This window comes from Ipomoea nil, unplaced genomic scaffold, assembly GCF_001879475.1.
Source record: "Ipomoea nil cultivar Tokyo-kokei standard unplaced genomic scaffold, Asagao_1.1 scaffold0875, whole genome shotgun sequence".
NCBI lineage: Eukaryota > Viridiplantae > Streptophyta > Magnoliopsida > Solanales > Convolvulaceae > Ipomoea > Ipomoea nil.
In genome coordinates, this window is record NW_017617303.1 from 66915 (window position 1) to 139003 (window position 72089).

The 72089-nt window shown below is 33.6% G+C and overlaps 8 protein-coding genes across 13 annotated transcripts; 4 read left to right on the forward strand and 4 right to left on the reverse strand.

Annotated features, from left to right (window-relative positions):
- Positions 1-4702: 4702 nt before the first annotated feature.
- LOC109178993 (E3 ubiquitin-protein ligase Topors-like) lies at positions 4703-7978 on the reverse strand. Of its 3 annotated transcripts, XM_019328545.1 has the most exons (7): positions 7879-7977; positions 6716-6821; positions 6177-6606; positions 5860-5997; positions 5701-5758; positions 5339-5571; positions 4703-5243 (listed from the first exon to the last, which is right to left on the reverse strand). In XM_019328545.1, exons 3-7 carry the CDS (start codon positions 6545-6547, stop codon positions 5168-5170), a joined length of 876 nt encoding a protein of 291 aa, XP_019184090.1. In that variant the 5' UTR covers positions 6548-6606; positions 6716-6821; positions 7879-7977; the 3' UTR covers positions 4703-5167. The 3 variants fall into 3 exon arrangements, with proteins under 3 accessions (XP_019184090.1, XP_019184091.1, XP_019184092.1); XM_019328546.1 differs by lacking the exon at positions 6716-6821 and having other exon boundaries at positions 7879-7978; XM_019328547.1 differs by lacking the exons at positions 6177-6606; positions 6716-6821.
- Positions 7979-9185: 1207 nt separating this feature from the next.
- On the forward strand, positions 9186-9641 carry LOC109178998 (SKP1-like protein 1A). Its single transcript, XM_019328554.1, has one exon. It carries the CDS (start codon positions 9186-9188, stop codon positions 9639-9641), a length of 456 nt encoding a protein of 151 aa, XP_019184099.1.
- Positions 9642-13552: 3911 nt separating this feature from the next.
- LOC109178997 (SKP1-like protein 1A) lies at positions 13553-14028 on the forward strand. The gene has a single exon (XM_019328553.1). The coding sequence runs from the start codon at positions 13553-13555 to the stop codon at positions 14006-14008; it is 456 nt and encodes a 151-aa protein (XP_019184098.1). The 3' UTR covers positions 14009-14028.
- A 375-nt stretch (positions 14029-14403) lies between these two features.
- LOC109178996 (vesicle-associated membrane protein 724-like) lies at positions 14404-17517 on the forward strand. The gene is made up of 5 exons (XM_019328552.1): positions 14404-14657; positions 15987-16128; positions 16248-16368; positions 16845-16907; positions 16999-17517. The coding sequence occupies exons 1-5, from the start codon at positions 14468-14470 to the stop codon at positions 17146-17148; spliced, it is 666 nt and encodes a 221-aa protein (XP_019184097.1). The 5' UTR covers positions 14404-14467; the 3' UTR covers positions 17149-17517.
- A 12745-nt stretch (positions 17518-30262) lies between these two features.
- LOC109178999 (putative lipid-transfer protein DIR1) lies at positions 30263-30809 on the reverse strand. The gene has a single exon (XM_019328555.1). The coding sequence runs from the start codon at positions 30744-30746 to the stop codon at positions 30411-30413; it is 336 nt and encodes a 111-aa protein (XP_019184100.1). The 5' UTR covers positions 30747-30809; the 3' UTR covers positions 30263-30410.
- A 927-nt stretch (positions 30810-31736) lies between these two features.
- Positions 31737-47421, reverse strand: LOC109178995 (alanine--tRNA ligase). 3 transcript variants are annotated; one of them, XM_019328549.1, is made up of 9 exons: positions 47266-47418; positions 46976-47116; positions 46689-46804; positions 45775-45867; positions 45465-45567; positions 45314-45388; positions 44975-45070; positions 44774-44847; positions 31737-31749 (listed from the first exon to the last, which is right to left on the reverse strand). In XM_019328549.1, exons 1-8 carry the CDS (start codon positions 47356-47358, stop codon positions 44788-44790), a joined length of 777 nt encoding a protein of 258 aa, XP_019184094.1. In that variant the 5' UTR covers positions 47359-47418; the 3' UTR covers positions 31737-31749; positions 44774-44787. The 3 variants fall into 3 exon arrangements, with proteins under 3 accessions (XP_019184094.1, XP_019184093.1, XP_019184096.1); XM_019328548.1 differs by lacking the exon at positions 31737-31749 and having other exon boundaries at positions 44644-44847; XM_019328551.1 differs by lacking the exons at positions 31737-31749; positions 46976-47116 and having other exon boundaries at positions 44644-44847; positions 47266-47421.
- On the reverse strand, positions 40337-43654 carry LOC109178992 (WAT1-related protein At4g01440-like). Of its 2 annotated transcripts, none has more exons than XM_019328543.1 (6): positions 43037-43654; positions 42876-42938; positions 42668-42784; positions 41510-41918; positions 41272-41423; positions 40337-40660 (listed from the first exon to the last, which is right to left on the reverse strand). In XM_019328543.1, the coding sequence occupies exons 1-6, from the start codon at positions 43216-43218 to the stop codon at positions 40495-40497; spliced, it is 1089 nt and encodes a 362-aa protein (XP_019184088.1). In that variant the 5' UTR covers positions 43219-43654; the 3' UTR covers positions 40337-40494. The 2 variants fall into 2 exon arrangements, with proteins under 2 accessions (XP_019184088.1, XP_019184089.1); XM_019328544.1 differs by lacking the exon at positions 40337-40660 and adding an exon at positions 41105-41199 and having other exon boundaries at positions 41257-41423.
- Positions 47422-51257: 3836 nt separating the features above from the next.
- On the forward strand, positions 51258-57567 carry LOC109178930 (phytosulfokine receptor 1-like). Its single transcript, XM_019328480.1, has 7 exons — positions 51258-51381; positions 53881-54021; positions 54235-54309; positions 55293-55445; positions 55551-55697; positions 56236-56475; positions 56985-57567. Exons 1-7 carry the CDS (start codon positions 51258-51260, stop codon positions 57524-57526), a joined length of 1422 nt encoding a protein of 473 aa, XP_019184025.1. The 3' UTR covers positions 57527-57567.
- Positions 57568-72089: the final 14522 nt, after the last annotated feature.

Genomic DNA, 72089 nt, shown 5'->3' on the forward strand with positions numbered 1-72089 from the left:
ATGATAGCGGAAGCATAGCCATGTCGATCTCCAGCCATAGTTGATGTTCCTGTTGTGTTGCCTCTTAACGGTAGACCGTTAGCCATGTTTTGCCTCAGACCTGACTCAGAACCCTAGATGGTGTATTGGTATCTACTGAGCAGTCTGAGTACCGTAACTGAATGTGCTAACATCAATCATCTTGTATCCCATCAATCCGGAATTATATTAGGCACATAGTTTGGTGGACTAACAACTTCTAGTTATTCAGTCCAACCAGACCACTTAACAAGCCTAGTCCACTTGCACCACTTAATTAAGGCCTTAATATATAATATATAATATTAGGGAAAATCTTACACATTGGACTCGGAATCGGAATGGGAATCAAATACTTGGTAATTGGAATGAGTTTTGGTGAAAGTATTTTGCTGGTTTGGTAGTAGGTTGGAATTGGAATGATTACATGATGTTTGGTTATGTACGACCCTATAATCGAATTAAAGGTTTTTTTTTTTAAAATAATAATCGAATTAAAGGTTTTAAAAATACAAAAATAAAGAATAAAGGTAATTGATGTTAAGAGTGATGATGAAGTGAGTAGGCAATCAATGAGGAAGTCGATGAAGTGAGGAGGCAACGAAATGAGGATGCGATGAATTGAGGAGGGATAAGACTGAATTAATGGAATGATATCTGATTTAAATTGAATAATGAGTTTTGCAATTATAGGAGTAATCAAATCCAATACCTGTGTTTTAAAAAGCCGTCAATCAAACGATATGTATGACTTTCAGTACCATTCCTTGTGTCTAACCCATGAACCAAACACACCCTAAATTAAACCTTAGTTGAGGTTGTATGGCAAATATTCATTTGTTTAACTTAAAATCTTTTATGATCTTCCTGCATTGATTTAGCATGGCCAGGGGTGGACCTACAGTGAGGGCAGTGGGGTCAGCTGCCCCCACTCACCCCACCCCCACCCCTTATATAACTCTTGTATGTATATGTGTATATATAGTACAAGTTTTAGTATAAGTATTAAAAAATAAAGAATTGTTAATAGAATGTGGCTTAGCCTAGTTGGCTGGGTGTGTGGTTGGCTTGTAGGTAGGCCAAGGTTCGATTTCATTTTATCTACTTTCAACATTTCCTTTTCTTATTATTTCACATTTTCACTATTAAGACTATCTTTTTTCATTATTTCACATTTTCACTATTATTAATAGTGCATATTGCTTCAACACAATAATATAATCTTCATTTATATTAATAATGAGATGAGATGTGTAATTTATAATGGATCTTTTATTCAAATTATTTTATCAAATTGATTATGTTCATATTTTGTTATGAATATTTTTATAATGTTTTGATGTGTTTTATAATTTTTCTATATCCAACATTATTTATGGCTATACTTTTTTAAGTGTTTCATTTTTTTTTTTTTCTAATTATCAATTTTGCTTTAACATTTTGTCCCCACTGAAAAAATTCCTGGATCCGCCACTGAACATTGGCCAATATGTTTAGTTAGTTTACAAAGAATGAGAAGTATGTTTGAGCTATTTTCTTGCTTATCAATCTGTTGTATATTCAAATATGAAATATGTGTAACTAAAGCGTGTTTTTAAGAATTTTGAATATCAATCTGGAATGTTTTTAATTCCTAACTAAAGCGTGCTAAAAGTTTTTTAGACTCATCAGTAGGGTGGTGCTTATCTGCATTTAGAGCATCCATAAACAAGAATTTTGAATAGATTGTTATATTAGCAATTAGCATTATTTTATCGTTTTAGAGGTTCACTAGATCTTCCCATATTTTATGCTTTCCTTTACCAGGACTGAGTCATTTAAGGCTCATCGCTCATGCTGTGTAAGTTTGTTGAGATTCATTTTCTTCTCTCTTTATTTTTCTTCCCTCGGCTTCATCACATTACTAAAAAACCAAAGAGAAGACTTAGGTTGTAAATGCCCTCATGGAAGTAATGGGCCAATATAATGATGAATAATGAAGAGAGTTTTAGTACATTTAATCTTAAATTCTACTCTCTTACTTTTACTTTATGATGTGATAAACAATATAGGATATTTTAAAAAATATTTTATGAACTTTCACTTTTTACTTTTTCTCACTTCTACAAATTTTTGATGTAGACATTTTTTTTGGAACTCACGTAACAAAAATGTATCTTATATACTCTTAGTTATCACATCATAGAGTATTAGTGATAGATCAATAGAATTTGGGAGTTTTCCAAAAAAAAAAAATTAATAGAATTTGAAAGTGCATGTAGTAAAACTTAAATATTTTATTATGTGAGCCTACAACAAAGGTATACAATAAAAGTTTGTGAGGAAGAATATAGAAGTTAAATGTATAAAATGAAAGTTGATACAGTATTTTTCTAATAAAAATCAATTAAATCATTTCAATTCCCTGCAGGCACCCATCAGGTCAACTTCAAGCAGTCCTAGCTCTAAACAATTAATTAAAGGAAAATAATTATCCTCCTCATTTGTTAACTCCTAACATTATTATTTGTTGAGTAACCACATAAACATTAAAAGTTCAATGATCAGAAATTGCATTTCTGCTCTGCAGGTTTAGAAGCTAATAGGATTTTAGGATCAATATCATAATAATAAATTTGTCAATAACATAATAATAAATAAATTTATTTCGTTTGATATAATTGCACTACGTTGTTGTGTTATCTTCCTATTGAATTCAATTTATTTTATACTTAATTTATTGACAACTTTTAAAAAATAAAAATAAACATTTTTAAATATTTTTGTTGAAAGAAATCCAATCAATAAACTCAAAACAAATCCGCAATACAAGGTGGTGGGATAGCCTCCCACACAGCAAGGACAGAGTTTAAACCAGTTGTTCAGACTAACGCATGAGCTACACGGTTCACTGACCTTCTGACATGGCGAACCCGCACATTCCCTATGTCACTTGCAATGTCTCTACATTGCTTAACTACCAGACCAACATAAGACAGATCCAGACAACTAGAATTAAAACTAATGTATAAATTCATACAATCTATCTCAACAAAATAAAAAAACATGGGACGATTCTTCAACCAAGAAAGAACTTCCTTAAACGCTAAGGCCTCCGCAAGATAAGCACCTGTTACACCCGGTAATCTCCCGCCATAAGCCGCAATAAATCCACCATTGTGATCCCTTAACACCATCCCGAACGACGAACATTTTTAAATATTAATTGTTAAAAAGTTACATATAAGAATGAATTGAAAATTTAAAGTTTAATCATTATTATTAATTTTTCTATCATTATAATTTGGTATCATTTTTTGTTATAAGGGTTTATTCTAATTTGAATGGATATATATATCTAATCTAAATCTAAAAACATAATAAGTATCAATCAAAGTTATATCCCTAATTTTTGTCCATGTTTTTAATGCTAACTATTTTATACATTGTGCTTTTAGAGTTGAACTATACAATTTTTTGGACAAAAATATCCTTACCGTTATAACTTCTGTTATTTTTCCATTACTTTTACAATGCACATGCATCTACCATATCTTTTCTTTTTTTTATATATATATATATATATATATATATATATATATATATATATATATATATATTGCAAAATATAATATTAACATGTTAGATATATGCAGAGTGATACACTGATAACAAATTGATTACTTTGGGGGTGTTTGATAAACGGCTGTTAGCTGATAATAGTAGTTGATTGTAGAAAAGTATTTGGTAAATTAGTTATTAACTGTTAACTGATTATATACAAAATGACTTTCTCGGAAAGCTAATCGAAAAAACTATTTTGAGTAACTTTTTGAAAGAATAAGTTGTTACAATAAGTTAATTAATCAAACACTCATATTAATTGTTTAATCAAATCAAACAACTAGTAGTAATGATCAAATAAGTCAAAATTGAATAATAAACTAATTACTTTACCAAACAGGACAATTATCTTTTATTTTGTAAAATATAATATTAATATGTTAGTGATTAGATTAATTATTAATAAATATTAATACAATAAAATTTGAGTTGGCATAACACATCTTCACAACAATGTTTTCCTTAGAAGTCTACATAACCTCTAAGATGAGTTTGATAATGTAAGTAATTGAACAAAACAAGGATTTTAATGTACAAATTCAAAAAAGCCTTTTTGGGCCAAGGATTCCAGTACTTGGTATAATTGATGTACAATTGCAAAAAAATTAAAATACACAAAAGCATATAACCTCACATGTACTTTATCCACTCAACACCCAAACAAGATTAAAATGTTTGCAAGATTAGCCCGCACAGACTTATCTCAATTGTATAGAAAGCAGATTAAAATGATAAACAAAACAAAACAAACACTACTACTACACCTCTAAAACTCTGGAGTAATATTCTTCTAAAAGGTTGAACACCAACCCTAAGGGCCCCCCACACCCCGGCCCGACAGAGCATTTGGGAGGATGTAAATCATGGTGACTCAACCGAACATGAACCACAGAGGCTAGACCGGTGCTCACTGTGCACAAGAAGCCCCCCTCACTTTGAGAGGTTGCTCCCACACTGCCGCTAGTGAGACTCGATCCCTGGTCATTCTTTCAAAATTTCACCTCTATGACCAGTTGAGCTACCCATGCGGGCAACTCTGGAGAAATATGATTCTACAAGTGAACAAAGAAAACCTGGAGTCTAAAACCAAATATGGAGTTCATGTAAGAACAAGAATGAAGTTCTTTTATGACCTCTTCACCAAGATTTGCAAAATAATCATCACAATTCACATTACTTACCCTCACTCGGGGTATCCTCGCAGTCTAGGAGGCGCGTCTTCCTTAAGTTATCACCCTCCCAACTTGTTTTGAGACACGAGAATTCATCTGTCATGATTTTACTAAAAGTAGCACTTCACATGCATGCATAGTTAATCAAAATCCGTCCAATCTTCCATATAATACTACATCATTATTTGCATTGAAGTTGGCCCACATAAAATGCTTTTCATAAACGCACTGAGCAGCAGACGAATCAGGGCAGACAGAAAAACATTTTTGTTCCAAGCTCACCCCTTGCATATTCATGTTGTGGGATCTGAGGAAAGATCAAGAAATCAGTGCATTCTTTTGGCTATTACACCATTAGACTATTATCATTCCATCTAAGTTCGGTTCAATGATCTATACTCCGCCACAGTATCATATGTCTCGAGGGCGAGAGGGCTCTCGGCAAAACATCTGCAAACACATTGAACCAACCATTCAAACATTATTGCCAGTAACAATGAAGCAAGCATGGAGTTCATTTAAATACAATGGTGTTTAGTGTTTACCTAAGCTCATGCCAAAACATTTCTGTTTTTTCATGCAAGAAAGGCCGCAGAGGAGCAAGAAAGTCAGAAGTAGCGTGGTCCCTTCTTTCATTTCCCGAGACAAAAAGTGAGGTGACAACATGGAAAATAACAGATGGATTGGGGTCATCAAGAATAGCCTCCAACTCCCTTTTTATCCAAGGTTCTATTCTTTGCATTACCATAGCTTTGGCACTATTGTTGTGTTCCATTTGCTGGAAGTTAATTATTGAAAATATTAGTCCCCAAGACTTAAAGAATGTAACGCAAAACCCCTAACTAAAACAAGACAGTAGTAGTTAATCTGATAATTGCAAGAATTTTCTGATGCATAAATGTTATACCTCTATAAGACGATTTTTGGATGAGAAAGGAACAGCCTGCAATTTCCTTTCATATATGCTGCAAGAAGCATATGAACAATGTCATATACGCGGAAAATATAATTTTAATTTTAATTAATATGATTATAATGATGCAAAAGATTAATATGAATTAGCAACCTGGCCCGCCATTGCAGTGTTCTCTCCCTAATGACACCGGGGTTTGCAGCTTCCAATTGGCCAAATGACCTCCTCCTCGGGATTACCCCCGTTCTCGAGTATTGGGTAGTTAGTTCTGCCCTTGTTCTTCTAATTAACCTGATTAACATTTTTCCCCTCCATGTTAACAATTTCATTCTCCTACTTTAAATTCATATAGACCATATATAGTAGCATAATACTAAGGGAAAAAGAAGTTCCGAAATGATTTCACAAAATAGAAAAAAAAAAAAAAAAAACAAAAACAAAAAAAAAACAAATCTAGGTCAAAACAATACCTCGGTTCTTCCAAATGGCTTCTTCGCCGCGCTGGAAAACCTACTGGGCGAGGTCTATCAACCAGTGGGCTTTTAAATTTCTCCTTCTCAAGGGTTCGAGTAGAGAGATGAATTAGGAAAAGCCAAGAGCCAAATCCCGCTTTGCAAAGTGGACAAGTACGCTTGTAATCACTCCACTTGTGGATGCAGTCAGCACAGAAGGCATGCTTGCACAATGGAAGCAATGCAGCTTGGCTTGGCTTGATTTTACAAAGACATATTGGACAAGAATTTTGGGTTACGGCATCAGTGATTTGAGCCAAATCTAAGTGTTTTATGGACTTATGCTTGTATACTTGGCAGTGAGTACTTCTTTCTCGTGAAGGAGCCATGAAGTCATGAACTGAAGCTACTACTAAAGCTGGTTACTTTGATATTGTTCTCTAATCCACTGAAAGGCAATTCGAGTTGATATTAGAATAGATCTCAAAGTGCCAAATTTGGTAACTTAGAAATTTTTACAAAAGATCATCAAAAAAATTTCAATGTATTAGCTTCACCTTTTAGTAGATTACAGCAAATGCCATTGCTTTGCATACTTCTTTACATTCATGATCAGGCATACTCAAAAAATGGATTTGGCAGTATAACTCATTGAATACCTGTCTAGATTACAGCAAAACTTGACCTTTTACTATGCTACATATGTCAACAATCAATTATCCAATTTAAAGCCACATGATTTTGATACAGAGCTCCCACTGTAACCCAACATTGTCAACTCAAATACAGCACAATCACATATGTAAAAATGCACAAAATCACAGTTATAATATATAGGATATTATATTGCTTAGGGAAAAAAATGTTTTGTGTACAGCTAACCATTGGAACGTGATCAAACATTGAGCTCCATAAACCTCAGTCAATAGTCAATACAAAATCAGTCCCTCTTGAGCGTGATCTAGTATTAACCAAGCAGACATTCTCCTATTCAGTTAGAATCATTAGATGAATGGATAGATAAATAAAACACTGTGATTTTCAGAGGTACACAGAAGCAAAGAAGACTAGAAAGAGTATCCATATACCTATATTTTTCATGCAAGAGTTGCTAAACAGAGTGGTAACCCCAGCCAATATGGCTAAGGATACAAACTTGTAACCATAAGGTCACGAGTACGAATCCTGGCCGAGCCAGTCAGCTATAGGCAACCTAGACTGGTTTACCTCCTTAAGGTGACAAGACGGGGTTTACACCTCAGATAGGAGCTGTGGGTTCTCTTAACAACCAAAAAGAGTTGCTAAGCAGAAGCAAGGACTCATATTCCACTTGAGCTTATGAAACAACCTAGAGTCACAGAAGCAGGGATTCCTCACCGCCCCCCCCCCCCCCCCCCCCCCCCTCCCTCACCCCACCCCTCCCTCCCTACACTGAAGATTCAGAGTTTGGTACCACAGTGAAATCTCGAATTCTATTTACTCATAAAGAAAACAATCAAAACTATAATTTTGGCAGCATCTTAAGGGGACAGTTTTATTATTCTAATCTGTATTATTGAGCAATGATTTCTTTCCGCCATCAACATCTTGATACAGCAAAAAAAAAAAAACCCACAATTTCAATTTCAATTGCACATGAAAAGTAAAGAAATTTATGGAAACCCAAGAAATAGCTAGGAATACTTGTTAACGAGAAAAGACAAATGGCATAATGGTGTACCTGAAGCTAGGGCAGCGGCAATGGACAGTGGACAAAGAACAACAGGGGCTCATAATACAGTACCAAAATTCAGATTTAATATAGATACAGCACATATCTATTTTGATTCGCTCACAAAATTCATACGAGTATGAGAAAATAAGATTAGAAAAAATTGTAATTTTATCCATCCAATAATATATAAATTATTAATGTTACTTCTAAATCATTACGGTACGTTTGGTTGGAGGAAAGAAATTACGTGGGAAAAAATTGTAATTTAATGTGGGATAAATTACTGAGAATAAAGTGAGAATTTAAATTTTAGTGTTTGGTTTATTTGAATAAAATTACAGGAATTTCAATTCCAATATTTGGTATATATGGTAATTGAAAGTGAATATAATTAGAATAAAGTCCAAAATGTCCATTATATTGTTGTTGTCAGGCACCAATTTTAGGTTTATAAAAAAAAGAGAGAGGATAATTTTGTCTCATCATTATCTTTTTTCTTCCTAAAATTCATGGAATTTAAAACCCAAGGGGTGCATGAGATTTTAATTCCATGAAAATAAGAGAATTGCAATTCCGTGGAATTTTAATTCCTTCCAACCAAACTAAGAAATTTAGTGGCCTTTGGAATTAGGTGGGAATTAAGAGGGAATGAAATTTAAATTCTCTTCAACCAAACGCTCTGTTAGTGGTAGAAATGATTAAATGTTGTCTTTCAATTTTTAAAATGGTATATATATTGTATATTATTGTATGGGAGGAAAATTGAGGCGCAACATTTACCCAACTCATAATTCAAAAGTGACATTAATATTTGAAATATTATAGAGGAACCTAAATTACAATTTTTTTCAATTTTATATTTGAAAAATATACTTACGAAAGTTGGAAGTTGTCGGTCGATGGTCCAAATAATTTTCAAATTGACCTTTAATATTCCATACAAGTCTCATATGTATAAAAGGATTTTAGGCTCCTTTAAGAACCAAAATTGGAAAAATAGTCTTAATTAAAAGTTGTCCAATTCTAGATGAGTTCATATTATTATTTAGAATCAAAATAGGAAAAAAATCAACCATAATTAGAAGTTGTCCAATTCTAGATGAGTTCATATTATTATTTAGAATCAAAATAGGAAACAAATCAACCATAATTAGAAGTTGTCAAATTCTATATGAATTAAGATTCTTATTTCTAAACAAAAAGGTTGAATGATGGTACTTATAAAAGGATTTCTCATACGTTTGAAGAGCACCAATCCTCTATTGTTTTAATTTACAATTCCTCACGATTTAGCAAAGTAAACGAAATTGATCATGTCTTCCATCAAGATGATAACATTGAAGAGTTCCGACGGAGAAATATTCGAGGTAGAAGAGGCGGTGGCTCTTGAGATGCAGACGATCAAGTACATGATTGACGATGGCTGTGTGGACAATGCAATTCCCATCGCCAACGTGACAGGCAAGATCTTGGCTAAGGTTATAGAGTATTGCAAATCGCATGCCGAAGCTGCAAAGACTAGCCAGGATGATCTTAAGGACTTTGATGCTAATTTCGTCAAAGTTGACCATACAACTCTATTAGATCTCATCTTGGCCGCTAATTTCCTTAACGTTAAGAGCTTGCTTGATCTTACCACCAAAGCTGTTGCAAATTTGATCGAGAAAAAGACAGTGGAGGAGGTTCGCAAATTTTTTAACATTCAAAATGACTACACACCTGAGGAAGAAGAAGAGATCCGTAAAGAGAGTCCTTGGGCATTTGAGTAAAATACATATATAAATTTAAATACTAGCAGAACTTTAGGATATATATCGTTTTAGTTTATTACTACTTTATTTGATATAATTGTATTGCAGAACATTTATTCATGAAATATTGAAATTATTATTATTTTTACTACCGTCCCAATAGGGTATAAAGTCTATTCTTTTCTTTACGTTGTCAAAGAAGTCCAGGGCCGCTTTACTAAGAAAAGGTGCTTTTCTTATGAAAGAAAAAGAACTCCTCTTTCTGGAGAACTTCTATCACGGGACTGCTGTCAAACTAAATCTATAATATTCTTCCAAAAAATATTATTAATTTTTAATTATAAATTACAAAATGTCAAGTTGGCTCCATTTTTCTAAAATTAAACCAAAGAGAACGGCGCCGTTTGTGGGCCTTCTGTTGCATTTAATATTTTATAATTTCTAGAACGTTGTAATAATAACTTCCCAACAAAGTTAAACATCTTTTTGATTGCATAATTTTAAGATCATTTTCTGATTTTCCATTTCTGCTTGGGTGGTGGGTGTGTGAGAGATGGGCCAAGAATCGTTTTGATCTTTATGATGGAAAATAGTTACTAAACTTGATATAGGCACCAATAGGTACAAGTGTAGAACAGCTTAATTTTTAACTTTTGTTGCTGTTTCTGATGTTGTTGGGGAGTGGTGGTGGACATTAAGGGGGCGTTTGGTTCAGGTTATATTATATAACCAAAAAAATGTGACATTCCCGAGCTTACATTCCTATGTTTGGTTCATTTTCTCTGAGGGAATATAACATTCCCAGGGAATGCAACATTCCCTCCACATAGGATTTTGAAGGGAATGTGATTCTCTTCATTTTGTTAGGTAATGTAAGATAACCTTGCATATTTATGAATTTTGTCACTTTAATTCTAATTGTAAGATAACCTTGCATAACCAAACATACCTCAATTTTAACCAAACACAGTAATCTAACATTCCCAGCAATCTAACATTCCCTAAGGTAATCTAATATTCCGTGAACCAAACGGCCCCTAAAGGTGTGTTTGGTTGGAACATGGGACTCCGAATCGGAATGTGAATCAAATACTTTGTAATTGGAATGAGTTTTGGTGAAAGTATTTTGTACGTTTGGTAGTAGGTTGGAATTGGAATTTGAATGATTACCTCATGATGGAGAGAAGGTTATTTTATTCATTTCAGCTTTCTTTTACCTTTGTGAATTTTTCTATGTTCTTTTATGCTTTGAAATAAATCTTGAATGCCTGAATGGCTGTATATATAGGATTTTACAATTGTCTGCTTATGAATTCTGCAATATGGGCACCATAGAATTTTGATAATAAGCCTTGGCCTTGTGAGCCATGTATAAGGATTGTGGATAGGATTACTAACAATAGCTATATATTTGATTTCTGCATATATCTAATGGCTAATCTTTTCATTATTAAAGACCAAAAAAAAAAAAAAAAAGGTCTCAATTTTTGTTCTCATTTTGACCGATTTTTAGTATTAAGCTTATTGTTTTCTTTGTACTTACTCTTTTTGAACATACAGGTGATTTTGGTAGGGCATGATTTTGGTGGTGCTTGTATATCATATGCTATGGAGCTTTTCCCTGCTAAAATCTCAAAAGCTGTTTTCATTGCAGCGGCTATGTTGACCAGTGGGCAGAGTACCCTGGATATGTTCTCTCAAAAGGTATGCGTTATCACTTCTATTGAATAATTTGTGGGCAATAGATTGTTTTTACACTCAGTTTGTTTTCTACAACTTGATTTCTCTCCATTTCTTTGTCCTTTGCTAAGTTGAACGTGTATATAAGCCTGGTATGCTTCACTCACTGTTATGCGGTATTGCAGACAGATTCGAATGATCTGATGCAACAAGCTCAACTATTTATTTATGCCAATGGGAACAACAATCCCCCAACTGCCATTGACCTGGACAAATCACTCTTGAGGGACTTACTATTTAACCAGAGTCCCGCTAAGGTAATTTATCTGTCTTTTTTTACACCAAATACAACAGGTCAAATGTTAATACCTTTTTCAACATTGCAATACTTGCTTTTTATGAGTTTAATACATATGCTATTCATCACACTTTGTCTTAAATACTTGCTTTTTATGAGTTGAATACATATGCTTTTCATCCCATTTTGTTTTAAATACTTGCCTCCATTGTTGATGATGCAGCCAGTGACAACATAGAAGAATTGCCAATTCGTCTTCATTACATTTATTGAAGTCGTGCCTGTATAAAGCTTTCATTTTTTCTAACTTTTTAATTTCTTCATGGCCCATACTGAATGTGCATTACCCAGAAACTCTCTGTTTGAAAAAGAGAGAAGAGATCCTTTATCATCAAATTGAATTATATGTTTTGGCTGAGTAGTATATTATGTAGTGAATGTGTAGCATCGTGGATTATCATGGTTTAACATATCCTATTTGTTATGCCTTGTGGTCATATAATTGATGCTGAGCCAACTATGGAGGAATCTTATTAAGATTTTTTCCCCATCTCAATCCTACACACAACAAGGCAAAACATGGTATCATATACCATAACATCATTGCATGATTCATTCTCATTCATTACCACAAGTAAACAACATGCAATAAACACACAATCAGCAGAAAGGAAACTCAACTTCACTAAAGATGGAGAAGATGAAGACAATTTCGAGCCTCAACAAACACGCACTAAGAAAGTTTAATTTACTCTGCTCAAATTACTACTCTTTTCATTATACATAGTCAGCTTTAGTTAGTGGTTTATTTGTTTTTACTTACTTTAATTCTAATTTAGCTATTTCAAATTTCTTTATCTTTTAATAAAATATATAAGCACCAAGACTATTTCTTTATCTTTTATTAATTTCGCATTTTTCTCTCTCTCTCTCATTATTATATGAATACTTCGACCAATTAAGGAACACTAATTTATAAATACACATTGGGCATGAGTCTAATCGCGCAAAGCGCGTGTCATAACTAGTAAGTAGAATAAAGTCCAAAATGTCCATTATATTGTTGTTGTCAGACATCAATTTTAGGTTTAAAAAAAAAAAAAGAGGATAATTTTGTCTCATCATTATCTTTTTTTTTTCCTAAAATTCATGGAATTAAAAACCCAAGGGGTGCATGAGATTTAATTCCATGAAAATAAGAGACTTGCAATTCCGTGGAATTGTAATTCCTTCCAACCAAACTAAGAAATTTAGTGGCCTTTGGAATTAGGTGGGAATTAAGAGGGAATGGAATTTAAATTCTCTTCAACCAAACGCTCTGTTAGTGGTAGAAATGATTAAATGTTGTCTTTCAATTTTTAAAATGGTATATATATTGTATATTATTGTATCGAAGGAAAATTGAGGCTCAACATTTACCTAACTCATAATTCAAAAGTGACATTAATATTTGACATATTATAGAGGAACCTAAATTACAATTTTTTTAAATTTTATATTTGAAAAATATACTTACGAAAGTTGGAAGTTGCCGATCGATGGTCCAAATAATTTTCAAATTGACCTTTAATATTCCATACAAGTCTCATATGTATAAAAGGATTTTAGGCTCCTTTAAGAACCAAAATTGGAAAAATAGTCTTAATTAAAAGTTGTCCAATTCTAGATGAGTTCATATTATTATTTAGAATCAAAATAGGAAAAAAATCAACCATAATTAGAAGTTGTCCAATTCTAGATGAATTCATATTATTATTTAGAATCAAAATAGGAAACAAATCAACCATAATTAGAAGTTGTCAAATTCTATATGAATTAAGATTCCTATTTCTAAACAAAGAGGTTGAATGATGGTACTTATAAAAGGATTCTCATATGTTTGAAGAGCACCAATCCTCTATTGTTTTAATTTACAATTCCTCACGATTTAGCAAAGTAAACGAAATTGATCATGTCTTCCATCAAGATGATAACATTGAAGAGTTCCGACGGAGAGATATTCGAGGTAGAAGAGGCGGTGGCTCTTGAGATGCAGACGATCAAGTACATGATTGACGATGGCTGTGTGGACACTGCCATTCCCATCGCCAACGTGACAAGCAAGATCTTGGCTAAGGTTATAGAGTATTGCAAATCGCATGCCGAAGCTGCAAAGACTAGCCAGGATGATCTTAAGGACTTTGATGCTAATTTCATCAAAGTTGACCATACAACTCTATTAGATCTCATCTTGGCCGCTAATTTCCTTGACGTTAAGAGCTTGCTTGATCTTACCGCCCAAGCTGTTGCAAATCTGATCGAGAAGAAGACAGTGGAGGAGGTTCGCAAAATTTTTAACATTCAAAATGACTTCACACCTGAGGAAGAAGAAGAGATCCGTAAAGAGAGTCCTTGGGCATTTGAGTAAAATACATATATAAATTTAGATACTAGCAGAACTTTAGAGTTTAGAATATATATCGTTTTAGTTTATTACTTTATTTGATATAATTGTATGAAGAACCTTTATTCATGAAATATTGAAATTATTATTATTTTTACTACCGCCCCAATAGGGTATAAAGTCATATAAAGTCTATTCTTTTCTTTACGTCGTCAAAGTGTCAAACTAAATCTATAATATTCTTCCAAAAAATATTATTAATTTTTAATTATAAATTACAAAATGTCAAGTTGGCTCCATTTTTCTAAAATTAAACCAAAGAGAATGGCGCCGTTTGTGGGCCTTCTGTTGCATTTAATATTTTATAATTTCTAGAACGTTGTAATAATAACTTCCCAACAAAGTAAAACATCTTTTTGATTGCATAATTTTAAGACAATTTTCTGATTTTCAATTTTTGCTTCGGTGGTGGGTGAGTGAGAGATGGGCCAAGAATCGTTCATATACAGCTTTGTGGCTCGGGGAACTATGGTACTGTCGGAGTACACGGAGTTCACCGGAAACTTCCCGGCGATTGCGGTTCAGTGTCTGCAAAAGCTGCCATCTTCGAACAACAAGTTCACTTACAACTGTGATCACCACACTTTTAACTTCCTTCTCGAGGATGGTTATGGTAATCCTTCTTGTTTGTCTGGTTTTTTATTGTTCTTTTAATTTTGAGCGGTTGATCTCTTTCGTTTTGCTGTGATTTCTGGGGAGGTGGGGGAATTCTGGTTGAACTTCAAGTGGGGATTGTTGGATCTAACATCTTTTAGCTAAAGATTGAATCTTTATCCTATGTGGATTTTAGGGTCTGCTTTTGAGGTTTTGATCTTTATGATGGAAAATAGTTACTAAACTTGATACAGCTTAATTTTTAATTTCTGTTGCTGCTGTTTCTGGTGTTGTTGGGAAGTGGTGGTGGACATTAAAGGTGTGTTTGGTTGGAACATGGGACTCTGGAATCAGAATGGGAATCAAATACTTTGTAATTGGAATGAGTTTTGGTGAAAGTGTTTTGATGGTTTGGTAGTAGGTTGGAATTGGAATGAGATGTTTGGTTATGTATGACATTATAATCGGATTAAAGGTTTTAAAAATACAAAAATAAAAAATAGAGGCAATTGATGTTAAGAGTGATGATAAAGTGAGTAGGCAATGCAGTGAGGAAGTCAATGAAGTGAGGAGGGATAAGACTGAATTAATGGAATGATATCTGATTTAAATTAGGTAATGAGTTTTGTAATTATAGGGGTAATCAAATACAATACCTGTGTTTTAAAAAGTTGTCAATCAAACAATAGGTATGACTTTCATTACCATTCCTTGTGTCTAACCCATGAACCAAACACACCCTAAATTAAACCTTAGTTGAGGTTGCATGGCAAAGATTCATTTGTATAACTTAAAATCTTTATGATCTTCCTGCATTGATTTAGCATGGCCAATATGTTTAGTTAGTTTACTGAGAAGTGAGATGTATGTATGGGCTATTTTCTTGCTTATCAATCTGTTGTATATTCAGATATGAATTACGTGTAGCATGCAGTTGTTGTAGCAAAAACTTGCAAGATATCCAAATGCTGCTGGGAAGGTTTTGAGCATTTGGCTTTGGTTATAAACTAGGGTAATTGGAAATGGCTTGTGAATGTAGTTCTTGATTAGGGATTGAGAAATTTATTATACTAACTTCTTCAAGAAAAGAATTGGTGAAAATTGTTGGGAAATCAATTTAGAAGGTTCAGGGCAAGTATTTCTGGGATATTCTTTATCTGCTCTCCCAAAGGGAGCCTTAGTTAAGGGCTTGTAGCCTAGGTATGAGACTCTACACATGAGGTCTTAGGTTCGAGACCCTTTTTATTGGCTGTCGTATTGGTATGTAAATTTCCGCCAATTGAGAATTATTTGAATGAGATTCCAAAGATCGTTGCAAGTTTGTTGAGATGATGTTTTTACGTGTCAGCTTATTGTGTTGTTGCCAAAGACTCGGTTGGCAAGCAAATTTCCATTGCATTTTTGGAACGTGTAAAAGCAGATTTTAAGAAAAGATATGGCGGTGGTAAAGCAGATACAGCTGTTGCAAAGAGTCTGAATAAAGAATTCGGGTATGTTCTTTTGATACTAGGAGCCATTCTTATCTACGACTCTTTATATTTCTTTTCATTTAGTTTAAATTTTTATTTCTGAGTAGCAACAATAACAATAAATATCCCGAAATTTACAGACCTGTTATGAAGGAGCACATGAAGTATATAATCGAGCATGCAGATGAAATCGAGAAACTACTAAAAGTCAAGGCTCAGGTCTCAGAAGTCAAAAGCATTATGCTCGAGAATATAGACAAGGTATGGCAAATAAACTTAGGCTTTGTTTGGTACTAAGAATTAGGTCGGAATGGAATCATGATTATGACCTCAAATTTCATTCCCGTGTTTGGTTGATCTAGCATACCAAGCTGAGCCAACCATAATTCAACTTGGAATTGTTAATTTTGGTAATCATAGAGTTCTTTGGTTATCTGGTTGCCATATCCTTCTTAAAACCAATTGGTGATAAGTAGGTGGACATTAACCAGTTCGGCTGATGCCCAACATGATCTCCACTTCAACACTGTCATAAATCAACTTTGTTAAAGAAGTCCCCATTGTGCATTGGATGTGACGTTTAGTCGATCTCCATTATCATCTGGCAATATTATATTGTTCTAATGATACGCTTGCACTTCTATAGCCTTTCGTAAACGTGGACAGTGCCTTTTCGTTTACAATACGTAGAGCAATGCAAATGTTTCTTGTCCACTTGACGTCTTTATATGTTCCAGACTATTGAACGAGGGGAGAACTTGACTATACTTACCAACAAGGCAGAAGATCTACATAATTCGGTAGGGTTACCTGTATTTTGTGACAAAATATCCTCCAAAAACATGTAATGAGTTCAGTAAACATCTCCTTTGCATTATATCTTATTTCCAGGCCAAACAATTCAAGAAACAGGGGACAGAAATCCGTCGCAAGATGTGGTATCAGAACATGAAAATAAAGTTGGTCGTACTAGGAATCATCGTCTTTTTGGTACTCATAATCTGGCTTTCTGTTTGCCACGGCTTCGACTGCACCAACTAGCATATCTTTCGCTCAGAACTGGACCGACTCGATTCACTTCCAGACAGGACACTAAAAACACTTCATGCTACACGGCAACAGAATTTCCGTGCTTTTGTTCTTGATTTTTTCTTTGGAAAGAAGGAATAGGGGAGATTGAGGTTTGTTGTGGTGTTGGAATATAGTGTATTGTTTAGGCTATGAGATTAAGATAAGATGTAAACATGGTTTAGATTTGAAGAGTACAAGGATGTTTGATGAAATAGAATGAGATACAATTCAATTGTATATTATATGTATGATCAACAGAGTACTATAATAGAATATATACACTACAACAAGAATAGAGAAAAGGTGCAATCTAGTTTAGCTGTTTTGTTTCTTGATTTAGTTAAAGAGTGGTGAATTTCATTGCTTTGGTCTACATTATTTTCCATTACTTTTATTGGGCGTTTGGTAGGGTGAAATTGCAATTTCATTCTCACCAAATTTCATGGAATTTACAATTTCATTGTTTGGTTAGAGAAAAATTTCACGGAATTGCAATTCTTTCGAATCATGGAATTGGAATTCCTAGGTCCCTTCAAAATTGTGATTTCACAGTTTACAAAATTGAAATTTCACTGTAAATGACAACTTTGCTCTTCTTCCTCTTTTTTTTTTTTTTTTTTTTTTTTTTTTTTTTTTTTTTTTTTTTAATTTATTATTATTATTATTATTATTATTATTATTATTATTATTATTATTATTATTATTATTATTATTATTATTATTATTATTATTATTATTATTATTATTATTATTATTATTATTATTATTATTATTATGAACATTTTAGTCTTTATTCACTCTTTTCTTTTAATTTTATGTAATTTTATTTATGCCTATCAAACAATGGTACAATATTTGAATTTCTACTTTATTTTTATTTTATTTTATTTATGAAATTACATTTCTTTTCCCTCTTAAGGTACGGTGAGTACTTTGCTATCTTGAGGCTAATTCTCATCATTAATTACATATGCTTTTAATTCTCATCTTATATTAAACATAACCAAAATAAATAAAGGGTTTCAATTTATATATTCAACCATTGTGAGACAAAACTAAGCAAAACAAATGGGTATATGAGGCGCACTTTGTTTTAACTTATATACTTAGTGTTCTAATTCACATAATTGAACAGCACCTCTGTGGCTCCTCCTGAGAGAAGGTCACAAGATTAAACTCCGATGGTGGAGTATTGACTCTTTGGGTTGCAATAGTTAGAGAAAGTATAAAATAAATATTACCTTATAATAGTATAGAATAAATATTACCCTATAATAGAGTCAATAGTATTAAAAATAAAAATAAAAAAAATCACATAATTGAACAATGTGAAAAAGGTTACACAAATTATATATGAAACTCTAAAGTGAACTAGACATTACAAATTTCAAGTTATTTACACTTTTTTGAATATTTTTGTCAATCTTGAAACTTTAACAATCTCTTTAGTTGTAAGGAGGGGATTATGTGGGAAAAATAATTGTAATTTTATGGAAAATGAATAAGGTGGGAATAAATACGGAATTGAAAGGAAAAAATAATAAATAGTAAAAAGACAAAATGTCCTTGTAATTGCAATTCATAGAGGGATGTGAGATTTGCACTTTCTTAAATTTGTTTGAGGCATTGTAATTTTATAGAATTCAATTCTTCGATCAAACTCTAGATTTTTTTTTTTTTTTTTCACTTTTTGAAATTAAGAATTTGTTTGGAAACTATCTTTTTCTATTTGACCGAAAGTTAAGAATTTATATTTTTTATATTTGGTTCATTTTCCTGAAAATGAACATATTATTTGTTTAATAATAATAATAATAATAATAATAATAATAATAATAATAATAATAATAATAATAATAATAATAATAATAATAATAATAAGTGGTATGGTGATGGTGATATAATGGGACTTATACAACAATAATTAAACGTACAATAATAGGATTTCCAAGTATTGGTCTATGAATATTATAGCCTTAGCAATGAGTTCTAAATTGTGGACGAATCTGATTAGTTTTTTATTTTGATATTTTAAATTAGGGTATATTTGAATGTAAACTTGATTCGGATATCATGTGATAAAATTTATCTAAATCCTAATCAAATTCTATATCTTATTTAAAATGGCAAAATCTGAACTACACTTTATCTTTTGAGATTGACTCTAATTCAAAATCAAAACCGAATCGATAACTACATCGGGGTAAGGTTAAGGGCCAAGCTATTATATAAAATAAAAGTAGACTTTATTTATTTTTAAATAATAGTTGTCGATTTTTCTTGTCACACACAAATAGGAGAAAACAAAAATTGGGGGCAGGGTTTGGGCGGAGACAAAATTTGGAACAATAATGTATTTTTGAAGTATGGCGGATTAGAAGTTGTTGTAAAAAACAATATTATATCACCCCATGTGTTTAGAATTTGTTGGCATTGTTTGGTTGTGTAACAGTTGGTCCACCGGGCGGTAAAATCGTAAAATGGCACGGTAAATCGGTAATAAATATGAGTATTTTCCATAACTATATACCACAATTTGAGAAAATAAGATTTTATATTTTGAAAGTGTGCTTATGGAGGTAGGAGGCTGTCGGTCCGCAGTCCAAATAATTTTTCAATATTCCATAATCCATAATCTATAGAGTATTGCAAATCGCATGCAGAAGCCGCAAAGACTAGCAAGGATGATCTTAAGGATTTCGATGCTAATTCATCAACGTTGACCATAAAACAGTATTGGATTTCATAATGGCCGCTAATATTCTTAACGTTAATATCTTGCTTGATCTTACTTGCAAAGCTACTGCAAATCTAATAAAAAAAGATGACACTAACAATTGAGTACCATAACTATTTAATTTTTATTAATTTTGGTCCATCCGGTCAAATTGCTGGTCAAAAGTGGCTGAAAAATTTTAAATGATAAAATCTTGTGGGCAATTTATCCTCCAGAAGAATAGAAGTAAAATGACAAAATTTCCCTCAAGATTTTATCTTTTAAAATTTTACGGCCACTTTTCACTCGCAATTTGACTGGATGGACCAAAATTCAATAGTTAGAGTACTCAATTGTTAGTTTTGAAAATTGTGGATTAAAATTAACAAGATCCCAATAATTATATGACCAAAAGTGTAATTAACTCTTAATAAATGTTAATTACACTTTGAGTAGTAACACCATCAATGAGATAATTTATGTAGACCTGGTGCTATGGATTTGCCTTAGTGGTGGTAAGCTTTTTTTTTTTTTTTTTTGGCTTGGAGCAATGAATTTCAGTCGTTATATCATAGACCGCGGTGAAACGGCACCGTATCTTTAAGTAAAGAAACGGCCCGTCATTATAGTTAACGGAGTCCGCTTGTTTGGTGTATTAAACACCAACTGGCACTACAGTATATCTAAACCGACACTGCAGTTATATCAAAATGATACTGTAGTTATAGCGAAATGAAACTGTAGTGTATATAAAATGAAACAAAATAACATTTCACATATTTGAGTGTATATTGTATAATGAAGTTGTAATTATATCAAAATGATCATTTACACCAAAAAAAAAAAAATATCAAAATGATCATGTAGTTGTGTTTTAATGAAACTATAGTGTATATAAAATAAAATTAAATAACATTTTCACATATTTGAGTCTATAAATATCGAATGAAACTATAGTTATATCGAAATGAAACTGTAATTGTGTTGAACTGAAACTGCAGTGTATACAAAATGACACTGAATAACAGGGTTACGTTTTGCAAAAGAGTGCGACGGCGAAAAACAAACACCGTTTCTTTTCATTTAAAAAAAAAAAAAGACGTGTGGTGCATAATTGATCATGCACCGCGGTGCATGATATAATTTGCCAATGAATTTGGGATTCAACATTATTGCATTTCATGGTTAACCAGAATGCATATACAATACAATCTTATGGGCTTTGAGCACATTTAAAAGTCCAATTGGCCTGCTGTCGTACAAATCAATCGTTATGCTGTGAGCACGTGCTCACCTTGCATGGTGTGCACAAAATTATATCCATAATTTTTATATTGTAGATCCATAATTTCTATACTGTATATCTATAATTTTGAGACTCTCGCTGAACTAAAATTTATACTTTAGATTCATAATTTTAGCTTACCGAGATTCTAGAAATTTATGGATCTACACTATAGAAATTATGGATATACAGTATAAAAATTATGGATATAAATTCGTGTGCACCATGTGCATGGTGAGCTCGTGCTCACAACATAATTTGCCCTTACAAATAGTTTAAAAAAAAAAAAAATATTTTGTAAACATCTTACCTTATATTTTATGTGTCGATGGAAACAGGGTGGGACGCGGGCGGGGAGTATACTCCCCGTCCCCAAAACCCCAACTTCGTCCATGTCCCCGCGAGGAATTAGACGGAGACGGAAATTTTCCGTCCCCAGTTAACTTTTAGTCAAAATTTTAAATTAGTTTAATTTTTAAAAATTAAAAACCTAACTTCTAATTTAAAAAATTAATATATATATATATATATATATATATATATATATATATATATATATATATATATATATATATATATATATATAATTTTTTTTAATTTTAATAATTATCAGGGACGGGACGAGGCGGGGAGTGGTATCCCCGTTTCCCAAAAATTTTCCACATCTCCGTCGGGGACGGGGCAAATTGCCATTCCTAAACTGCTTAAATATTTATTTATTTATTTTTCCTATAACAGTTTCGGGACATTTGGTTGGAGAGAGAGAATTGATTGGGAAAGGAATTGCAATTCCTTCGGAGATGAATTAGTGGAATAAAGTGGAAATGCACGTCTCCCAGGCCACCATTCCAAAACCCACAGTCACAACCAATGCATGTTGCAAACTCTGGCTTCCCAGTGCCTTTGGGCTCAACTGCTGTACCGCCTGTCGCAAATTATGCTGTGCAATCGAATGCACCATGCGCATGGTGCATTCGATGCAAAACGACGTTGTTTTGGTTAAAAAACGCGAGTCCCACTTAAAGAAGAAATCATGTTCGATTCCCGGCAATAGCATTTTTATATATCCATAAATTCATAACTATATATCCACAGTGACTGAATGAAGTAAAAATCCACAATGAATGAACCAAATATCCACAATGAATGAACTAAATATCCTCAATGATTGAACTAAAAATCCACAATGAATGAACTAAATATCCATAAATTCATAACTATATATCCAGAAATTCATAACTATATATCCATAAATTCATAACTATATATCCACAGTGAATGAATGAAGTAAATATCTACAATGAATGAACTAAATATCCACAATGAATGAACTAAATATCTATAAATTCATAACTATATATCCAGAAATTCATAACTATATATCCACAATAATGCTATTGCCGAGAATCGAACTTGATTTTTTTTTAAGTGGGACGCGCGTTTTTAGTCAAAACGACGTCGTTTTGCATCGTATGCACCATGCGCATGGTGCATTCGGTTGCACAGCATAACTATTGACCAACCGTTGGGCAGGGGATTCGACTCGATCATTATGATCAACAACCAAAGAATTATGGAGGTCTTTGATGCTTTGAGCTATGGAGATGAGTGTCTTCGATGCTTCACGACGAGTACAATTATAAATTTATGGATTTCATTCTGCATTTTAGAACTGAAATGTATACATAGGGGCGCGAACAAAATGAAATGACATCTTTACTTCTCATTTTGTAGAACTTGTTACAAAATAATCTTAGGAAAAGATTATTTCTGAAAAAAATTAACAAACACAAAAACAAAAGGTTTAGGGTGTTAGTGGCCTACTGGCCAGGGAAGGCGTGCAACATACGACTTGTAATTTTTTCTGAAATTTTTGGCTTTTTGACGAAAATTTTGGAATATATATATATATATATATATATATATATATATATATATATTAAATTGACAGTTTGTAGTGTAGGCTGCACGCCTGCACTACATAGGTGTATTTAAAAAAAAAAAAAATCGAAAGTTTCAAACTTTCATATTCCTTGCAGCCTAAACTTTCATTCTTCAATTCCAGTATAAATTAAAGACTTCAATAAATATTTTTCTTACCAAACTCTCACTGTCATATCTCAAAGTCTCAATACTCTCATTATCAGAAATTTGAATATTTATATTTCTACAATTCTTAATACTCTCTGTAGACACTTAAATTTTGATAAATATTGATTATTTATCAATATTTGTATATTTGAATATATTTTAAATATTTTGGATAATATTGATATTATCTAATTTGTTAATTAGATAATATCAAAAGAGTTTGAGCTTATCAAAACTCTCTATCCTATAGCTATAAATAGGGCATTTCATTTCTATGTAATCACACACATCCTAAGAAAAGTGATGTAAACATCTAGAAAAATATTATTCAGGATCACAATAAAAAATGTGATCCTGAAAGTAAAAGTCCCTCCTCCTCCATATGTTGATGCATGTTGATCCAAACCTCTATTGAAGATCAAGCCATTTGAACCCGGAGGCCCTTCAAGAAGAACAAGCTATATATACAAGCCCATCTTTGAAGATCAAGCCACTTGAAACCCGGAGGCCCTTCAATGGTGGAGTGTTAAAGGCATCAAATTGGAGAATCAAAGGACATCCAGGGATCTTGTACCCACACCGCATTGATACTTGATATGTAAACCAGAACTTTGAATTTCTAAATATATATTCAATTTTCTTTGTTCACAAATTGGCACGCCCAGTGGGACAGCTCTGCCTCTCATCTCTTCATAGGCATTTTCAATTGGTATGGGGGCAAACCCCATATGAAATTTGAAATGGAGGAGGCTAAATGATACTCCTTGGGCACGAGTTAAAATGGCCTCATATCTTTCAAGGCTCCTTGGCACGAGTTGAAACGGCCTTATATCTTTAAGTTGTAGTGTCGAGACTTTCTTGCACTACATACTTTCAAGTGTTATATGCTCTCAAGTGGTGTACAAGCAAGTCTCGAGGGGGCATTTGTAGACACTTAAATTTTGATAAATATTGATTATTTATCAATATTAGTATATTTGAATATATTTGAAATATTTTGGATAATATTGATATTATCTAATTTGTTAATGAGATAATATCAAAAGAGTTTGAGCTTATCAAAACTCTCTATCCTACAGCTATAAATAGGGCATTTCATTTCTATGTAATCACACACATCCTAGGAAAAGTGATGTAAACATCTAGAAAAATATTATTCAGGATCACAATAAAAAATGTGATCCTGAAGCTTATTCAGGGATCACAATAAAAATGTGATCTTGAAAGTAAAAGTACTCCTCCAATCCAATCATGCCAGTTGATACAAACCTCCATTGAAGATTAAGCCACTTGAAACTCGGAGGCCCTTCAAGAAGAACAAGCTATACAAGCCCTTCTTTGAAGATCAAGCCACTTGAAATCCGTAGGCCCTTCAATGGTGGAGTGTTCAAGGCATCCAGTTGAAGAATCAGAGGACCATTCAGAGACTTGTACCCACACCCCATTGATATTTAACATGTAACCAGAATTTTGAATATTACTAAATTTTATTCAATTTTCTTTGTTTACATATTTTGGCACGCCCAGTGGGACAGCTCTGCCTCTCATCTCTTCATAGGCACTTTCAACCGGTATGGGGGCAAACCCCATATGAAATTTGAAATGGAGGAGGCTAAATGATACTCCTTGGCACGAGTTTAAACGGCCTCATATCTTTCAAGGCTCCTTGGCACGAGTTGAAACGGCCTTATATCTTTAAGTTGTAATGTCGAGACTTTCTTGCACTACATTCTTTCAAGTGTTATATGCTCTCAAGTGGTTTACAAGCAAGTCTCGAGGGGGCATTTGTAGACACTTAAATTTTGATAAATATTGAATATTTATCAATATTAGTATATTTGAATATATTTGAAATATTTTGGATAATATTGATATTATCTAATTTGTTAATTAGATAATATAAAAAGAGTTTGAGCTTATCAAAACTCTCTATCCTACAGCTATAAATAGGGCATTTCATTTCTATGTAATCACACACATCCTAGGAAAAGTGATGTAAACATCTAGAAAAATATTATTCATGATCACAATAAAAAATGTGATACTGAAAGTAGAAGTCCCTCCTAATGATCATGCCTATGCCTATTGATCCAAACCTCTATTGAAGATCAAACCATTTGAACCCGGAGGCCCTTCAAGAAGAACAAGCTATATATACAATCCTCTCTTTGAAGATTAAGTCACTTGAAACCCGGAGGCCCTTCAATGGTGGAGTGTTCAAGACATCAATTGGAGAATCAGAGGACCATCCAGAGACTTGTACCCACCCCGCATTGATATACTTGACATGTAACTAGAATTTTGAATATTATTATATTTTATTCAAAATATGTAAACAAAGAAAATTGAATAAAATTTAGTAATATTCAAAATTCTGGTTACATGTCAAATATCAATGGGGTGTGGGTACAAGTCTCTGAATGGTCCTCTGATTCTTCAATTGGATGCCTTGAACACTCCACCATTGAAGAGCCTACGGGTTTCAAGTGGCTTGATCTTCAAAGAAGGGCTTGTATAGCTTGTTCTTCTTGAAGGGCCTCCGGGTTTCAAGTGGCTTAATCTTCAATGGAGGTTTGTATCAACTGGCATGATTGGATTGGATGAGTACTTTTACTTTCAAGATCACATTTTTATTGTGATTTCTGAATAAGCTTCAGAGTTCTTTCTATGATTTTTCCTAAGATGTGTGTGATTACATAGAAATAAGAGGTCCTATTTATAGTGTAGGATAGAAGAGTTTTGATAAACTCAAACTCTTTTGATATTATCTAATTAACAAATTAGATAATATCAATATTATCCAAAATATTTTAAATATATTTAAATATACTAATATTGATAAATAATCAATATTTATCAAAATTTAAGTGTCTACAAATGCCCCCTCGAGACTTGCTTGTACACCACTTGAGAGCATATAACACTCGAAAGTATGTAGTGCAAGAAAGTCTCGACACTACAACTTAAAGATATAAGGTCGTTTCAACTCGTGCCAAGGAGCCTTGAAAGATATAAGGCCGTTTAAACTCGTGCCAAGGAGTCTGAATATAAGGTCGTTTAAACTCTTGCCAAGGAGTATCATTTAGCTTCCTCTGTTTCAAATTTCATACAGGGTTTGCCCCCATATCGATTGAAAGTGCCTATGAAGAGATGAGAGGCAGAGCTGTCCCACCAGGAGTGTCAATTTGTGAACAAAGAAAATTGAATAAAATATAATAATATTCAAAATTCTAGTTACATGTCAAGTATATCAATGCGGGGTGGGTACAAGTCTCTGGATGGTCCTCTGATTCTCCAATTGATGTCTTGAACACTCCACCATTGAAGGGCCTCCGGGTTTCAAGTGGCTTAATCTTCAAAGAGGGGATTGTATATATAGCTTGTTCTTCTTGAAGGGCCTCCGGGTTCAAATGACTTGATCTTCAATAGAGGTTTGGATCAATAGGCATAGGCATGATCATTAGGAGGGACTTCTACTTTCAGTATCACATTTTTTATTGTGATCCTGAATAATATTTTTCTAGATGTTTACATCACTTTTCCTAGGATTTGTGTGATTACATAGAAATGAAATGCCCTATTTATAGCTGTAGGATAGAGAGTTTTGATAAACTCAAACTCTTTTTATATTATCTAATTAACAAATTAGATAATATCAATATTATCCAAAATATTTCAAATATATTCAAATATACTAATATTGATAAATATTCAATATTTATCAAAATTTAAGTGTCTACACTCTCATTTTCTGAACTATCAATACTTCTCAATTCCTTTAGCTTACGTTTTTGATATCTCTACAACTCTACATTTCTATTTCTATCATTTTTAATTTTTTATACTTTCAAACGGATAGTTCAAGCAGAGCATCTCTCTTTTATGATGACCAAGCTAGTGGCAGTCGTGGCAAATCTCTTTTTGAACCTCCACAACATTCCGTTCATGGGTTTTCAATCGAATATAAATACCATCAATTTTTACAACAACAATCAAGACTTCAATCTAAACCCCCCACTAGCCATAAATGAACCTCAACCCACCTCTTTTGGCTCTCAACTTTTTTTTTTTTTAAAAAAAAATTCTAACAATACTACTTTCTCGCAGAACGATGAAGCGAAAGGAGTTCAACCTTCCAAACAAAAATCTCTTTTCAAGATACACATGAAGACAATTGAACATCCGAATGGAAGAATTACAGTAAAATGTAATTATTATATTGCAATAATGAGTACCAATGGTCAAAATCCGATGGCTACGGGACGTATCAGAAGCATATAGGCTCAAAGCATCCGGATAAAGAGGTAAATACACAAACTCAACAACAAATTAGGAGGTACGTCACTAAATCAAATGCTTTATTTTGTTATTCAGATGAGCAAACTAGACGCAAATTTGCTGAAATGATTGCAATTGATGGTTTATCTTTAAGTTTTGGACAGAAGGTTGGTTTTAAAGAATTTTGTTGTGGTGCATTAATCCTTAAATGTGTGATTTACATCGTAGAACTGCTACTCGTCATTTGTATAAATTACATAAGGATGAAAAAAAAAAGAAATTGATTTCATGTTTGGAATCACATTCTGGGCGTGTGACTATGTGCTGATATTTGGAGCAATCATTGGAGGGAACATTCATATTTGGGTGTTACATGTCATTGGATAGATAATATATGATTGGGTGCTGCATAAAAGAATTCTTGTTTTCGTTGCTTTATGTGCATTGTGTTGTTCATCAAAACAACGAAAAGCAAGAATTCTTTTATTTAGCACCCAATCATATATTATCTATCCGATGACATGTAACACCCAAATATGAATGTTCCCTCCCACGGTCGCTCCAAATATCAGCACATACAATCACATGCTCAGAATGTGATTCCAAACATGAAATCAATTTTTTTTCATCTTTATGTATTTTATACAAATGACGAGTAGCAGTTGTACGAGATAAATCACACATTTGAGCATTTAATGCACCCAGGCAAAATTCTTTAAAATCAACCTTTTGTCCAAAACTAAAAGATAAACCATCAATTGCAATCATTTCAGCAAACTTGCGTCTAGTATGCTCACCTGAATAACAAAATAAAGCATTTGATTTAGTGGTGTACCTGCTAATTTGTTGTTGAGTTTGTGTATTTACATCTTTTTTCGGATGCTTTGAGCTTATATGCTTCTGGTACATCTCGTAGCCACTGAATTTTGACCATTAGTATTCATTATCGCAATAATTATTTTACTGTAATTCTTCCATCAAGATGTTCAATTTTCTTCATATGTATCTTGAAAAGATCAAATTTCTGTTTGGAAGGTTGAACTCCTTCGGCTTCATCGTTCCGCTAGAAAGTAGCATTATTAGAATCAAAAGAAAAATAAAAAAAGTTGAGAGCCAAAAGAGGTGGGTTGAGGTTCATTTATGGCTAGTTAGGGGTTTGGATTTAAGTCTTGGTAGTATGACTGTTGTTATAAAAATTGATGGTATTGATATTCGCTTGGAAACTCATGAACCGAATGCCATGGATGTTCAAAAGAATAAGATTCTCTTGGGACTCATGAAGTGAATGTCATGGAGGTTCAAAAGAAGAAGAGTTGCCACGACTACCACTAACTTGACCATCATAAGAGAAAGATGCTCTGCTTCAACTATCCATTTGAAAGTATAAAAACTTAAAAATGATAGAAGTAGAAATAAATAAAAACGTAAACTAGGAATTGAGAAGTATTGAGAGTTTAGATAATGAGAGTATTGAGAATTGTAGGAGTATAGGTATAAAGATTTCAGAGAGTGATAGAATGACTGAATGAAAGTATTGAAATTTTGAAAATTGAGAGACGAGAGTTGCTGAGTTGGCTGGGTAATTTGAACCGAACCGTGGTTATAGTTAAGTGGAAGACAAGAACTAACTTGATGAGACCAAAGAAGTAGACAATGTGACCAAAAGCTAAAAGAAAAGAAGATATGACCATAATAAAAAAGAGACTAATGTGATTAAAAACTAACTATGACAAAATCAAAAGAGAAGATCAGCTATCAAAAGTAAAGATGTGCCGCAAAATTCAAAAAGAAATATTCCTTGACAAAACTTTTGACTTTGGACACACTTATTTGCTTTTAATAGTAACATCTAACTATCTTTTAGTGTGTTCATAGTTAACTTTTAATCACATTAATCTCTTTTGGTCATTGTCATATATATATATATATATATATATATATATATATATATATATATATAACTTTTGGTCACATCGTCTTATTCTTTAGTCTCATATAGAGGGTTGGGAAGAACCAACCAACCAATTCATGCTAAATTAAGTAAAATAAAGAACCAAACATGGGCGGACCCAGTGTGGGAGCAGCTGTCTCCACTCCCCTCACCCCACTCCATCCCACCTCTTTATATATATGTATACATATATAGCATAAAATATTATATAAAATTTATATTTATGTTGAAAATATGAATAGTCTGAGTAGTTTAGTTGGTTGAGTTCTAAATTTTATGTTATAAAAGCCTTATGTCATGAGTTCAAATCTCATTAGCACAACTTTTAATTATCTTCTCTCAATCATTTAATTAACAAATTAAATGCTCTTTTTAGTCTAGTTTTTATAAATTATTTAATTAATGTAGTATACAAGTTTATAATATACTTTGAACAGATACTACAGTGTAATAGAGCCAGTGACACTCAAAAAAGTTTATAATATACTTTATTGTATTCGAATTAATTTAGAAAAATCAATCTAACTAAAAGAAAGTAAAATTTAAAAGTATTTATGAATATATTGTTACTCAAATTATTTTATCTAATTGATTATGTTTCATATTTTTTTCAATATTGTAATTTATAATGTATTTTGTATTTTAACCTTATTATAGTTGTTTGATATTTTGTCATTGACATTTCTAATGTCATTTAATATTCGCCCCTACTCAGATGATTTTCTAGATCCGACACTAGAACCAAACATAACATTCATAATATATATCACAAGACATCACTCATACAACTTAACTGGTAATTACTTAAAACAAGCACAGAGGATTTGGGTTAATGCCATAGAACATAATGAGGTGTTAATTCACACAATTAAGATAATATAATTGCAGTGCAAAAAGTATAAGATGAGACCCTAACAATTGGCAGGAGGGGTGAGATTACACTTCTTTGGAAGAGCCATGGCAAGGTCAGGATCAATCCCAAGGAAGGACAGCATGGGGGAGCCCTTCTGCGAGCACAAGCACGGCAGGTCAGCCGTGGAGAGGGCGGTGCAGCAGGCGGCCGACGGCGGGTCCACCGGGTCCGGCAGCGTCACAGATGGCTTGCATGCCTGCAGCCCATCATCAGTCATGTTGCACAGAGTGTAGCAATCTCCATGGAAAATGTTGGCTGCAAGGATGATGGACATTATCATGAGAATAGCCATGGGTGTTTTGTTTCCGATGAAGACATTATTATTATTCTCCATTTTTGGCAGTTCGTAGTGCTAATTAAGGTTGTCTGCAATGGCCAATGGGTTGATGGAATGAGGTTGCATGTTCTTGAATTTATAGGGAGAAGGAGAAGTAAATGAAGGGAAAATTGCATTTTTTGTCCTTCAGTTATATCTCTGATGACATAAATTTAGTCTTTTGGTTATATGTATGATCATTTTAACCTGTTAAAAATGCGTGAAATGGTGATTTTAGTCCATTAGGATTATTTTTGCCACTAAAGTAGTTGATTTGGTCAATGAGACTAAAATTGCCAATATAATATGATAGCTCAAGTGACAAATGAACTCTCTTTGTAAAAAATTTTTTTGAGATAATTCGGATTCAATTCTCAGAAGTGACAATTCCTTCCTAAAAAAGGAATGATTGAGAAAAAAAAAAAGAAAGTAAAAGAGATAATTGTGAGCCATAAGTTTAGAGTCCGTGAAGGGTGAGTGGATTTTGGAGGTCACGGGTGGTGTTTGGAGTTTGGACTGTGCCTAGAATGAGTGGATTTTGAAGGATGGTTTTGTTTTCTTGTTCCTTTTTTAAAGTCTCTCCATCTTATCCCCCATCAAAACTGTACTATTAGTCAATCATACCTACATTGCACTTAAATCATTGTACTGATATATATAAACTCCAAATACATTGATATCCAATTAACATATCTCAAAATAATCATTACATACGTTACAAATTTAATAAAGTTTAGAATAAATCAATTATTATAATTGAATTTATAATAATTATTTTGTAATATGCTTTTCAATGTACATTACTTTGTACGGTTGAAAGAATGAAATATTCCCGCATGTTTTAAAAGACTATTGACTATTTCTTGAAAACTACCCTCTTCACAACATAACATAATAACAATTGTTTTCTCAAATATATATCCTACACAACTTTTACATTATTATGCATGTTAAATTAAATATAAAATTTATCACATAACTACAAATCTGCATAATTAACCAAACAAATGCACCGTGATATCTATTATTTAGAATCAAACAAAACAACTATTTAAAATAAACAATAGAATATGAAACAAAAATTAACAAAACAAGTAGTTAGAAATAATTAAAGAAAAAAAAGCAAAAAAAAAAAAAAAAAAACACCAACATTAACTTAAAAAATATTTTCATAGATTTTAATAGTAACAAATTATCTTGTTATAGCATATATGATGCATATATGTATGGTTATAGAGAGAGAAACTAATATGTAGATTAAATGAGGCTTAATTTGAATGTGATCAACAATATAGGAATACATAATTTGAAATGAGAGAATATTGAAGAAGTTGAGAAGATGAAGTTTATAACTTAGCCTGTAAGATTAATTTGAGTGGGAGGGGGACCAAATATTTGGAAGGAACAATAAAATTTTAATATTTTATATAATATTCTTTACAAAAAATTAATATTATATATCTACTATCTACTATATCTACTATACTAATAAGAGCCCAAGAGAGTTAGGCCTATAATGGGTAGAAAAAATGGCGGTCAAGTTTTTTTTTTTTTTTTTTTTTTTTTTTTTTAATCAAATGAATGGCTCAGATTGATTAGATTTTAATTTTTTCTTAAGATTTACTAATTTATCCTTAATGAATATGATTATCCGTTAACTTTTCCGTTAAATATTATCTTTTCCGTTAATTTCAGTTAGTTCACCGTTAACTTATTCATTGATTTCAATAAGAAGGCCCTTAGGGTTGGGGTTCAGCATTTTGGAACAACATTGATTTCAATAAGAAATGTCTTAAGTTCGAAGTTCGAACCCCATCCCAATCAAAGTTGGCATATTTAGTACTCTATTTTACTTTTATTAAATTAAATAATAATTTAGCAGTTACAACAAAAAAATAATACATATGCATTTCGATCTTTAATATAGAATTATGTATCTACAATGTTTTTATTCAAAAAAATTATTCATTATCAATAAATTAAATAAGAGAAATAATTTCATTAGTTATATTGTCTTTATTTTTCTCCAATATAAAAATTCTTTACATTCAAATTCATCAATTGATTATATTCGCTACATTGTCCCTACAATGACTTTATTAAAAAAAATATTCATTATCAATAAATTAATTAGGAGAAATAATTATATTATATTATATTGTATTTATTTTTCTCTAATGTAATAATTCTTTACATTCAAATTTATCAATTGATTATATTCACTACATTGTCTATTATCTTTTTTGTGCACTATTTTTTTTAATTAAATATCAAAGTTATAATACAAAATAATGTTATATATTTATTTACCAAGTATTTTATTAATACCATGAAAAAATTAAGAAAAACATAATTAATAAAGCAAATCATATTAACTACTTGAGGAATTTGTTGACAAAGAGAGTATTCAAATCACACAACAAATTGAAGTGAGAACTATCTCGTAATGTCCTTGTTTGACAATCAGTAGTTAGCGGTTAGCGTTAGCAGATTATATTAGCTGATTTGACCAGCGAATTATATCAACGGTTGATAAAAAGATATTTGAAAAAATTAACTTTTTAGATTAACATGTAAAATGACCTAAGGGTATACATATAATAACAATAATAATAATAATAATAATAATAATAATAATAATAATAATAATAATAATAATAATAATAATAATAATAATAATAATAATAATAATAATAATAATAATAATAATAATAATAATAATAATAATAATAATAATAATAATAATAATAATAATAATAGTTTTAAAAAATAAAAAATAAATATAAAAAAAAAATATAATTAAGCCAATCATATTAACTACTTGAGGGATTTATTTACAAAAAGAGTATTCAAATTACACAACAAATTGAAGTGGAAAAACTACCTCACAATGCCCTTGTTTGACAATCAATAATTAGCTCTTCAATATTAGTATATATTTAAAATTTTATGCCCTAATTTTTATTTGCTCTCCCTTATGTCCCATATTTGGTTTCAACCATACCTATACAATTATTTTATTGACAATTATAATCAATCTTGACTATCTTATCTTGCATTTGTAAATTTAGAATTACCTATTTAAATACGCAAATTCAACATTCAATTATTTATGCATGAACAATTCTAATATAATCCTACATTGATGTACTTTAAAGTACTTATTAAAAAAAAACATTGGGCATTATCTCAATCGAGCAATGCGCGTAAAAAACTAGTACTATACTAATGAGAGCCCAAGAGAGTTAGGCCTATAATGGGTAGAAAAAATGGCAGTCAAGTTTTTTAATTAAATGAATGATGACTCAGATTGATCATATTTTAATTTTTCCTTAAAGATTTCCTAATTTATCCTTAATGAATATGATTATCCATTAACTTTTCCGTTAAATATTATCTTTTCCGTTAATTTCTGTTAGTTCACCGTTAACTTACTTATTGATTTCAATAAGAAATGTCTTTAAGTTCGAACCACATCCCAATCAAAGTTGGCATAATTAGTACTCTATTTTACTCTTATTAAATTAAATAATAATTTAATAATTAAAAAAAAATTACATATGTATTTCTTTAATTTAGAATTATGTGTCTACTATGTCTTTATTCAAAAAAATTTATTCATTATCAATAAATTAAATAAGAGAAATAATTTCATTAGTTATATTGTCTTTATTTTTCTCCAATATAAAAATTCTTTATATTCAAATTCATCAATGGATTATATTCGCTACATTGTGCCTACAATGTCTTTATTTAAAAAAAAAAATATTCATTATCAATAAATTAATTAAGAGAAATAATTTTATTAGTTATATTGTCTTTATTTTTCTCTAATGTAAAAATTCTTTACATTCAAATTCATCAATTGATTATATTCGCTATATTGTCTATTATCTTTTTTGTGCACTATTTTTTTAATTAAATATCAAAGTTATAAAACAAAACAATGCTATATATATATATATATATATATATATATATATATATATATATATATATATATATATATATATATATATATATATATATATATATATATATATATATATATATATATATATATTTACCAAGTATTTTATTAATACCATGAAAAAATTAAAAAAATACGGAGTATATAATTAATAAACATAATCATATTAACTACTTGATGGATTGGTTGACAAAGAAAGTATTCAAATCACACAACAAATTGAAGTGAAAACTATCTCGCATTGTCCTTGTTTGGCAATCAGCAGTTAGCGATTAGCGTTAGCGGATTATATTAGCGGATTTGACTAGCGAATTATATCAACGGTTGGTAAAAGATATTTGAAAAAGTTAGCTGTTTAGATTAACCTGTAAAATGACCTAGGGTATAATAATAATAATAATAATAATAATAATAATAATAATAATAATAATAATAATAATAATAATAATAATAATAATATTTTTAAAAAAATATAATTAAGCCAATCATATTAACTACTTGAGGGATTTATTGATAAAAAAAGTATTCAAATCACACAATAAATTAAGATGGGAAACTACCTCGCAATGTCCTTGTTTGACAATTAGCAGTTAGCTCTTCAATATTAGTATATATTTAATATTTTATGCCCTAATTTTTATTTGATCTCCTTTATGTCTCGTATTTGGTTTCAATCATACCTATACAATTATTTTATTGACAATTATAATCAATCTTGACTATATTATCTTGCATTTGTAAACTTAGAATTACCTATTTAAATACACAAATTCAACATTTAATTATATATGCATGAACAATTCCAATATAATTTTGCATTGATATATACTTTAAAGTACTTATTTAAAACAAAACATTGGACATTATGCCAATCGCGCAATGCGCGTAAAAAACTAGTATAATATTAATAAAATTGCGGAGAGGGGGACAAGGCCCCCAAGGCACACACTTGCCTCCGCCACTGCACAAACGTAAATCGAAAATACATGTTGCATATCTATATATGTCAAATGCATTTTTGAAATGCGCTTAATATATATATTTTTGACCAAACGCATTTTCCAAATGCGATTGGCCAAAAAAAAATAAAATAAAATAAAACCCACATTGGTTATGTCGGTCCGATTAGGCCAGGCCTCAGTCCACATGACCGAATTGACTGTCCCACATGAGTCTAGAGTCGTCAAAAAGGGTAGCTCGCTAGGCTAGCCCTTTATGCCTTGCAAAAAGTGTAGGATAAGCTTTGAGTTTTATGACTCGTCAAATTGGCGTGTTTTTTAACCAATCGTTATGCGTTGGACCCGTGTCCAGCATGCTTGCTGGACACGGGTAACAGTGTCGTTAAGCACTGTTATCTCTTTTTTTTTTTTTTTTTTAATTTCAGACCGCTTCGTTATAGGAGTATATGTTCATAATTTTATTACTATATGTTAATAACTGTACATTCATAACTCCATAACTGTACGTTCATAACTCTATAACTGTACATTCATAACTCCATAACTATACATTCATAACTCCATAACTGTACATTCATAATTTTCGAAGCTCTATGTTCACAATTTTAGAGCTCTATGTTCATAATTTTATCACTATATGTTTATAATTGTAAGTTCATAATGTTAGAGCTCTTTGTTCATAATTCGATTAATAACTGTACATTCATAATTCCATAACTGTAGATTCATAATCTCATAACTGTAGATTCATAACTCCATAACTGTAGATTCATAACTCTATAAGTGTACATTCATAACTCCTTCATAATCTTCGAAGCTCTACATTCACAATTTTAAAGCTCCATGGTCATAATTTTATCACTATATATATTCATAATTGTAAGTTCATAATGTTAGAGCTCTGTGTTCATAATTTTATAATTACATAACTGTACATTCATAACGGCATAACTGTACATTCATAACGGCATAACTGTACATTCATAATGCAAAAAAAATAAAAATAAAAATAACGCCGTTAACGGCAAAACGCACGTGATTTTTTTTTTTTTTTTAACTAAATGACGCGTTTTTTTTTTAAAAAACGACGTTGTTTTGGGCCCGTGTCCACAACTCATTGTGGACACGGGTCCAGGGCATAATTTGCCTTTTTTAACCTATTGCGACAAATTGACAAAAAACTCACTAATTTGACAGATTTTTTTCCTTCTCATTCCAAGCAAAACACCTCATCACCTCATCACCTCCTCCTTTCGGAACTCTCTACCTTCAAGCCCACAATCACCTTCCCCTTTATTCCTCTCAGGAAGACCTTACCAAGCTAATGGCCCCGATGGCCTCATCACATATTTTATTAAAAAATGAATAAAATTAATGGTAATTTTTTTAAAACATCGTTAAAAAATTATTTTATAAAAGATATTAAACATCTATGAACGACGATTTTATTAAAATTGATATTGAAAGTATTTTTTTAATAAAAAAATAAATATTTACGATATGGATTTTTAAAAAAAATCACGGAATTCGGTTGTTCAAAAAACGAAGTATATTATTATTTTAAAATTAAATTAAAATTTCAAGGTAAATTTTTTATATTAAAAACTGACTTCGTATATTTTTTAATTTATTACGTGTTGAACTAGTACATGAAAAAAATGAACATTGAAGTGATCAAGAAATAATTGACATGAAAAGCTTTTTCTGTTTTTTTTCCTATTAGTGATAGATGCCTGCATTTCTCAAATGTAAACATTTTTTTTTTCTAATCGGAAAGGAGAAGACACCCAATTGACAAACAAATCAAATCCTCACATAATCAAAACTAGGCCAACGAATACCATCAGGGCAAATTATGCCCTGGACCCGTGTCCATAATGAATTGTGGATACGGATCCAAAACGATGTTGTTTTTAAAAAAAAAACGCGTCATTTAGTTAAAAAAAAAAAATCGCGTGCGTTTTGCCGTTAAAGGCGTTAACGTCGTTAATTTTTTTTTTTTTTTTTTGGATTATGAATGTACAGTTATGCCGTTATGAATGTACAGTTATGCCGTTATGAATGTACAGTTATGCAATTATGAAATTATGAACACAGAGCTCTAACATTATGAACTTACAATTATGAACATATATAGTGATAAAATTATGACCATGGAGCTTTAAAATTGTGAATATAGAGCTTCGAAGATTATGAATGTACAATTATGGAGTTATGAATGTACAGTTATAGAGTTATGAATCTACAGTTATGAGATTATGAATCTACAGTTATGGAATTATGAATGTACAGTTATTGATCGAATTATGAACAAAGAGCTCTAATATTATGAACTTACAATTATGAACATATAGTGATAAAATTATGAACATAGAGCTCTAAAATTGTGAACATAGAGCTTCGAAAATTATGAATGTATAATTATGGAGTTATGAATGTACAGCTATGGAGTTATGAATGTACAGTTATAGAGTTATGAATGTACAGTTATAGAGTTATGAACGTACAATTATGGAGTTATGAATGTACAGTTATTAACATATAGTAATAAAATTATGAACATATACTCCTATAACGAAGTGATCTGAAATAAAAAAAAAAAAAAAAAAAAAAAGATAACAGTGCCTAACGGCACTGTTACCCGTGTCCAGCAAGCATGCTGGACACAGGTCCAACGCATAACGATTGATAACCATCAGTTTTCAACCTGTTAAAGGTAAATTGAAGGGTCAACCAAAACATTCACACCACTAACTTTTTACTTTTTCTTTTTCTTGTAAATTAACATTTGTTTCTTTTTTTTTTTTTCTTTTTTTTTTTGTTTTTTTTTTTGTTTTTTTTTTTGTTTTTTGTTTTTTTGTTTTGTTTTTTTGTTTTGTTTTTTTTTTTTTGTTTTGTTTTTTGTTTTTTGTTTTTTTTGTTTCTTTTTGTTTTGTGTGTGTGTGTGTTTTTTTGTTAAGGTAATGAGGGTTTCAATCTACCACTTTTTTGAATGATAAATTTAAAATCTTTAAAATGATGTGAAACAAAATTATCCATTAAGAACCACCCTGTTTGGTTAATGACGATTAGCTGTAAGCTAATTGGATTAATTAGAAGGTATAACTAGTTGATAACATTAGCTGATTGTAGAAAGATGTTTGGTAAATTAGTTGTTAGCTGATAATTGTTTGATATAATTTCTTTTCTCAAAAAGTTAATTGAAAAAATTGTTTTGAGTAGCTTTTTAAATTTTAGCATTTTGGAGTACAAAAAAAAATAATTAACAAAACACTTATATTGATTTTTAAACTAAGTCAAACAACTAAGGGTGTGTTTGGTTCGCACATAGGAATCGGAATCGGAATAGGTATCAAATACTTGGTAATGGTAATGGGTTTTGGTGAAAGTATTTAACATGTTTGGTAGTAGGGTGGAATGGGAATGCTTACTAATAATAGTGCATGAGAATGAATAAGGGAATGAAATCCTTATTTTTTTAGGGTATGGGTTTTTCAATTAATGGGGTATTCGAAACCTATAGTAGTGTTCTAAAAACCTATCAACCAAACAACAACAATCACTTTCATACCCATTCTTATGGGCAAAACCCACCAACCAAACACACATAATAGTGATGAAATAAACTAAAATTGATCTCTAAATTAACTATTTTACAAAAAATGGAGAGAAAGAAAGAGAATAGGGTTGGAGAGAAGAAAGAGTGGGGAGGAAGTGAGGAACCGAGAAAGATAGACTCCGGAGACTATCTTCCAGAACGCCGTGACGTGTGAGTGACACGTGTCAAAATGATGGCAACCACTGGGGACTGCTTTATTTATTTAAATAGTTATTCAGCCTCAACGACTGAAATAGGCAGCCGTTGGGGCTAATGGTCAAAATTCATTTGACCGTTGTGAGAGCTTTGTTTTTATTTTATTTTTTACCTATAAATATATCCTAACTCTCATTTGTTTTCTACACTTCTATAAAATTATAGAATATATTTTATTTCATTATTTAAATTTATTTATTTTTAAATCAAAATTAGAAATTATAATTATAAAGTTAAAATTATTTATTATAGAAAAGTAGATAAAATAATAAATGATGTGTAGGAGTGTGAAGGAGGCCTACCCACAAAAAAGGGACAAAAAGGGGTGAAAGATTTAAGAGAAAATTATATGGTGATGTGAAAATTATGAATGACACCTCAAATCGATGGATCATAAATAAATGTAAAAAATGTGTTCAGTGCATTAAAAATGAACCTTTTGTAAGATAGACCATAGTCTATGATATAATGATTGCCTTAGACCTTAATGCAATAAGAATCGGTCCTTGTAAGGTTGTCCTCATCCCAAAAATGTTGTCAATTGCAAATTTGCAACATGATATGAACTATGAAGTGACATTTTAAATTTATTTTTGTTTAATTTTACAAGCCATGTGACTTGCAAGCTTTTTAAATGCAAACCTACAAAAGGCTACTGCATGGCAACCAATTTTTTATTAGTTATTTTATTATTATTTTGTTATTATATTTATAATAATAATATAATATAAAAATGAGACCACTTTTAAAAGTGAGAGATATAACAAAGATGTAGAGAAAATAGTGGAGAAATTACAAATTTGATTATGTGAAAGTATGACCCATTTTTGATTTTGAAAATGAGAGAGTATTGCAGGGATAAAGATAGCCTAACAGCAGTGTTGAGATAGATTCATTGAAAGGAAAATCAGTCCACAAAAATATGTTGGAAGGACAGAAAGTAAGAAGAGAGTTTCTTTAATTAACATAAAGGGAGGAATATGAGATCAGAAATAATTGTTCCATGAACAACAAGACTGATCATCATGGTATTCTTGATTCACAATTATTATTGTCTTCAACAACTCCTTGAAATGCTGATTCTGTGTCCTTTTCATCTTCCCTTTCTTGGCCTACTTTGTGTATTTCTATGTTCTTGCCCCACAGCAGAATGTACAACCCAGTAATTACTATCACCGATCCTATTACACTGCCCAGAATGTAGCAATAAAAACATAGTTAGAACTTAGAATAGCCCATCAAGGGAAATGGCTGTGGGAATTGAGATTCATTCAATCTTGTTGGGCGGAGGCCGGTGAAGGGCCAAGTCCAGCACCAGGTGGCTAGAGGGATTGTTGGGCAGAGGTCTGAAGGGGCAAGTCCAACACCCTGCCTCTCGAAAACGTGACAATATAAGGAAATAAAGTTGCGTCTTCGCTACGACTTATAGCTTTTGTGGCATAGTATTAGTGGTAACTGGTAAGCACTCGATCCTAACAAGTGGTATAGGCTACGAGCTATAGCTTTTGGTATAGTATTAGTGAGATTCATTCAATCTTGTTGGGCGGAGGCCAGTGAAGGGCCAAGTCCAACACCAGGTGGCTAAGAGGATTGTTGGGCAGAGGTCTGAAGGGGCAAGTCCAGCACCCTGCCTCTCGAAAACGTAACAGTATAAGGAAATAAAGTTGCGTCTTCGCTACAACCTATAGCTTTTGGCATAGTATTAGTGGTAAGCACTTGATCCTAACAGGTATAGGCTACGAGCTATAAAGCTTTTGGTATAGTGATAAACGCTTGATTCTAACAAGTATGACTGATTACCTTCCTAGATGGAGCTGTTCGTGTAGAATGGGAACGTCGACCATGGCTGCCATTACTTGCACCAGAGGACTGAACGCCGCGGTGAAAACAGGCCCTCTCTTCTTCACACACCACGACATTCCCACGAAGCATAATCCCGAACTAACCAACCCCTGCATCATTTCCAGAAATTTCGTTGCTTTCACTAAAAACGTGTATAATCAAGGGACTGAACAACAATCTTGGAGAGTGAACTTACAGTATATACGACATTCGCCATGTCAATCTTCTTTGTCGGGATCCAAATGGAAGCGCTTCTGTCAGTGCACAACGTTAGCACAGCAGACTGAATGGCGCTAAAGAAGTTCATGATAACGGTGCTGGAGTACTGGCAAGGGTAACTCTTGGATACATTTGATTGAAGAAGGAACCACGAGGACCAAAACAGCGTGCCAGCAAACAATGCCAGTGAACCATCTATCCACCTTTCTCGTCGTTGGGAAGATACCCGTCTGATTGTTTCTTCAACAGCCACGGCTTCTGAGGGTGGAAATTTAACCAAAGGCAAGCCTTTGTAGAAAGTCAGTAAAAGGGCACCTCCCAGGCATATTAGTGTGCCAATCACTTTCGCCCTTCCACTGCTACTTCTGATGCTTATTTTCTCCAACCTGTGTCATAATCATTACTTTGACAGATCAATTTCTGTTAGGATAAAGCGCCTTGGGTCTGGACTTGGCCTTACTGGCCTCCGCCCAACAATTCCCCTCCCAGCACCAACCAATCGCCGAAAGCTATAGCTAGTAGCGAAGACGCAACTTTATTTCCTTATACCGCCACACATTTTCAAGAGCCAGGATGCTGGACTTGACCCTTTACCGCCCTCCGCCCAACAACCCCCTAGCCACATGGTGCTGGACTTGGCCCTTACCAGCCTCTGCCCAACAATTCCCCCTCCCAGCACCAACCAGTCGCCAAAAACTATAGCTAGTAGCGAAGACGTAACTTTATTTCCTTATACCGCCACACATTTTCAAGAGCTAGGGTGTTGGACTTGACCCTTTACCGGCCTTCGCCCAGCAATCCCCTAGCCACATGGTGCTGGACTTGGCCCTTACCGGCCTCTGCCCAACAATTCCCCCTCCCAGCACCAACTAGTCGCCAAAAACTATAGTTAGTAGCTAAGACACAACTTTATTTCCTTATACCGCCACACATTTTCAAAAGCCAGGTTACTGGACCTGACCCTTTACCGATCTCCGCCCAACAACCCCTAGCCAAATGGTGCTGGACTTGGCCTTACCGGCCTCTGCCCAACAATTTCTTTAAGCACGCGATGAATGCAATCAAGAAGAACAAGTAATTCTTTAACTGAAACAGTGAAACAGCAGATTTGTTTTTGGTAAATGAGAGTGCATACCCAAAAGGCAATGCCATTAAGAATGTGACCACAGGAACAATGTTCAGAAAAGCACAAGCGAAAGTTGCAGATGTGTATTCGACACCAATCAGGAACAAGTACTGAGTAACAGATGCCCTGCGAGATTTCAAACATGGAACTAAGTACTATATAAACAGATTCTCTATGATCTTGAGAAAAACATAAGAACCTATGCACTAATGCTTACCCAACAATCGCTAATAAGAAAAGGTGGCACAGAATGCGTGGGGTGAGTTTTGGTCTGGTGTTCCTGCAAGAAATATTCATTGTTAGCACAGTAGACAAGAAAGTTCTTGTGGGTATCAAATTTCTGAAAGTACAGTGCAAAATGAATCAAAAGAAGCATGCCTTTCGACAAAAAAGGCGACTGGGGCTAAAAATATGGTGGAAATTGACTGTCGATAAGTGATGAAGACTAAATGGTTCATTCCATCAATGATAATTTTTTTGAGAAGCACATTAGTAATTGCAAAGGCAAAATCGATGGCCAGCATTAGCATAACGGGGTACCATGCCACACAACTCTTCATCTATTTGCCTCTTGATAAAAATTTCTCGACTTTCTGCTTAACAATGAGGCTAAACCAGGCATTGGAAGCTCTAATATAGACTTCTGCTCCAAGGGAAATGAATACAAGCTGAGGTGAGACTAAATTCTCCCAATCACATCACTGCTTTGAGGCTATAAAAAATTGCCATTAGTTTATAAACATATACTCTCCCTTTCCCATTCTTTTGAAAGAAAGTAACACCCTCCGCCTCTTTTCTTTCATTTGACTGATGCCAAACAACTCAGAATCATATTTCCACGATTGGTTTCTGGTATTGAGTATTGACCAAGAACTGTGGTTTGGATTGTGTTCCATCCTTACCGGCCTTAGCTGATTAGCTAACGACCAAACATTTAACATGTGAGTCAATTACTTACAACGTCAGTCATTCTAAAAAAAAAAGCAATCTTAATGGCATCTCCTGAGTGCAAGATTTGTTCTTTTTTTCACACAGAACTGCATAATAGCATCTAATGCTGCTCGAGAATTGACTCGTAAAAGCATCTTTATGGAAGGGCATGGGAGCAGAGAATAAAACATCTTGTCTGTCCTATGACTCTATGAGCCTTAAGGTACTTGCTCTATCCAGAGAATCCTAGTAAAATCTTAACCAAACAAATATGAGAAGGGAGCTCTGATCTGTCCATTTTGCCAGCCTCTCTTAGTGCCTGATATTCAGCAGCTTAGTGATATAGCTTTACAAAAGCAATCCAATCCAAAAGGTACTAATTAGGATGACTGCTTTCTACTTTATATTAAAAATTTAACATTTTCCCACATGGGAAAAATGGGCTGGCCTATATTCTTTGATATGTTTTTATTCTCTGCAACCAATAACCAATAAGTATTCAAAAAGAGAACATCTATGCATTTGCCGAAGTATAATCAAGACATGTTTTCATTGTCTGTTCTTCGTCCTTATTCTTTGTTCTTCATCTATCACTGACTCCATTTCTTTTTCCGCGTTATATCAATTTGTCATGGCCTAATGGGCATCGAAATCTAAAGAAAATACATTGTATATTGCCTAATTTAACAACATGTTATCCTATATAGTTGTCAATTCAAGATATTGGTATCATATTCCAAGAAATTTGATCAAATCCTCCAGGAAACATAACATGGCTAAGTATTCTTTATAAATCCTATAGACTTTCATATGTGTTTTCCTAGTGAGCTGCCACTTCTATGGAACTACAGAAAATGCGGATACCACTATAATTGAAGCACCCAAACACACCTTAATATTTAATAGCCGAACATTAACGTTGCTTTGAGGCCATTTGCATTTATCACAGTTTCATATATGCAGCCCTTTTGTTTGTTTAGGGAATGTCAACCGAAATATATATTATATGAATAAGAAAATATTCTAATACATTTGACACAAATAAGAAAATAAGATGTTCAGAAGGGAGAATCTATCTTTAAAATAATGTATTACAAATTTACAATATTGCATACCTAATTCATAAAGCTACCACACTACTGAGCTTCCATGCCACTATGCAATACAATATTACCATCTTCAGACACTGTGATTTACCGTTAGAAAGGAATGTTGTAAAATACTTTAGTCATTCCTTTCTTAGTCCGAATTTGAGAAACCTGAAACACAATCCGGGAGGCAGCTAAGGTTTAGAAAGTCGTAGAGTTGTAAAGGAAAATTGTCAGAGCAAATGACGTAATATTCTTATCAGGAGGACCTCTCAGTACTAAGCAGATACAATAATACCTTCAAACTCTTGATCTCGGAGACATCTGAAACATGTGTGCCCCCACAAGGGCATCCAGGGTTTTCTCCAAACTTCACAATCCGAGGAGTGCTTCCCTGTTCCATATGGAGTGGGAAACAGTTAGATTTATAACTTCGGATTGAAGGTAGTTTACGTGATTGGTTCAGTACTTCAGTTGATTATCTGATCCATATCTATTGCATTAGTAATTAAATTAATCCAATGTTTTGACAAGTCAATCTTCCATACTAGCCTCAATAATATTAACGAATAAAATGGTGTCAACAGAATATCAGAATCTCACAAAGTAAAGAGAACCTTAACGGTCAAACACTAACTTTGGGTATGTAATCAGGGATACTGCCACCACACAGTTGGCGGGCTTCTTCGTATGGAAAAGTTGAAACAGAAACCTGAAAAGCTTTGAATGTGAGAAACGTAACCTACAAAAATAAGTTGGATCTAGAAGATTAAAAGGAAGAAGCACACTTTATCCCCCTTAGAAATCAGATTATTAGCTTCTGCTTCCAGCTCCTTTTGCTTAATTTGCAGTTCATTCTGTGAAACTGTGCCTTGATACTCCACAAATGGCCTGAAAGATCAGTTGTCTAAATGTCAGTTAAGAGGAAATTGCATCAGCCTACTTTCTGGACATTCAGCATTACGTGATAAAATTTTTTAAGAGGGGCTAAAATTGGACCACCTTAATATTTCAGAAATTATGTGCAAGCATAATAACAGAGCTATATTATGTTTAAAATAACACCCAAAAAAAAAAGATCCTTGAAACTGTCTATACCCATCTGGGAAATGGTAGCCTTTGGTCGGCTTTAAGTGACCCCATCCAATGTTTGCAATACACACATCCAGCAGATGTCCAGCCGAGTGCAGCCTGTGAAGAGACAAAATAAGAAAAGCTAAGACTAACAAATAAAGAAGATGATCAATATGCTTGGCTTCCAACTTTCAGTATGTAACGCAGACTAAATTCAATGTTTAACATATTAAACTTCCACAATTAATCAGATCCAATTTGCATAATCATCTTTTGAGTTGAAAATAACTTTTCAAATTCTCCCTGCATTTATTTATACTTAAAGAAGTTTTGATAAACTATGTTGTAGTCTTGCCCACAAAAAGCGAAATCCCTCGCCTCGAGGACCCCCACACCCAGACCTGACCTGATTTGTGGGGATGATAAATCACGGTGACTCAGTGGCCCATTAGGTAGGAGGACCAGTGCATGGTGCCCACAAAGAGCCCATCAGATTGGTGTCAACCTTGTGTCCATGCCCATAATTTTCCACCCAGGAACCAACTGAGCTACGGACGATTATGTTAGTAGTCTTAGTTCTATGTGACCAGTACATTGTCACCACACTACCTTCATACTCTGCATATTACACACAAGCCATTGCACATGCATCTCGAGTTCTATATATGCACTTTGATAGGCTATTTTCATGAAGTAGAAAATTCTACTGCAAGCAAATACATTCACCTCATTACATATGATTATCAGATAGGCTTTCAACCTTCACTAAATTATAATTCTTTTTGCACTCCATACTTTAGAAGCTAATTAAAATATATGCACCACATTCACACAATGATATATATATATATTAGACAAATTATTACTCACAAAATTAGATGCATACAGAAAATGACAATAATTTTACTGTATAAAGCTAATTCTTGAAAGCTGTATACCGAGTGTTGAGCATGCGCCTTTGCTCATCCACAGATAACGAAACTTCAGCACCTTTCTCAAGCTTCAAATTTGATACCCCATCTCCAGAATTTTCAAAAAATCCAAAGTGAAAAACCTGCCATCACCATAAAATTCCATGGGGCAAAGTAAAAGTTTGAGGTACAACACAAAACCAGACACATGGAATTATCAGTAGGGGTGTGGGCCCGGAGCTAGGAATTTTGCCTTGTGGGCAAGGAATTATTGGAAAATAAATGATCAGAAAAGACAAGACCAAGAAACATACAATCTGATCCTTGGATCTAACATCTTGGACAACAAATTTGAGGTTCGAACGGGAAATAAAACCAGTGTCTGCGGGTTGACCTCCACCTTGCGGATGAAAAATTGATGAGTCCAGAATAATCACATCTCTACCATCTTCCCCCTTGATCAAAGAAACAACCCAAAGTTGGGATTTTTATAATAAAGTCCCAACATTAATTTCAGAAACTAAGAAATGGGTTTATACAGGCAGCATATTAGTAGAACTTTTAGGGTAGTATGCAGAACAGGGTTGAGGATGCGAGGACATACCCGAAAGGAAGAAAGAAGGGTAGCAGTAGTATGAAGCTTAGACATGTTGTCAAAGTATTCCAGCTTTGTTGCTGGGGGCAAATTTTGTTCCATGCTGCTAACTGTCTAGTTTCCTATGCTAAATCATCTCTCTTTCACTCTTCAACTTTTATTCTTTCTTTGAAATCTGTTTTTTTTTTTTTTTTTTTTTTTTTGAAACCATTCTTGAAAAAGATTGTTACAAATTTTGTCCGTGTTCACGGGTTGAGTCAATACAAAAATTTAATAATATTTAATAACGAAAAATATAATATTTTTGGAGATAAGGGTCCGTTTAGAAAGCAGGAAAATGACTTCTGGAAAATGTTTTATGGAAAATGAGTTATTTTTCGAAAAATATTTTCCTTTTCAGTGTTTGGTTGCATTTTGGAAAACTGTTTTTGTGTGTTTGGTTCATTTTCTGGAAAATGAGTAAAATTGTATAATTAAACATTTTAATTATTTTATTTAGAATATTACAACATGTATAATAATATAATATAATAATGATTTTAAATATAATAAAAAAATAACTAATAATATATCAAAAATATTATGGTGATGTAATAGTAGTGGTGTTATTTGTTATATAATAATAATAATAATAATAATAATAATAATAATAATAATAATAATAATAATAACTGGTGGTGGTGGTGGTGATGGTGTGGTGGCGGTGACGGTGGTATGGTGGTGGTGGTGATGGCGACGACGGTGGTTGCGGTTGTATGGTGGTGGTGGTGGCGGCGGTGGTATGGTCGTGGTGGTGGCGGCGTCGGTGGTGTGATGGTGGGGTGTGGTGGTGGTTGCGGTGGTATGGTGGTGGTGGCGACGACGGTGGTTGTGGTGGTATGGTGGTGGTATGGTGGTGGTGGCGGTGGTGGTGTGATGGTGGTGGTGGTGGCGGCGACGGTGGTATGGTGGTGGTGGTGGTGGTGGCGGCGACGGTGGTATGGTGGTGGTGGTGGCAGCGGCGGTGGTAGTGGTGGTGGTGTGGTGTGGTGGCGGTGGTGGCGGCGGTGGTGGTGGTGTGGTGGTGGCGGTGGTATGGTGGTGGTGGCGGCAGCGGTGGTGTGATGGTTGTGGTGGTGTGATGGTGGTGGTGTGGTGGTGGCGGCGGTGGTTGCGGTGGTGTGGTGGCGGCGGCGGTGGTAGTGGTGGTGGCGGCGACGACGATGGTTGCGGTGGTATGGTGGTGGTAGTGGCGACGGCGACGGTGGTTGCGGTAGTATGGTGGTGGTAGTGGCGGCGGTGGTGGTGGTAGTGGTGGTATGGTGGTGGCGGCGGCGACGTGATGGTGGTGGTGGTTGCGGTGGTGGCGGCGGCGATGATTGCAGTGGTATGGTGGTGGTGGTGGTGGTATGGTGTTGGTGTTGTTGGTGGTGGTAGTGGTTGCGGTGGTATGGTGTTGGTGGTGGTAGTGGTGGTAGTGTGGTGGCGGTGGTTGCGGTGGTATAGTGGTGGTGGCGGCGGCAGTAGTGGTGGTGATGGTGGTAGTGAGGTGGTGGTGGTATGGTGTTGATGATGTTGGTGGTGGTGTGATGTTGGTGTAAAAGTTGGAAAATGACTTCCCAAAAAAAAAAAAAAAAAGAAGTCATTTTCTTCCAAAACAAGCTTATTTTCCAAAGTCAACGGAAATAATTTTCCGTTGACTTAATTTTCCAAGCACATCCAAACAATGGAAACTTGGAAAATGATTTCCAGAACTCATTTTCCATGTTTCCAAACACACCATAAATGTAATAATTTTACATTTTGATGTAAAACATAGATGGTTAATTTTTAAAAAATTTGTTTTTAATGGAAGATTTAAAATCAAATAAGAACATATTAAAGGAAAAGATAATAAAATTTTTAATTTATTATCTAGAAAACTACTAGGTGAATAGCTCATTCATATTGAGTCTTGCAAGAAATTTCAAACTTTCGGCATGGAGAAAATTTTTAAATTTGATCGAATTAAAGACTTTCCCTAAAAAAATCAATTTAAGAGACAAATTCCACAAAGATGAGAAATGCCCCATAGACAACATATGGGATTTATCTATAAAAATAAATAAATAAATAAACCCATAAAAGTTCATATTTTGAATGCTCTGGCAAATTATTTTCACTTCGAAAAACAATTAAAGAAAAAGCTATTTACCTGTTATGTATTATATACTGGTCCTCAACCTGGTGTTTATTTAAAATGGGAAGAAATGGCCCTCTTAGGGTGTGTTTAAAAATCAGGAAAATGACTTATGAAAAATGAGTCATTTTTTAAAAAATAGTTTCATTTTTAATGTTTGGTTGCATTTTGGAAAACTGTCTTGATGTTTGATTCATTTTCTAAAAAATAAGTATAATGGTATAATTAAACATTTTAATTGTATTTTCAAAAAAAAAACATTTTAATTGTTTTATTTAGAATATAAAAAATATTGATTATAATATTAAAAACAATGTACAAAAGAAATCCAATATTATTGTACAAACAAAAATTAGCACCAACTTGTTAAATCCTAAATATTAATACATCACATTCATAGACTATACAACTAAATTAATCTTACCACATTCAGACTTTTGCAGTTTCAAGTCACAAGCATCATCACCAATGTTCAACTCATACTTATTTGATTTGTAATTGTGAATAGGTGCCCTGAAGAAACGACTCGCAACCAGCTTTCAGTAGAAGTTAATCTTATTCGTAACAGAGAAAGCAGCGGAAGGACACAGAGGGTACGGGGCAAGGAAGAATAGAGGCGACAGCTACGTAGATGTATCTGAAGAAGGCCCGTAAAAATATTTTGGAGAACGACCATCTCATATTGTGGTTCTTGGGACACGGCCAAAAAAATAAAATGGAACGTAGCTGAACGAAAACCAAGCATCAAATAAATAAAAATCGGCCGGAACGAATGGGTCGGACGAATAGAGGCACCCGCAAAGGAAAAAAATGTGGAGCTGAAGAAACGATTTGCATCGACTGTAAACACAATAAAATCTTATTTGTATGAACTTTTACATGTAATATATTAATATATCTGCTTTCAAAAAAAAATATCTATTTAATTATTTTGCACAAGTACATGACTACATAACCGAGGTAGTATTCTTTTATTTTTATCATCCCAACAAACGTATGGTGATGAGGATTTTGTATTTATTTAATTTAATATAAATGTAATCGAAATTGGTCTGTAAGCTGTTGCAATTTCCATGTGATGTCTCCTAACAATTGATGCAGTGAAATGAGTAAATCGACACACGAAAATCCACAAAAAGACATCTAAATCCGAAAAAAAACATGTAACAAAATTAAAAAAATATACACAAAATTTTGTTCAATATCAGTCCACCGGAATACGATGAGTATGGGCAACACGTGATTAGTAAAACGTGACTAAGCAAATGACTGCAGAGACGCGGGCCCATGCGACCGGAATAGTATCACCTTTGCCGTCTAAACAGTTTTCTTACTACAAACACCGACGCATCGGCAAGGACAAAATAGACCGAATTTTGTCGATGTACAACAATCGAAACTCAAGGTACAAAATTTTCTGCCTGAAAAAGTCATAAAAATAAACTGAACCTTTATAAGATACACCGATATTGTCAATGTAGCCTTTATAAAATGATAGTCCACCCAACATAGTGAGTTATAGTAGGTCGGTCGGCCCATCAAAATCCTAAAATATCTAGTTAAAAAGTTAACTATTATGTACTAAAATAGTTTATTTAGTTTAAACAAATATTAATATAATTTTTAAAACCAATATAATAATTAATAAGTTCAAAATAATTTATAATCCATACAAAATTAATCCATAGTTTAAAATTTTCAAATACATTTAATGGTCTATTGACTATTGACTTTTACAAATTTTTATAATCAACTTTCAATTGGATCATAAAAAATCTATTGTTAATGTTAAATTTTATATTGTATTTGTTTAATATACTCCAACATATTCATAGCTGAAGCCATGGCGATACGTGAGGCTCTTTCATGGTTACAAGATCACAGTTACCACAATGTTCAGATTTTATCGGACTGTGCGGTTCTCGTTGCTAATTTTCGGGATGCCAGTTCTTATCGTTCATATCTTGGTATTGTCTTAGATTCGTGTTTGCGTTTATTTAATTCTTTTTCCGCTTGTTCTATTAAGTTTATACGCAGAGACTCTAACTTGGTAGCTCATGCCTTAGCAAAACATGTAAGTGCGGTTGAAGCACGATCAGTCTGGAGGGATTCTCTACCTCCCTTTATTTCTTCTGCTATGAGTTAATGCATGCAATACGAGAAGTTTTTGGTTTTCAAAAAAATACTCCAACATATTCATATTATATGTTTAACAATTATGTCAATTTTGATTGGGATGGGGTTCTGTAACAACCCAAAATTTTATTTTATAAATCCGGTATTAAGAAATTATAAAATAGCCATTTTCACTCCATTAAACATGATCCCTTCCCTATATATATATATATATATATATATATATATATATATATATATATATATATATATACTAATAAGAGCCCAAGAGAGTTAGACCTATAATGGGTAGAAAAAATGGCGGTCAAATTTTTTAATCAAATGAATGGCTCAGATTGATCAGATTTTAATTTTTCCTTAAGATTTCCTAATTTATCCTCAATGAATATGATTATCCGTTAACTTTTCCGTTAAATATTATCTTTTCCGTTAATTTTTGTTAGTTCACCGTTAACTTACTCATTAATTTCAATAAGAAAGGTCTTAGGTTCGAACCCCATCCCAATCAAAGTTGGCATAATTAGTACTCTATATTTAGTAGCTACAACAAAAAATAATACATATGCATTTCTTTAATTTAAAATTATGTGTCTACAATGTCTTTATTCAAAAAAAATTATTCATTATTAATAAATTAAATAAAAAAAATAATTTCATTAGTTATATTGTATTTATTTTTCTCCAATATAAAAATTCTTTACATTCAAATTCATCAATTGATTATATTCACTACATTATCCGATCCCTACAATGTCTTTATTAAAAAAAATTATTCATTATTAATTAAGAGAAATAATTTTATTAGTTATATTGTCTTTATATTTATCTAATGTAAAAATTTTTTACATTCAAATATTTATCCAATGTAAAAATTCTTTACATTCAAATTCATCAAAATTGATTATATTCACTACATTGTCTATTATCTTTTTTTGTGCACTATTTTTAATTAAATATCAAAGCTATAATACAAAATGATGCTATATATTTATTTACCAAGTATTTGTTAATACCATGAAAAAATTAAAAAAATATAATTAATAATGTCAATCATATTAACTACTTGAGGGATTTGTTGACAAAGGGAGTATTCAAATCACACAACAAATTGAAGTGAGAACTAACTCGCAATGTCCTTGTTTGATAATCAGCAGTTAGCGGTTAGCGTTAGCGGATTATATTAGCGAATTTGACCAGCGAATTATATCAACGGTTGGTAAAAAGATATTTGAAAAAATTAGCTATTTAGATTAACATGTAAAATGACCTAAGAGTATACATAATAATAATAATAATAATAATAATAATAATAATAATAATAATAATAATAATAATAATAATAATAATTGTTTAAAAAAAATAAAAATATATATATAATTAAGCCAATCATATTAACTACTTGGGGATTTATTAATAAAACGAGTATTCAAATCACACAACAAATTGAAGTGGGAAACTATCTTGCAATGTCCTTGTTTGACAATAAGCAGTTAGCTCTTCAATATTAGTATATATTTAATATTTTATGCCATATTTTTTATTTCCTCTCCCTTATATCCCGTATTTGGTTTCAATCATACCTATACAATTATTTTATTGACAATTATAATCAATCTTGACTATATTATCTTGCATTTGTAAACTTAGAATTGCCTATTTAAATAAGCAAATATAACATTCAATTATCTATGCATGAACAATTCTAATATAATCTTGCTTTGATATACTTTAAAGTACTTATTTAAAAGAACAACATTGGGCATTATGCCAATCGCGCAATGCGCGTAAAAAACTAGTATATATATATAAAATCAAATGAGAACAAGGTGCATGTAGAACGAAGATAGCAAATTTGATAGTGTAAAAAATCAAATACGGAGTATCTCAGAGTGAATTTCATTTTTATCAACGATTTTTATTTGAATCGATTGAGAAGTAAATGTTATCAAATATTTAATGTGCGTATATGAAATATTTTATTTGGGTTGACAATAAAATGTTCATGACTAAATATTAAGTAAATGTTATCAAAGATTTAATGTGTGTATATGCATATCTTATTTGGGTTGACAATACAATGTTCATGACTAAATATTTAAAAACATTATAGGTTAAAGTACCTACGAGGTCCATGTACTATAGTATTTTGTTCAAAATTCTTCTATTTTAATTTTGTTCAATTTATTACATGTACTTTAAAAAGTATAATTAAAGAAAATAATTTTCAAAAGAAAAAAAAAGGATACTATATAGTACAGAAACCTCTTGCGTACTTTGACCAAACATTATTTACAAGTGTATGTTGGTTTTGATATACTTTAATTTGGCAGGCCTACCAAATTTGAAAATTCTGCATTTACGAGATAATAGCTTCAATAATTCCATATTCTCAAGTCTTAAGCAGTTTCCATCGTTAAGGTTCTTAGACCTTTCTGCAAATGATGCTATAAAAGGATCACTACAAGTAAACGGTTAGTTTCCAATTTCAATGGGAAATTGATCGACATTTTTCCATCATTTCCAATATCTATCACAATTATATATGAGTTGGTTTTGTGTGAGAACATCTCAGATAAGACATATAATACTTTTTTATAAACATATAAAAAATATTATATTTTAGCTTAATATCATTATATATGTATATATTTTTTGTTCACTCACTTTTATAATCTTCTTTTAAGAGCTACTCGCGTTGACCAAATTGGAAGAATTGGATTTAAGTGAGACTGGAGTCGACAACTTTATCACCACTAAAGGTATGGCAATACGAGTCCTAATTTACAGATATTTTATGAATTCTATTGACCTTCTTAATTTGAGTCGATTAACTATGGACAATTTAGATTGGTTTACTTCATTGTCGGTCTTTATCAATTAAGATCATAAGTTGAGATTTATCCGGTGCCTACCCTCGAATAGTAGTTGCGGGTTTCCCTAGTCACTCAAATTGCTATAGGAAAAATATTACTCCTACTCTCAAATTATATTCTCAATTTATACTTCATCTCACAATTGTCACATTAAGGAGTAAAAGTGAGGAAATAGAAATAGGGAGTATATGTAGTAGAACTCTTGCTATGGTGCATGCAGTTTTACTAATTGCTATGCTAGGAGATTAATTAGTATTGAGTTCATTTCAACGGAAATTTTTTGTTTTTGGTGGAAATTCTAAATTTAGTCCCAGTTATCGTTTTTATCATTTAACATCTTAGATTATCATATTTTGGACACTTTAATTTGATCCTTTCCGATGACTTTTATGGTGAAATCTTATTTTAGTCAATGATATTTTCGTCTCTTGAAATTTTATTTTTATGTTTTGGTTTTCTGGTCGGTTTATTTTTGTTTTTTCCTCGATTTTCGTCTTCAACTGCTCCTTCACCCTGCTCTTTTGTTTTCATCTCCTTCACCAGCTCCAAATACCTAAATCAATTCTTTTGAGGGTTTCAAGGAAAAGTCATCGAAATGTTCAAAATATGATAGTTTGAGATGTTAAATGATAACAATAATAGTGTGTGATTAAATTTGGAATTGTCCTCAAAGACAAGCTAAGCTAATTAAGGGTCCTATGCTAGAACTAACTCCATTAGTATTTATTAAAGGTTGAAAGAAGATTATATTGATAAATGATTATTATACTTATTATGAATAATATAATTTAATTAGAATTGCCTTTAAAACTGTAATTATGTATATTAGTCTAAATTGTAATGATCATCATCACTTATCACTTTATCAGGCATTGTAAATGTAAGCAGCCATCTTCAAGTGCTACATCTAGATGGACTAGATAAATCAACCTCCAACTACAGCAAATTGCTACAATCTTTGACAGTTTTTCCATCACTCAACACCCTCTACTTTCAACATAATGTGATTGCAGAAACTCATTGTAAGTTTTGTTATTAATTAGCTTTCTATTTTAAGTGTTTTAATTTAATCGCAGATGTATATATGTTGTCAAATCTAAAATAATATGGTTTATAATTATTTTTAGACTTGAAAAATCTGAGCAAATTGGAAAATCTGATCTTGGATGGTTCCCCTCATGACAAAAATGTCTTTAGCAGCATTGGAGGATTGAAGTATCTCAAAGTTATTTCACTTTCTGGGTGTGGACTTAGTGGATCCTTGCCTAATAAAGGTATATATACAACTAACATTTTCATGTTTTCCCACGTAACATTTGTTTTACTCAACAAATATGCATGTCGATTTTTTAGTCAATGTTGCAGAAGGCGCTAGGCGCTAGTCGGGAGCCCGAGGGCGCCTGGCGCCTAGGTGTCTCTTAGGTGGTCGAGTAATTTGAGTATATCGTCTTTATTTTTCTCACTCAGGAGTTGTTAGACTATTATAATGTTACAAACTAGTCAACTACATATGTTAGATGATTAGTTGAGTACATGCTGGAGGAATATAGAAAAAGAACAACCGAACAGTCGAAAAATACCACTCGACCGAGTTGGGCATCGACTCAGCCTAGTTGCGCGCGCCAACTAGGTACAGTTAGGTGCCCAACTCAGTGCCTAGGGCACCTAATCAGCCAACCAACTAACAGCCGCCTATGGCTAAAATCGCATCGGCCTAGAAGCGACTAGGTCGATTTTTACAACACTGCTTTTAGTTATAGTGACTTGAACTTATTAAATTTTTTAACTATAAGCATTTTATTTTTTTTGTAGGTTGGTGTGAGCTTAAAAACCTCCAAGAGTTCAGACTTAGTAACAACGAGTTCAATGGAGTGCTTCCCCCTTGTCTAGGAAACTTGACTTCACTTCGATTGATTGATCTATCATCTAATCAATTCTCTGGTAACATAGCTACCTCCGCCTTATCTAGATTAACATCACTTGAAGCTTTAACTATTCCGAATAACCACTTCCAAATCCCCATCTCTTTTGACTCATTTAGCAATCACTCAAATCCATGGTTGCAATAGGCGCTAGGCGCTAGTCGGGCGCCCGGGCAGCGCCTAGCGCCTAAGCGGTCTAGGCGGCGCCTAGGCGGAATCTAGACGGCGCTAGGCGGGCGCCAAAAAAACAGTGGTAGACTTGCAGTTTGACAATTTTAATGAGGTTGTTTTCAACATTTATTCAAATAACACATCCAAATAAATGAATTAATGATAATTCATAAGTCATAACATCAAAACTATGGTTTTCAAAAAACAAAATTATATATATATAAATGAAAAAAATTATCAAGGTCAAGTCGATCGGGTTAACTCGGCTAACTCGACAGAAATTGACGAGTAAACTCGGCGTAATCGGCCGAGTTAGGCGCTAGGCGGCCGAATTAGGCGCTAGGCGGGTGCCTAGGCGGCCGGTCTCCTAGGCGGGAGCCTAGGGGGGAAATTGCCACGGCTTAGGGGCGCCTAGCGCCTAGGCGGCGATTACCGGTGCCTAGGCGGGATTTTTGCAACCCTGCTCAAATCTCAAATCCATATTTGCCGCCAACAATGAAGTGATTTTGGAAACTAGTTTCAAAAACCCTACTACCCCATCCTACAAACTAGAGTTTCTTAGTCTCTCCAATTGTGTAGGGCAATATCCTAGATTACCAAGCTTTCTTCTTCACCAAAATGAGTTAAGAATCATTGATTTGTCAAGTAATAATGTTGGAGGTGATTTCCCTGCTTGGTTGTTGGAAAATAACACAAAACTAGAAGGGTTTTACTTGGGTGGCAATGCTTTTAAAGGAAACCTCAAGTTTCCACAAAAACCTAATTTCCACCTTACCACTGTCAATATCTCTGAGAACAACATATGTGGACAAATCCCAGAAAATATAAATGTTGCCTTTCCAAACATGGAGGCACTAACCATGTCTTGGAACAACCTTGTTGGTAGCTTACCTTCTAGTTTTGGTGACCTTAATTCCTTAAGGTATCTTGATTTGTCTAACAACAACCTGACAGGGGAATTGCCACAGAAGTTAGCTACTAATTGTCACTCTTTAATTTATACCTTTTGAAACTGTCAAATAACAAGTTCCAAGGCCAAATATTTCCAGGACCTCTACACACATTTGAATTGATAGTCTTGCAACTTGACAACAACAACTTTGTGGGCAAGATACCTGATAGTCTCTCTACCATTTCTTTCCATCTAGAATCACTAGACCTTAGTAACAACCATTTGCATGGGGAAATTCCAGTTTCGTACTTGAAAACAAGCAGATTCGCAAAGACATTTCACCTTCCTTTGGCTATACTATATAATCAGGAGTACAATTTCTTTGATACTCACAACATCCGGGCCGAATTTACTACCAAGTTGCAAGCGCGTTCTTTTCAAGGAATTGTGTTGGAATACATGTTGGGAATTGATCTATCTTGCAACCAATTGACTGGGAACATTCCTCTTGATCTTGGAAACTTGAGCAAAATTTATGCTTTGAATCTTTCACACAACAATCTCATGGGTGGCACCCCGATAACCTTATCAGGTCTTACAAAGATCGAGAGTTTAGATCTTTCCTACAACATGTTAAATGGGAGAATACCTGCTCAACTAGTTCAACTCAATTTTTTGGAAGTGTTCAGTGTAGCACACAACAATTTAAGTGGTCCCATCCCAGATCGTAAAGCTCAATTTGCAACATTTGATGCAAGCAGTTATGAAGGAAATGCTCTTCTTTGTGGCCCTCCACTTAGCAACCTTTGCACCTATAAAGAACTGCCTCCACAAGTGTTGTTACATGGAAATGGCAAAGAAGAAAGCAATAATTTTATGGACATGAAATCATTCTACATAAGCTTTCTTATAGCTTACACAGTTATGTTGTTAACCGTGGTTGCAGTACTGTGCATAAACCCATATTGGAGGAGAAGTTGGTTTAGTTTCATTGAGTTCTGTGCAATGTCATGTTATGACTATGTTTGGATAGCATTTCTTAATTTCAAATTAGGAATGAGAAGTATTCGTTCAAGATTTATGTAAATATTATCAATTTATGTTTTTTAATGACACTTTCTACATCTTTATTTGTATTATACTAGCTATATTCGTATTATACGTGCGAAATGGTGTAGTCAATAGTGAAAGTTACCGTGATAAGTTTGTTATGGTAATAAATGAAATCAGTTTACGTGATAAGTTTGTTACAATATTGTTCAATTTTATATATGTTTCATCTTTATCTATAATGTATTGATTATTTCAATTATCTTTTTTGAAGGGAAAAAAAAGAAGAAGATCTAATTAGCATCTAATCTAAGTTGTACAAATAGTGCAATTGACACCCCTGCTAACTGAAAAATTAAAAAATCAATTAAACCCCGATTAAACTATCAAAAAATGCAATCAGTCAAGGACTTTGTGATCTACTGGTATTAAGTTGTTCTCTTATGTGGAGGTTGTGAGTTCAAACTTTAGTGGAAGCGGACTACGGACTATTAACTCTTTGTGCTTCATTCTAACATAGACTAATGCTTATGTGGATCCTAATGTATGTGTTTCATTATTATTAGGGGAAATTGTAAAAAATGTCCCTCTATAATATGCCAATTAACAATGTCACCCCTGAATTATGAGTGGTGTAAATGTTGTCCCTCAATTATCAAAACGGTGCACATATAGCCCCTCCCGCGGACCTGTGGTTCCCTGTTAGTGTATACCGTTAAGTCAGGGTAAATATGTAATTTAGTTTTGTTTTCCTTTTTCTTTTTATATTTTCCCTTTGTTTTTTTTCCTTTTTCTTTCTCGGTCTCAACAAACAACAGTCCCGCGGCAAGCATCCCACACAGCCCATAGCCACCGCCGTATGTTATAATAATAATAATGCTATTATTATTATTAGTAATATTAAACCAAGTAGTTAGTTAATTGGTTAAAAATAATGGGAGTAATTATAGGTGCAGTACATGGCCATGATGTTAACTTTACATGGAGCATTAATTCCTTAATTTTAGCATTTGAGTTATCTTATCTAGTATAAATAGTCTTTGTATTCAAGCTTTTATTATCAATCAAGTGTTAAGCATTCCTCCCCCTCTCTCTCTTCTCAAATATATATTATATATATATTATAGATATATTATATTATATTTAATATATATTATATTAAATATATTATATTTAATATATCTAACATTTGGTATCAGAGCCAGTCAACCTTTCAACCCCGAGATATTTTCCGTAGTGAAATATGGCTGCAAATTTCAATATTGTATGGACGGGTCCCAAATTGGACGGGAAACTCGATTACAATTATTGGCAAATTATGATGTCCACATATTTGCAAGCTCAAAATCTTTGGAGCTTTGTTGATCCCGGTCTACCCGAAGGAGCTGATGCAGCCGCTATACGGCGAGATAAATTGGCCTTGGGTCAGATTCACCAAGGTGTTCATTATTCCATTTTTGGGCAATTAGCTCGTGCTCAAACAGCAAAACAAGCTTGGGACATCTTAAAGGTGTCAAACAAAGGAGTCGATCGGGCACAGAAGTCTAAGTTGCAGTCGTTGAGAAGGTTGTACGATAATTGTGAGATGACCTCTACAGAAACAGTAGATGCGTATTTCACTCGTCTTATTGATATGGTGAATAAGATGAGGCTATATGGAGATACGATTGAAGATGGTGCAGTGGTTGAAAAAGTTCTTCGAACTATGCCGATGAAGTATGACCATGTGGTGGCTTCGATAACAGAGTCACACAAAACTGAGCTCTTATCAATTGCAGAGCTGAAAGGTATGATAGAAAGTCATATTGACAGGATTGCGTCAAAATCGGAACCACTAGCAGAAGAAGCTTTGAAGAGCCAAGTTACCCTTAATGTGACTGGCACTAATCAAAGAGGTGGAGGATCTGGTAGAGGTCGTGGAAGAGGAAGGGGAGGTTCTAGTGGAAGAGGTCGTGGTAACTTCAACCAAGGAGGAGGACGTGGTAACTCCAACCAAGGAAGAGGTGGAGGTAATACCAAACAAGGTAAATTTCCATTTCATTGCTACAATTGTGGCAAGTATGGGCACAAGATTGCAGATTGTTGGTATAATGAGGACAACAATTGTGGAAATCAAGCAAACATTGCTGAAAATACTGCTGAAAAGTCTGGTGAGAGTTCTGAAACTTTACTTTTAGCCAGCGATAGTTTTTCTGCAGATAAAAACATATGGTTCTTGGATACTGGGTGTACTAACCATATGTGTGGGAAGAAAGAATTGTTTTCTGAACTGGATGAATCAGTCCGGTCTGAAGTGACATTTGGCAATAAGTCAAAGGTGCCAATTTTGGGAAAAGGTAAAATCTCTATTCAGTTGAAGGATGGTACTCACAATTTTATATCCGATGTGTTCTATGTTCCTGAACTACACCAAAATTTGTTGAGTTTGGGTCAGTTGTCAGAAAAAGGATATAAGATACATATTGCTCAAGGGTGTTGTACCATTGAAGATGCTAAAGGAGTTTTGATTGCAAAGGTAAATATGTCCCAAAATCGACTATTTCCTTTGAAAATTAAGCATACTCTCATTGATTGCCTTAATTATGAAGTTTGTGATGATAATTGGTTATGGCATATGCGGTTTGGGCATTTCCATTTCTCTGGGTTAAACTATCTTGCGAGAAAGGAACTTGTTTCTGATTTACCTGTTGTGAATGTCCCTGATCGTATCTGTGAGATTTGTGTGATTGGGAAGAAGCATAGAGATCCCTTTCCCGTGGGCAAGTCAAGGAGAGCTACAAAACAGTTGGAGATTATTCACTCAGACCTATGTTCGTTGGAGGTTCCCTCACATGGAGGTTGTAAGTACTTTATTACTTTCATTGATGATTTCAGTAGAAAAACATGGGTTTACTTTCTGAAGCAAAAGTCTGAAGCATGTGATGTTTTCAAACAATTTAAGGCTTTTGTTGAAAAGCAGAGTGGTTATGAAATTAAAATCTTGAGAACTGATAGAGGTACAGAATATATTGCCTGTGATGATTTTCTGAAGAAGAAGGGTATTCAGCACCAAATGACAGCTAGATACACTCCACAACAAAACGGAGTGGCTGAGAGGAAGAATAGGTCTATCATGGATATGGTAAGGTGCATGTTGAAATCCAAGAATCTGCCTAAGCCTTTTTGGGCAGAAGCTGTTGCTTGTGCTGTCTATGTGTTGAATAGGTGTCCAACTAAAAGTGTCAGTGATAAGACACCCGAAGAAGCATGGAGTGGGAGAAAACCCTCTATCAAATATCTCAAGGTTTTTGGATGTTTGGCATATGCACATGTGCCAGATCCATTGAGAAAGAAGTTGGATGATAAAGGTGAGAAATGCATATTCATTGGTTATAGTGACGCTTCAAAGGCTTATAAACTATACAATCCTGAAACTAAAAAGGTTGTTATAAGTCGTGATGTCACTTTTGATGAATATGGTGCTTGGGATTGGTTAGCTGAAGATGAAAGTTCAGTTGTTATTCCTGTTGTTGAAAATATTGTTGATGAGCAACCGATTCCAGATAATGTCCAGTCTCCTTCGCAGCCAGAATCGTCATTCGACGATCTCAGCGCGAGCGCCACTTACCAGCTCGCTTGCAAGATTATGTTTTGGGTCATGATAATGACCTGTCTGATGAAGAGATTGTTCAATTTGCTCTCTTTGCAGATTGTGATCCTTTAACTTTTGAGGAGACTGCTACAGAAACTCATTGGCTTAAGGCGATGGATGAGGAGATTCGTGCCATTGAAAAGAGTGGTACTTGGGAGTTAACAGATGTACCTCTTGGGAAGAAGCCAATTGGAGTAAAGTGGGTTTACAAAACGAAATACAAGTCCGTATATCCAACTTGAAGACGGAGACATTTCTTAAATTGAAGAAGGAAATTGGGATGACCAATATATCCAACTTGGTTTAAAGGAGGCAATGTTATAATAATAATAATGCTATTATTATTATTAGTAATATTAAACCAAGTAGTTAGTTAATTGGTTAAAAATAATGGGAGTAATTATAGGTGCAGTACATGGCCATGATGTTAACTTTACATGGAGCATTAATTCCTTAATTTTAGCATTTGAGTTATCTTATCTAGTATAAATAGTCTTTGTATTCAAGCTTTTATTATCAATCAAGTGTTAAGCATTCCTCCCCCTCTCTCTCTTCTCAAATATATATTATAGATATATTATATTATATTTAATATATATTATATTAAATATATTATATTTAATATATCTAACACCATAGCTACCCACACTGCCCAAAGCCGCCACAGCCACAGCCCGACGCTGTTCCGCCGGAAGCTCACCACAACTGCCGCCATCCCAACTCCACATTGCCTCAGCGAGATAGTACAAAGTCCCGATCACCGGAGTTTCACCAAAGTTGGTTGTTGTCGTTGCTCTATCGGAAACCCGGGACGCCGCGGGGAACCACAGGTCCATTACGGAAGGGACTATATGTGTATCGTTTTGATAATTGAGAGGCAATATTTACACCACTCATAATTCAGGGGTGACATTGATAAATGGCATATTATGGAGGGGTATTTTTACAATTTGCCCTTATTATTATTAGTGATAAAGGTCAATTAGACCCTCCAACTTTTATCAAAAGAGAAATTAAGTAATCAAACTTGAAAATGTTCAAAATAAACCCTTAAACTTCTCGAGTTTTTTGCTTGGGTGGCGGAGAGTGTGACATGACTTAGTATATGCAGAGCAGCAGAGATGAGAGATTTAAAAAGCATGGTTCGACTTAGTATGTACAGATCAGAGATTTAAAAAGCATGGTTCTACTACTGGGCATGCCTACCAAATTTGAAAATTCTTCATTTACAACAAAATCACTTTAATACTAGCACACTCTCAAGTCTTAAACAGCTTCCATCACTCAGGTTCTTAGACCTCTCTGTAAATGAAGCTATTAATGATCCATACAAGTAAATGGTTATTATGCAATTTTTACCTTTTTACAATCGTCACATTTCCCTATTATTTGCAATATTTGTCGCAGTAAATTGATATCTTTTTTGTTCACGTACTCTACTTTCATTTTCTTCTTTTTTTGAAAGGAGGGGGGATTAAATCCTAGATCAATAGTTGATCCTCACAATGCTCTGAGCACCAAGAAGGCCAATCTCATCTTCACGCAATAATTTTTGAATGTTCCTTGGTGGGCAATCGAACCACTTAAACTCGTTGTCGTTATTGCAAGCTTCTCTCGTTAACGCGTCAGCTACTCTGTTTTGTTCTCTCGGAATATGGTTGAAAGTAATCTCCCAATTCCTGCTTTGCAGAGCTTTGCAAAGGTCGACAATGTTCCTGGCCTCCCCTTCGAAATCTCCTGTATCAGTAATAAGCTCCACTGCCTTTTTGCAATCAGATTCAAAAGACACTTTTTTATAGCCTTTCTCCCATGCTTTCTCCATCCCCGTAAGGATTCCCCACAGTTCAGCCTCCAGTGCTCCACATGTCCCTATCCGTTTCGAGAACGCCCCAAGGAATTCAGCTCCTGCGTTTCTAAAGATTCCGCCACAAGTGGCCTGCTTGTTTGCATCCATTCTGCCATCAGTGTTTACTTTAATCCATTCGTCCGCTGGGGGGCTCTATGGATACCTTCGTCTACCGTCTCTATTGGTTCTTTCTCCCGGTCCTGCCTGTCGTTCCATGACCGCCTCAATCTCACGGAACTGAGCTTTTCCTATTGCTTTAAGAGCTACTTGGTTTGACGAATTTGAAAGAATTGGATTTAAGTGATACTGTAGTTGACAACTTTGTTACCATAAAGGCATGGTTATATTTTTTTTGAATGTTACATTGTAATAGAGCCAGTAGCATTAAAAAAAAGACATGGTTATATAAATCTTAATTAATAAATATTTAGTTATGTCTATAAATATCATGGGCAAATTATATTATGCACCGCGGTGCATAATCGATTATGCACCGCGCGTCTTTTTTTTTTAAAATGAAAATAAACAATGTTTGTTTCCGCCATTTCGCACCCTTTTGCAAAAAGTAACTCTGTTATTCAGTGTCATTTTGTATACACTGCAGTTTCAGTTCAACACAACTACAGTTTCATTTCGATATAACTATAGTTTCATTCGATATTTATAGACTCAAATATGTGAAAATGTTATTTAATTTTATTTTATATACATTATAGTTTCATTAAAACACAACTACATGATCATTTTGATATAATTACAACTTCATTGTATAATATACACTCAAATATGTGAAATGTTTATTCAGTTTCATTTTATATACACTGCAGTTTCATTTCACTATAACTAAAGTATCATTTTGATATAACTACAGTGTCAGTTTAGATATACTATAGTGTCAGTTGGTGTTTAATACACCAAACAAGCGGACTCCGTTAACTCTAACGGCGGGCCGTTTCTTTAAGTAAAGAAACGGCGCCGTTTTTGACCGCGGTGCACTTGCACCGCGGTCTATAATATAACGACCCGAAGGCATGCAGACATGCAGTTATACTTATTCCAATGCTAGGAGTTTACTCAAATGTCATAATATCGCGATGATAATATTTATTACATTAAAAATTGATTATCATATATATATGAATAATATAACTTTAGTCGAATTTACTTCAAAATTGTAATTATGTATATCACTGATTTACTGCTGAAAATTATGAAATTTTCGACAACCTGAAAGTGATCTTAAATCAAGTCGAAAGTAAAAAGTGATCGAAAATAGAAACAAAGGTTTTTACGGATACAAAAAATGATCGGAACAAGACTTTCATAGAGTAGGCACTACAACAAAAATCAAATTTATCAATGAAAAATTTATAAGTAAATTATTGAAATCTATAACTATTTAATTTATCAACAAAAATTTCTAAATAAAAACACTAAAATCTATAGGTATTTAAATTGTAATTACATGTATGTGTAGAATTAGGTTCAAATGTGAACCTCTGTTAACATATGAATCTGTGTACCATTGTGCACCGTTGATCTTACTCGATCTTGTGGTTTATAATGATTTTGACATGTTAAATATATAGCAATGCACCAATACACCACATCATTGCACCAATACACCACTACAAAAATTAATCATTAGTCTTTTTTTTTTTTTCAAAATATCTTTTGTTGTCATGATATTTTTTGTCATTCGTCAACAAACCTATTTAAATAGTATTATATATAAGACAATTTCAGTCTATTCACTTCTAAGTGCTAATTTCTTTTTTGTTTATTATTATTATTATTATTGTTTTAGATATATATATATATATATATATATATATATATATATATATATATATATATGTGTGTGTGTGTGTGTGTGTGTGTGTGTGTGTGTGTGTGTGTGTGTGTGCGTGTGCGTGTGCGTGTGCGTGTGCGTGTGCGTGTGCGTGTGCGTGTGCGTGTGCGTGTGCGTGTGCGTGTGTTGCAATTGAGGAAGACAGGGGACTCTAGCCGTGAATTAGGGATTTTTTCAAAATAAAAAATAAAAAAAAATATAGCGTGTCAAGTGTCAACATACTTTTTATAAAAAAACTGGAATTATTTTCACTTTTGGTCTCACGAGTATGTGACAATTTTCACATTTGGTCCCCAACTATTAAAATTTTCAAATTTTTTTTTCACAACTTTTAAATCATTGCCACATTTGGTCCCTAGCTATTCAAATTTCCAAATTTGATCCCACGACTTTTAAATCCTTGTCACATTTGGTCCATCCGACTTAAATTTCAGCTACCAGTAATTAAATTTTAGACAAGTGAATTATCTTAAGAGTAAAATTGTCATTTTCTAATACTTTTTTCTTAAAACTTATTTATAAGATAATTTTTTGTTAAACTTATTCTTAGAAAAAAAAGGGACAATTTTACTCACTTGAAAATTATCTTTAAAAATAGTTTAAGAAAAAAGTATTTGAAAAGAGTTAATTCCCAAAATGGTCTTCCGACTATAACATTTTCTCAAATTGGTTCTTTGACTTTTAATTGCACTCAAAGTGATTCTCTGACTATTGAATTTTAAGTCAAAATGATCCTCCGTTAGCTTTGGTGTTAAGTGAGTGTTAAAAAGAAGGGAAAAACAGAACAATGTAACCCCAAATCCCCAAATTAAGCAATAAACCTATTTTCCCATTCTTCTCAACGAAACAATTCTGCTGACGATTTCTACCCTTTTGCGTCTGAAATTTAGAAAACGATTGAATGAAAGTAGATTACACAGCTTGAAGTGCCTTCTGCAGCAATAACAACCTATAACTTACTCTTCCAAATTTACCTGATACACACCGTCTGGATATTAACTATAAATTTTCTTGGTCACTGCAAAAAAAATTATAATGGATTTAATAGGTTTACTGTAAATCCATTTCGACTCATTGAATAACAAGAACCAGTTTCGCTGGCTCACCTTACCAGGGAAAGATCCCTCCCTGCATTTACACGAGGTCTTGATTGTCTGATCTTAATTATAGTGCTATGACCCGGGAAAGAAGCAGATAGCTTAAGCAGCCGACGATGTCGTTTTGGCAGTAGTCCGCTGGGAACGGTTGTTGCATTGTTAATTGTTTGTTAGTTTGTTATTTTTGTTTGTTAATTGGAGTAGATTCCAGTAGGTAGAAGGACTATAAATTAGAGTAAGATTTTGGTAATTAGGATGCTTGGAATTAATGAATTAATATTTCTTTTCTCTCAATCCTCTCTCTCTCTACCCTCTCTGACTTTCTCTTCTTCCTTCTCCTCCCAATCTTCTGCAATTTCTACTTCTTCTTCTTCTTCCCTTAGAGTTCCATTCTATTCTTCTATTTCCCTGCTTCCAATTCCCAGGTTCGTTGCATATAGCCTATTATAAAAATTTCTCTACCATTCTGTATCTGCAGTAGCCATGGAAACTCTTTTACGAGCTTTGATTATACTTTCAATATCAAATATTTGCTTGGGAAAGGAAATCGATTTAATTTCAAGAACGCAATTTCTGAAAGATGGGGATACCATCATCTCAAAAGGTGGAACGACCTTTGTGATGGGATTTTTTACATAGAGCAATTCCTCAAACAGTGGTTTGGGTTGCAAACAGAGATGCTCCACTTGCTAACACAACTTTAGCAGTTTAGAATACTTAATTTCAAAGTCATTCTCAAATCTCAATAGTAAAATCTAAAGTTATCAAATGACTTTTAAAACAAAAATGCTTGAAAGTAGTTTATCTGAGAGAAAAGCAATAATAAGCCAAAAATACACCTTTTACAGGGTGTTTTTTTTTTTTTTTTTTGAAATATGGCGTACCAGTATATTAATTCAAAAACTGAATGATAGAGTCAGGAGGGATTAAATCCCAGTACATAGAATGATCCTGATCATAGGCTAATCTAGCAAGAGTATGCGCATGTAAATTTAAAGTTCTTGGAATAAAACTAAGCGAACAATAAACGAAACTACTAATAGCTGTCCTGCACTGCTCAATCACAATTCCCACATAAGATAAGTTCGGTGTAGTTACTGCATGAACCGCATTCCTTAAAACAAAACAATCCGTAAGAATATCCACCTCGTTCTCGTTTCGATCTTTAAGCCAAGACAAGGCTTCCTTGCATGCTAGCACTTCTGCCATAAGAGGAGTTAAACACCCCGGGAGTTTTCCGTTTGCCGTTGCTTTGAACAAACCATTCGAATCGAGTAAGATCGCCCCATAGGTTGCATTTCCCGTCCCCGGATCATAACCGGCGTCGACGTGGCACGTCGTCCGCCCGGCCGCCATTGTCTGCACCCCGCCAGCCGGTGCCGCCACTGGGCGAGAATGAAGTGCCGTGTAGCTAGGGATGTCAAATAGGCCAGCCCGTTAGATTTTGGACTAGCCCTACAGGGTTGGTGGACTTGTTGGCTTGGGCTAAAATGGTTTTTTATTTTTTCTTTTTGAGTTGGGTTGGCCCTAACCCTAAACAACGGGTTGTTGGTTAATCCAACGGGCTAAATCACTAAACAAAATTTTTATTACAAATAGAGTAGATTCATAACTATATATATATATATATATATATATATATATATATATATATATATATATATATATATATATATATATATATATATATATATAGAGAGAGAGAGAGAGAGAGAGAGAGAGAGAGAGAGAGAGTGTGTGTGTGTGTACAGTGTGTGTGTATATATATATAGTGCGTGTGTAGTGTGTGTGTATATATACATATATATATGTAGTGTGTGTGTCTATATATATATATATATATATATATATATATATATATATATATATATATATATATATATATATATATATATATATGTATGTATATAGTGTGTGTGTGTAGTATATATATTGTGTGTACAATGTGTGTGTATATATATATATATATATATATATATATATATATATATATATATATATAGTGTGTGTGTGGTATATATATTGTGTGTACAGTGTGTGTGTACAGTGTGTATATATATATAGTGTGTGTGTAGTATATATATTGTGTGTACAGTGTACAGTGTGTGTGTGTATATATATATATATATATATATATATATATATATATATATATATATATATATATATATATAGTGTGTGTGTGTGTGTGTACAGTCTGTGTGTAGTGTACATATAATGTGTGTAGTGTATAAAAGTACATCATTTTATATATACTATTAAATAATGTACCTTCAATATACAAATAATGTAAATTTGATATATTAAAAATGTACATTATATTCATGGTTCACACAAGTTGTATAGATTATGGTCCATCCATAATCATTGAATATTAAACGGGCCAGCTCAACAATCCATGAGTTGGCCCAACTCAATCCAATAACCCAATAGGGCCAACCCAATGAGCTTACTTTCTTATTGGATTGATCTTTTTGGATTTTAGCCCTGCAATTTTTAGGGCTTAATGGGCCAGCCCATTGGTTCAGGGCTAAATTGACATCCCTACGTGTAGCTCGCCTCCCCCGCAGCTGCACGGCGCCACACCACCTCCGGCCTCCGTACCGCATGTTCCCAAACCGCCTCGTTTCTGGCCATCCATAAAAAATAGAGGACCCCCACAACGCGTCTGACCTGTTCGCTTGTGAGCATATCCATAACAGTCATAAGCCAGTTCGGGAAAGACGTTGATAAAATATTCATAACAGGCAATCCCGAAATATTCCATACGGCTCTAGAATAATCACATAAAACTAATGAGTGCATAACATTCTCATTTGTAAGACCACACAACATGCATGTTGGGTTCACGTCTACCCTCTTTATAATCAAATTTGTTGTGGTTGGGAGTATATCACACACCGCTCTCCATAAAAAAGTTTTCCACTTGGGGGACTTTTAACTTCCACAATGTAATCCATCTATCAAATTCTCCCAAGGTGTGATTAAATTCTCCCATTAGACGCCTATAAGCATCCTTTACAGTGTAGCAACCATTCGCATTATTATGCCAATACCATGTGTCTTTATAGTCTGGCCTCACAGGTATTTTCAAAATACGATCCACATCCTCAGGTTCAAATAAATCTGTTAAAATATGGGGGTCCCATGTTTTTGTTTGATGATCTATTAAACCTGCAACTGCATCCCTTAATGGTTCAGGCATTACTGTTTGAACCAGTGGACTAGGATTATCCTGCAACCACGGATGACCCCATATCAAAGTTTCCTGGCCATTTCCAATCCTCCTGCGGACGTGGACAACAACAAAATCATGAGCAGCCATAATACTTCGCCAACAAAAACTGGGATTATTTCCCACCGTTGCATCAACAAAAGAAGTTCTAGGGAAATATCGTGCTTTATATATTCGTGCTGTCAGAGATCCTGGATTTGTTAAGAAACGCCATGCCTGTTTACCCAACATCGCTAGATTAAAATTCCTCAGATCTTTAAACCTCAATCCACCAAACTTCTTAGGGATGCACAATTTATTCCATGCTTTCCAGTGGATTCCTCTGTCTGACCCTTTCCCCCACCAATACCTATTCATGGCCCTTTGTATCGACTCGCAAACTGATTCAGGGAGCAAAAAAGCACTCATTGAAAATGTGGGCATAGACTGAGCCACACTTTTCAAAAGCACCTCTTTACCAGCCTGTGATAACAATTTCTTGTTCCACGAGAAAACCCTTTGTCTGATTTTATCTTCTATATAAGAGAAAACAGCCCTTTTATTTCTCCCTATAAAAGAGGGTAACCCCAGATATTTTCCAAAGTTCCTTGCCCGTTCCACGCCCAGACATTCTGCCACTTCCTCTCTCATTTGTTCCCCAGTATTCTTACTATAGCATATATTTGATTTATGATAGTTTACCAACTGACCAGATAACTCCCCATACCTTTCCAAACACCGCTTAACCACCATAGCTTCCTGGACATTTGCTTTAAAGAACAACAAACTATCATCAGCAAAAAATAGGTGTGATATTGGGGGGCTCCCCTAGCCACTCTACAACCATGAATAGATCCTACTGCCTGCTCTCTGCAAAAGCATGGATAAACCTTCAGCACAAATAATAAATAAGAAAGGTGAAAGTGGATCTCCCTGTCTAAGACCCCTTGTTGGTTGCACCTGGCCTCCACTCACGCCATTGACCATCACACTGTATGATACAGTGGTAACACATGTCATTATCTGCTTAATCCACCTTTCATCAAAACCCATTACTTCCATCATCCTTTTCAAGAATGGCCACTCCATTCTATCATAGGCTTTCGCCATATCCAGTTTAAGCGCTCCCCACCCCGCCATTCCACACTGTTTACGATTCAAAAAGTGCCCCACCTCCGCCGCCACAAGTATATTATCCGTTATAAGCCTACCTGGGATGAAGGCACTCAGAGATTCTGAAATTAGATCCCCCAACATAGGTTTCAACCTGTTGGCAATCATCTTTGCCATAATCCTATACAATACATTACTCAGGGCAATAGGCCTCAAATCCGCCACAGTTGTAGGATCATTCTTTTTCGGGATCAAAACAATATTGGTTGCATTCAAATCTCTCGGGATTTCACCAGAATTCAAACAATTAACAGCAAAAGTAGACACATCCTCTCCAACTATATCCCAAAAACGCTGATAAAATCCGGGATTCATCCCATCCGGTCCCGGTGCCTTGTCAGGATACATGGCAAATAAAGCCGTTTTGACCTCGTCCACATCATAGGGACACAACAATGCCTCATTCTGGTCAGTTGTCACACGGGGCCCAAACTCATCAAATAAAGGATCCTCACACACAGGATTACTAGTAGCAAAAATTGTATTGAAATAGTTGATTACTACAGTATTCATATCCTGTCCCTCCACCATACCCCATTCTCATTCAACAGCTTAGAAACAAAATTCTTTTTCTTTCTAGCAGAAGCATACCTGTGATAATATTTCGTATTCGCATCTGCGCCACGAAGCCATTGCTACTTCGCTCTCTGCCTCCAGAAGACATCTTCCTGGGCTTCTAACTGGGAGATCTGGTTATTCAACAGCTGGAACTGAGCCAAAGATGCCGGATCCCTCCTACCACGGATCCGCCCCTGCTCCCTGCGAAGTCGCCGGATATGTTCTCCAAACTTATGAAAATGGTCACCGCCCCAGCGCAT

Coding starts and splice junctions, on each gene's coding strand:
- LOC109178993 (XM_019328546.1), bottom strand. CDS start 6,547: ATGGCTCCTTCACGAGAAAGAAGTACTCACTGCCAAGTATACAAGCAT. Junction 5,572..5,700: donor CCAAAAATCGTCTTATAGAG/GTATAACATTTA, acceptor ATTAACTTCCAG/CAAATGGAACACAACAATAG. Junction 5,244..5,338: donor ATGTTTTGGCATGAGCTTAG/GTAAACACTAAA, acceptor ATGTGTTTGCAG/ATGTTTTGCCGAGAGCCCTC.
- LOC109178998 (XM_019328554.1), top strand. CDS start 9,186: ATGTCTTCCATCAAGATGATAACATTGAAGAGTTCCGACGGAGAAATA.
- LOC109178997 (XM_019328553.1), top strand. CDS start 13,553: ATGTCTTCCATCAAGATGATAACATTGAAGAGTTCCGACGGAGAGATA.
- LOC109178996 (XM_019328552.1), top strand. CDS start 14,468: ATGGGCCAAGAATCGTTCATATACAGCTTTGTGGCTCGGGGAACTATG. Junction 14,658..15,986: donor CCTTCTCGAGGATGGTTATG/GTAATCCTTCTT, acceptor TTTACGTGTCAG/CTTATTGTGTTGTTGCCAAA. Junction 16,369..16,844: donor TGCTCGAGAATATAGACAAG/GTATGGCAAATA, acceptor TATATGTTCCAG/ACTATTGAACGAGGGGAGAA.
- LOC109178999 (XM_019328555.1), bottom strand. CDS start 30,746: ATGGAGAATAATAATAATGTCTTCATCGGAAACAAAACACCCATGGCT.
- LOC109178992 (XM_019328543.1), bottom strand. CDS start 43,218: ATGAAGAGTTGTGTGGCATGGTACCCCGTTATGCTAATGCTGGCCATC. Junction 42,785..42,875: donor TTCTTATTAGCGATTGTTGG/GTAAGCATTAGT, acceptor GAAATCTCGCAG/GGCATCTGTTACTCAGTACT. Junction 40,661..41,271: donor GAACAGCTCCATCTAGGAAG/GTAATCAGTCAT, acceptor CATTCTGGGCAG/TGTAATAGGATCGGTGATAG.
- LOC109178995 (XM_019328549.1), bottom strand. CDS start 47,358: ATGGAACAAAATTTGCCCCCAGCAACAAAGCTGGAATACTTTGACAAC. Junction 47,117..47,265: donor CCCTTCTTTCTTCCTTTCGG/GTATGTCCTCGC, acceptor TCTTTGATCAAG/GGGGAAGATGGTAGAGATGT. Junction 45,071..45,313: donor TCCCTGATTACATACCCAAA/GTTAGTGTTTGA, acceptor CATATGGAACAG/GGAAGCACTCCTCGGATTGT.
- LOC109178930 (XM_019328480.1), top strand. CDS start 51,258: ATGGCGATACGTGAGGCTCTTTCATGGTTACAAGATCACAGTTACCAC. Junction 54,310..55,292: donor CAACTTTATCACCACTAAAG/GTATGGCAATAC, acceptor TCACTTTATCAG/GCATTGTAAATGTAAGCAGC. Junction 56,476..56,984: donor CTCATTTAGCAATCACTCAA/ATCCATGGTTGC, acceptor AACCCTGCTCAA/ATCTCAAATCCATATTTGCC.